The following is a 72,089-nucleotide window of genomic DNA, read 5'->3' on the forward strand; positions in this document are numbered from 1 at the left end:
TGCCTTGATTGACATGATTTCCTATTCCAGGAATACTTGAGATGCAGGTAGTCGTCCGATGATAAAACAGATCCAGACTGAGTGCTTAATAAAGAATGCCTCCGAAATCGTGCTGCTGTTATGTACGCTGTTGCTGGGAGGATAGGCAACACGGCCATTCAGATTCTTTAGCTAGTCTATCAGCAACCTCATTGGCTGTCACATTACTGTGGCCTGGTACCTACACTATATGTACGAGGCTAAAATGTGAGGGGAGCATTGAAAGAAAGGTGTTTAATATTGGCGAATCCATATTCGAAGAAAGCGACAAGCACAAGGAATAAGAGTCTGTAATTACAGCCACTGTTGAGTATGGTGGGTCTAGTTTGCGCAGAGGAAGCACCACCGCCAGCAACTCCGCCTGGAAAAGTGGGGTAAACTCCGAAGGACGGACTGAAAAAGTCCAGTCTAAAAGCGGACAGTATATTCCAACGCCGGCCTTTTCATGAAATTGAGAAGCATCAGTTGCTATCATTATGCTAACGGAACGACTTTGTAATTGATCTTCTAATAATCCATTTAAAATGTGAGGTAATAAGTGTTTTGCATTATTTGGGAAAATGTCATCATAGACAATTTGAAACGAAGATGCACTTACTTTTGTTGGAAGGATGTTAGAAAGGGCTGCGTGCAAAGGTTGTAAAAGATTTTGCACTATATTACCTGCGGGGTATGAAACCGAGGCCATCTGACTCCAAAAAAAGGGTCTGGCTCGCAACAAAAAATGGATAGGGAGCGGTGGAATTGTTATTCATATATTTTTAGATACGTCTGGACAGTCAAGAATTTTAATCTAGCTAACAACGGTGGTATTCTGGCTTCAAGGTGTAATACATTGTTAGCCACAAATTTGGAGAGCCCAAGGCATAATCTAAGCGCTTCCAGCTCTAAAAGAACAAGCGGACGAATTTTGTAAGCAGGTGAACCAGAAAACAACACAGATCCAAATTCTATAATTGGGCGGGCATACATAACATAAATAATTAAAAGAGCATCTCGCCGCATCCCAGACCTTGGATTGCTTAACCTGCGCAACATACCCACAGCACGAGCCCCTTTCACTGCAACATGTTCAATGTGATCCCTCCATGCCAGGTGGTCATCGTAAAGCACCCCTAGATATTACAGACTTAAACTTGAGGAATCATTTCCTGCTTAAATGTTAGGGAAAGATTTACCGGATCCTGAATTTGGAAAACAAGGAAAGCGCACTTTTTAACGTTTAATGCAAATCTTAAGTCACATAACCAATTCTGAAGGGAGCTTAGGTACGATTGCAGGCGCCTGTTGAGGGATTGAATGTCTGGTGCAGCCGTAAAGAACGCGATGTCATTCGCATAGACATACTTGCGAACGTCTTGATGAGTGGGAATTGAACTCATTAAAATGTTAAAGAGCACGGGCGAGAGAACTGCCCCTTGAGGAACACCTCTGGTTTGTTGATATCTGCCAGAATGCACACCATTGAATGAACAGTAGAATTGTCTGTTTTGTAGGAATGTAGATATACACTTAATTAAATATTGTGGAATACGTAGAGTTTCTAATTTGTGCAATAAAATTTGGGGCTCTACACTATCATAAGCCTTCTCTATATCGAGAGTCACCAATGCAGCATGCATTTTTTTGCGCCGCGCAAGAAGAATTTGACTATCAAGGTCGGTATGCGCATTCCATATTGAGCATTTTGCGCGAACTCCGATTTGACAGGGACTAAGAATATGTTTTTGTTCCACAAACTCGGTAACCCGTGGGAGTACGACCCTTTCAATTAATTTTACCAAGTTTGATGTTAAAGATATTGGTCTGATATTGTCCAAAGTATAGCCCCCACCATTATGTTTCAGTAAAGGAATCACTTTGGCTAGTGTCCATTCACCAGGTATCCAAGAATGAATAATTGAGTAGTTTACCAACTCTAATAAAGAATTTAATTGGAGACACCTCAAAGAGGATCTTTAACATTTTTGACGTTACTCCATCAGGGCCAGGCGCAACAGCTGGCAATGTCATTACAATCGAAGAAAGCTGAGAAAATGTAATTTTAGGGACATCCTTAACCGTATCTACTGGGCCTTCAAACATAGGGTATTTGGGAAGTGTCGACAAAAAACGCTTTTCTAAACCTTTAGAGATGTTTTCTACTGTTCTGAGAGCTTCTTTAGGAGTCGAAACACATGAGGGTAAATTTTCTGAGACAGGAATCTTTTTCCGTGATTTTAAAAACCTGAAAAGGGCACGTCGGTTATTAGATTGTGAATGGTAATTGAAATGCTCAGTATCATAAATACATTTCGCTTGTGCGACTGTGCGTTTAAATGTAGCTGCAAAAAATTTGTAATCATGCGAATTTTTAGGGCACTGGTTGTGAAGGAGCCTCTTCCATGCAGCCTTTCTTCTTCTACAACCACGCGAACAATCTGCATTCCACCTCATTCCTCCTCTTCCACCTGCACCTGGTTCACTTGATTGACGCAGGTCGTAGCAGCGATCTCTGCCCGTTTCACTCTGCTACTGCCACTGCTGTCAGTTTTCTGGTAACGCCGACTAGGCCAGTGACGACGACTCGAAAGCCAGGAGCGGGCACCTAAGAGCTCTTCGGCTAAATTTTACCTCTACAGGACTGTTCTTGCAACCTTTTCTTTGTGCCAATATTGTCCTAAGCCAGAAACAATTCAACATTTTTATTCTCTTTTGTCGCCGATACACATAGCTCAGGAGGCGGTTGTTCGAAATTCCATTTGCAGAAACAGCGGTTATTCTGTCCTGGGAGAGGTGTACCGATGGGAATATTTGCTCTGCCATACAAAATCTTTTTCTAGAATTTTCTAGCTATCATACCTGGTTGTTATAATTCTTCGTCCCTTATCTTTGATATTCCTTCTGTTATGATGATGCTGATGCTGGTGCTGATGCGGCCATTCCCCTTTGTATCGGGGGATCACAATTCCTAATTATCTTTTTCCTCTTTCTTTTAAAATCTCACATATTAAAGCCCAGTAAGCTCCATTACCACACTCAACCATCTCTATCAGTGAACCTGACTTGCTCAAATTTTTAATCTCAGTTATGCAGTATGGATTCTAAGAAACGCAATCACCGTCAGGTCATGGCCAATCCCCCTTGTCGGTATGCGCCATTTTCATGGGGGCAACAACAACAACAGCTGCGCTATAAAACACGCAGAGGCGAGATTCGCATCGAAAGTGCGACTTCAGCACGCTGAAAAGAGAGCAGAGGAAGAGGAAGATGCGGTCGAAGGCGCGCGTTCGCCGTGTATGGCGTTTCACCTCCGCTTCGAATTTATACATCGTGTACGCCGTGAGGCCCAGCGCAAGATCATGGTGGACGTTGGGAGAAGCTGAGAGCCACGTTCCGGCAAAGGCGGCGTGGAATTCTTGCAGGGGCCATGATTTTCCCACTTCAGTGAGTGCCCGGAGCGAGCGTCATGCTCCCGCGTAACATCCAGCACAGAGTTGCCTCCAAGATGTGTCTCCGGAGGTGCTGTGCCATGTCGTGCCTTGCGTCCGGCTAGCCTGACGGGGCGACGGCATGCAGGCGAGCAGCCCAGGGGCTGCCCGCCAAGAGCCACCGGGCAGCGTGGGCGTCTTGCCGGCGCCTGATGAACAATGCTGGGACCCGCGGCAGCGTAGGCAGCGATTGCGCCGAAATCTGCTCGTGGTGAGCGCCAGTTCTTTCCTAGTCAACTCGGCCTTCCTTTCGCTGAGCCACCTGCAGGCGAGCGTGCTCAACGTTGAGAGCGGTCTGGGGACCGTGTCGCTGAGCGCCATCTTTTCGTCGTTCGTGCTGTCGTGCCTTTTCCTGGCGCCCTTCTTCATCAGCGTGGCCGGCCTCAAGGTGACCATCGGAGCTTGCACGCTGCTATACACGCCGTACTTCATCGCCAACTTCTACCCGCACTGGGTGACCGTGTTGCCCACGTCTTTCGTGCTCGGCTTCGGAGCTGGGCCCCTGTGCACGGCCAACAGCGCTTACGTGGCCGAGCTGGCCACCCAGTACGCCGACCTGCACCGCCAAAGCGCCGACGTGGCCTTGGGCCGCTTTTTTGGCGTCTTCCTCATGTTTGGCCAGCTGTCCCAAGTGTTCGGCAACCTGCTTTCGTACGTGGTTCTCGGGGCCGATAGCACCACAGATGGCACCGTTGTCAGTCAAGAGGCCAGCAACGACAAGCGGGCCGCCTGTGGTGTTGACTTCTGCCCGCAGACAACTCTGCCTGCTAACATCACGGCCCCGTCTGTTACCAGCCGCTTTCAGCTTTGTGTGGTGTACACGGTGTTCGGGTGGATAGCCGCGCTGGTCGTCTTCCTGCTGCTCGACCCTATAGAGCGCAAGGTGCAGCGCCCAGACAGGGCGTCCTTACAACTGCTCATGCTTACTATGCGACACATGAAGAACCCCTACCAGATATTCATCATCCCATTGACTATCTTCAGTGGACTGGAGATCGCATTCATTGCCGACGACTTCACCAAGGTCGGTAGGTCATCGATGTGCCTTCTGCCCGGCAGGGCTGGGGTGGTTTCTGCAGTGCTTGGAATCTGCTCGCGCGTGTGACATCAATGTTGCACGAAGGACCGACTGCCTTCTGCAGGCTAACGATAATGTGGTTATTTTAAAAACGAGCCGCAGCATTTTAATTCATCTTAAATAACAAAAATCAGCGCACTTGGAGTAAATACACACTTCATAATGGGCTTCGCGTGATAAGTCGATCGCCCTCTGTCACTCAGCTACACAAGAAGTAGCTGCAGTACTTCACGCAACTTCGAGAAGTCAGATTGACTTGAGCACACACCGCATACAGGTGTTACTGAGCACTCGCCAAATAGCTGCATGTAAACTTCGCGCACACAGCGCGTTTTTGTTGTCGAGAGGTGAGACCAGGATAGAAGAGAAAATCAATGTTCGCAGCGTTATAGGGAGGCATCGTGCGAAATTACTGCTCCGTTAAGCATGCATTATATTTTCATTTTGGGATTAACCGGCATCAGATCTTACGTCGAGTATGAAAGATATCTAGCGTAATCGCAAGCTGCGTTACAACGCTGACCACGGCGTTCTTCCGCTCACAGGTTTCATACGTTAGTAGAAACTTTCGCGAATTGTATACATTTACATTTGGGGCACATGTTTACTTTCAAAAGAAATGTGGCTAAAATATATCAGAGCGTTTACGATTTTCTCGTGTTTGGAAGCCCGTCCTATTATGGTAGGCAGAAATCAAGTCTTAATGTTCAGCGCTTTGTGCGCGTGCTATAACCACATCAAAATGCGGCTCTGCAAATGATGGCTCCCATTGAGGTCGTCACTGCAAGTTAATTTCGAATTTTCGGGTATAGCATATTACTTAGACGGCTGACGTTGAGATTGGAAAATTCTCGAACCCTACTTACGTGAATTAGCGTGCTACACAGTACAGATGAGCTTCTGAATCACGCATTGGCATGTCGGTGAAGCTGAGCAAACATTGCAAAAGGAAGCAGCCACGCCTCTGCACGGTTTTGCGAGCTTTGTAAAATCGACCTGTGTAACATCTGAATTTTTTTCTCGATACACACCTACATAGCAACGTGGGGAAGAGTACGCCGTGCACGTATTACTATGGTTATTACTATTACTAAAAAAAAGGACAATGACCTACATCTAGGAGGCATAGCGATGACAAACATTTGTTTTGTGAACATGACTGCTTCGCCTGCCGATTATTTCACTGTCTTCTCAGGCTATCTGCAGTATTTCCACAGTGTAAAGCGGCAGGGTATATAATATCCGTAGCAACGCAGGGAAGCCATCTCGCTTCCTGGGCTAAGCATTTAAATAGGAATGACTACACAGCTGGGAATAGACGGTACTTTCACATTAGACTAGCGTGAAGCCCCGATGTAGCACACGGATTGCTCGACCCCACAGTGAAGACAGTGCAGTTTGATTATGTACTTTCCCGATTACCGGAATGATGAGACTCTAGACAATTCACTCTCTAGAAGTATACGTTTTTAAGCGCGATATGGTTACATGTGTATGGAACGTTAATGAAGCATTGTGCTTGCTAACGCGTTTACATTTTCATGACGATGAACTGCTCATGGTTACTCTTGGCTACTTGAGGCGTGTGAGCTGGCGATGCGTTGGTTTTCCGGCAATAATTATAGTGCTTGCGGCCGCAGGCTTACATCACGTGCACGTGGGGCGTCCATTACGTGGGGCTGTTCCTGGTGAGCCTGGGCGTCTCTGGAGCGCTGTTCTCGCTAAGCTTTGGCTGGCTGCTGAACTTGACAGGCCGGTCGCAGATGGTGCTTCTCGGCGCCGTGGTGAACGTGGCCATGATTATCCTCATGCTCAGCTACGACACCGGCTACTTCCTCCTCGTTCTGCTTGTCGCATCGGGTGTCTGGGGTATTGCTGACGCTGCCTGGACCACAAACGTCATCTGTAAGCTTTGACTGCGACTAAGCATTTTAGGTGCATTCCTTCTCACGAAGGCGACCCTAACTAAGTTAAGTACAGCTTCTGTTAGCTGCTTGCGAATGCTTCTGCTCGATGTACTACTCGAATCTCGGCATAGCCACGGGAAACCAGAGGCGCAGTTTTGTGACATGCTCGGCCAGTATTGCTGTCCTTTCGTTGCAGCCTTCTACGCAATGGCCTTCTGGCAGAACCCGGAGGCGGCTTTCGCGAGCTGTCACCTGTGGCGGTCCGTGGGTGCCATTGCTTCTCTGGGCTACAGCAACCTTGTGTGCACCGACATGAAGCTGTACATTCTCCTGTGCATGCTCACTGTGGGCGTGGCTGGCTACTTTGCGGTGGACGCCGAAGTGAAGCGCGCCGCGGCCGGCGGGACGCAGCCCAATGCCACTGTGGTCAATGCCACCGTGGCGCCCATCGTGAACACGGCTGGGCTGCAGCCACTGGCCGCGGCCACCAGCCTCGACGCTGGAATTCCCGTTGTTATACCCGCTCTGATCACCTCGAACCAGCTGGTGGCGCGCTCAGCTCAGTAAACTGGCCCCATGCCGGCCTCTCCATCGGGGCGCCCCGTGTTGCTCCTCTCTCTCCCGTTCGGGTGTGTGTGCGTGCGCTTTCTTGTTGTCGTTTGGAACTCGTGCCTGTGCAATGTTTCAAGTGTCATTATTAAATATGCCTCTTTCGTTGCCATTGTGGCCTCAAAACGTTTTACACTGACGGCCAAGAGGTTAAGAACATCGCCACTGTCTGCGCGGCCCATAGAAGCGTGGCTCTGGGCACGCGGCACGGTTCTCTGTTCTCATGACGGGATGACGCCACACGCGTCATCGAGTAGCACTTTAGCTCGTTCGTCACCTACGCACGTACTATTAGCTGCTGGAAGGCTCTGTGAGGACTGCTGATCAGTGGCAGCACTCAGCTGTCCCGTCACTACTATACAAAATTAAATGTTTGGTATCTCATATGCAGCACTTTCTTATCATATTGTCATTTGATCAATAAAGGCGCAAATCAGGAAAGGAACAGTGTTCTGAAGTCTACATTAAATTTGCATTGCCGCTGTTAAGAATGTCACTTTCATTGGGATCACTCAGCCTTCGCAGAAGCACACAGGGCTTCGACTCGGCGTTGTGTAGAGTATGTTAGATAAGCGTAAGATATTCCACGTTTGCGTTGCACCAAGATGTGATGAAGAAACATGAGTTGGCTGTAACGCCAATACCAAAGCGTATTCTTAGAGAGCGGCATGTTGCATTTATGCTGCATTAGTGCTGCTGCATGCATTACAGAGCTGCATTTATTTTCTTCTTATTTTGCTCGAACTAACTTGTATACGTTTTCTGTTTTTCCTCGCAACACCACTGAGTGGAACTGTTTGCCCAAGTCATCTCCATGAACTAGCTGCTCGCGTTCTTGAATTTGGTGGCGTGCCTTTTGGCTCTTTCTGAAAAACAAGATACTGACTTCAGGCTCCTCGCTTTTTGTATATATGTATGTATATATATGTGTGTATGTGTATATGTATATGCATATGTATATAATGTGTAGAATGTATATGTGTATGTATATGTATATATATAAATATTTTTTTCCTTTTTCTTTCCTTTTTTTTCCCTTAAACCTTAAAGTTCTTTGTAAGTGTCTTGGTTTTATTACACTGCGAACTCTATGTTGTAAGTGTGTTTATGCTGTATATTGGTACGTTTTGTATACTTTTATGTGCTTGTTTCTTTGCTATGTATAGTGCCCTACCTGCTTGGACCTAAACACGGTCCGCAGTATGTCTGTAAATAAATAAATAAAAATAACGATGCTGTAATTTAACAGTTCATGCCGTGATTTAAAAGTGTGGAGGATGCTGAATTTTAAGCGTCCAGCTTTTTTTGGCGCAACGAAAAGCCTACTATTTCATTTGGTCGATTTTATGCACTGTAGAAAAATTTTAACAAAATTGCCCGTTTTTATATAGGCCGAAGCTGGAAACCATCAGCAGTGACCGCGATGGCGACTAGACGCCGACAAAAGTGATGAATCAAAAAATGGTGTAAATGCCATCAAGGAGGTTTAAAAAAACTGCAGTTTTCATTAAATCTTCTTGAATGCCACTTACTCTAGTCAATACTTAGACGTCTTTAGTGCAGACTAGCCTCCATTTCAGCTTCCGCACTGAATGCTGTTAAGGGACAAGAACGTACATCTTGTCGACGAAAGTTTTACCTGGGGCCCTATTTTCGACAAACAAGGCCACCGTTCGGTGCAATGTTTTTCTGATTGGCTCTCAAAACAGTCACGTGTTTCAAATTTGTGGCGCGAAATTGCGGTCTGTCGAAATGACTTTTTGCGGTGATGTAAAAATGACGTGAGTGTGAAAACAGATTTTTAGTAGCGCTGTTCATGATGCTTGAACGGTATATATAATTAATTGGGGAGGAAAAACGGAGGTATAGATAATAGAGAGGAAATTACCTACGCTTGTATTACTACTGGGTGAAAATGAACTGCCCATCATCACGAGCCGCCTCCTGATATCTTATTGGCTGGCGTTGTGTGGCACAAAATACGTCTTGCACAAACATCATATGATGACGTCAAAATGGCGTTATGATTACGTAAAGGCATAGCCTCCTTGTAAAGGATGTGCTGCCATTGCTGCAAGTGACAAAAGTTGGGCGCCACATTTCGGACCACTTGCATTTGAGGCGGCCGCGTAAAAAAAAAAAAAATGATTTTGGCATGGAGTGTAGGCGATTGTTAGCTCACCGCAGTTTGGTAGATAGTTTGGTGGGTGGAAGAATATGCTGTGGAAGTAAGGAATCGATTTCAAGAATTAGATCTAGAAGACAGAGAGCCTGAAGAGATTTGGACTGACGTTCGTGATATAATACAAGAAGTTGCCACTAAGGTAGTTCCAAAGCAAAAGAAATGCAAGAAAGCAAACTGGTTATCTGAAGAGGCTTTGCAAATAGCTGAGGAAAGGAGGATGGCAAAAGTTATGGGGTAAAAGGAAAGGTACAAGGTTCTCAATGCGGATTTTCAGAAAATAGCAAGAAGAGATAAGAATGCCTTCCTGAACATAGAGTGCCAAGCAGTTGAGGACAACAGACAACTGAGGAACACAAAAGCTCTGTATAAGACAATCAAAGGTATCAAAGGAAGCTTCTGTGCAAAGCTGGGCGTGATAAAGGACAAACGAGGCAGGGACCTCACTGAAGCCTCAGAGATAAAGAAGAGGTGGCAGGAATACACAGAAGAACTGTACAAGAAGGACTCGGATGTGCAAACCCAACGTAAGACGGTTGTGATTACTGATCTCGAGCCGGGCATCCTGAAGAGTGAAGTTGAATGGGCCTAGGCCAGCCTTGCTAATAACAAAGCTAGCGGAATTGATGGCACTCTAGCTGAGTTGCTTCAAAACCTCAACCATGACGACGCTGTTAACGTTCTGTATATATTATATCAGCAAATTTGGACAACCCTGCAGTGGCCACAGGATTGGAGGAGGTCAGTTTACATCCCCATTCCAAAGAAAGGCAGTGCCAAAGATTGTTCCAACTACCGCACGATCGCGCTTATTTCGCATGCTAGCAAGGTGATGTTGAAAATCCTCCAAGGTAGGCTGCAGCAGTATGTGGATCGGGAGCTTCCGGACGTGCAAGCTGGGTTTCGCAAGGGCAGAGGAGCTAGAGAACAGATTGCCAACCTTCGCTGGATCATGGAAAAAGCAAGAGAGTTCCAGAAACCCATCTACTTCTGATTTTTTGATTATGCGAACGCATTTGACTGCGTAGATCACAGCAGATTGCGGCAAGCTCTCCAAGAGATGGGAGTTCCAAATCACCTCATCTGTCTCCTCAGGAACCTCTATGAAGGGCAAGAGGCCACAGTCAGAACTGGGCATGGTCTTACTGATTGGTTTCCGATTGAGAAAGGAGTGAGACAAGGCTGCATACTGTCGCCCTGCCTATTTAACCTATATACTGAGTGCATCATGAGGAAAGCCGGTCTGGACGAGTCTTCAGCTGAAGTTAAGATTGCTGAGAAATGTATCAACAACCTTAGATATGCGGATGATGCCACTTTAATAGTAGAAAGTGAAGTGGAACCCAAGAGACTTCTGATGTGCGTACAAGAAGAGAGTGAGAAGTTTGGGCTTAAACTGAACATTAAAAAGACAAAGATCATGGCGTCTTGCCCCATCAAGTCCTGGAGCATCAAGGGACAAGAAGTGGAAGCTGTGACAGATTTTCTCTTCTTGGGCTCCAAGATTACTCCGGAAGGAGACTGCAGCCATGAAATTAGGAGACGCCTGCTTCTGGGAAAGAGAGTCATGGCTAGCCTTGACCGCCTAGTAAAGAGCAGAGACATTACACTGCCAACCAAGATCCGTATAACTCGTGCTATGGTCTTTCCAGTTGGGATGTATGGATGCGAGAGTTGGACTGTGAAGAAGGCTGACCGCCGCAGAATTGACGCGTTTGAATTGTGGTGCTGGCGGAGAATCTTGAGAGTTCCATGGACGGCCAGAAGATCAAATCAGTCGATATTGTCGACCATAAACCCTGACTGCTCATTGGAGGGTCAAATCTAAAGTTAAAGCTCAGCTACTTTGGTCATCTGATGAGAAGAGAGGAGTCGCTGGAGAAAGATTTGATGTTGGGAAAGGTTGAGGGTCACTGGAGAAGGGGTAGGCAGCGAACGCGATGGTTAGATGGCATCCTCGAGGCGCTGCAGATGAAGTCATGTGATGTTAGGAAGATAGTGAGAGACCGGAAAGCGTGGCGTGATGGGGTCCATAGGGTCATGAAGAGTCGGACACGACTGAACGACCGAACTGAACTGAAGTAAGCTGAGAAATCTTGTTTTAATTTCAGAAAGCACTGAAACGACGACATAAGGGTACTTTTCAGCTCCACAACCTTTTAGAGGATTAATAATGAAGACGCAAATTTTCAGCCGCACGAGAGTCCTAGCTGCCCTCCCGTTGCAAATTCTTTGCCCTCATAGAAAAACCATCGACCCGCGCCGTTGTTGCCAAGCGCAGCAATGGCGGCCTATCAACTCAAGCAGTTGATCTGCGCGAGACGAGGCATTTCAGTGAACATCGTGATACTTCCGAATGATCTGCCTGGACGGTTTGTGAGTACAACCTGAGTGATCATATGGTGCAGTGGCTGTGCAGGAACTTCGCACGACAGGCAGCGAGGGATACGTCGGCACTAACACTGCCTTTTTTGTCTAGCGCTTCGGGCTCCACCATTTTTTAGATAAAAATAAAGTACTCCAGAGAACGTTATGACGGCACGCTCTAATCATATGATGTTGTTGAGTGACATTTTGTGTTGAATGCTTTTTTTAATACAGCCGGAAAATAATCTTTTAATGATTTGCATTTTTACCGTTTCGACAGTAAGGAATACGCGCGCAGTGCGGCCCTAGCTTTATACGACAATTTTCTCAGTCATCTCTCGCTTTCTTTCCTTATTCTCCGTTTATCCCCCTCTGCACGTGTACGTTAGCTTGGGCATCCTCTAATTAACCTTCCTGCTATTCCGTTCTTGTTTCTTTCGCTTTCTCAGACATCTTGCGCGTTACCCAAGAGTCTTTCGTACGCCAACGCTTGTCGGGGATGTGCGTGCGTGCGTGCGTTCGCGCGCGTTCGCGCGCGCGTGTGTGTGTGTGTGTGTGTGGAAGACACACACTTTCTCTCTCTCCCTCTCTCTCTGCACTGCTTTCTGCGCTCTATACAACTCAAGCCGACACAAGGTGTTATCAACTTAAAAGCAAACTTGCTAACCTGATGGTTGCTCGTCATAACGTGGCTGTTTGAAAAAGGTGGGCAGCACAGCCAGCACCTAACACTAATTATTACGTTGAGACTGCGAATGTTGTCAGCTCGGACATGGAGCATGCTGGCTGCGCGGGCGCCACTTCGTCAGTGCTGGAGCTTTTTCAGGAATCTGTCGATTACTTCTGTTTACGACCAAGTCCTTAAACGTTTTATTTCCTGCATTTAAAAGCCGCTGATAAGTGAACGTGAGATGTCATCGACGCTTACGAGGAGCAATGCTACTTTCCGCTCCCATTCTGAGCAACCCACGGCGAATATTCCGTTGTCGTTCTTGCTCTTCAGCTGCAACGCTCCTCGCGTTACAGTCTCGCCCAGCCTCTTCGTGCGTAGCTGCTGCCGAATGTCCGACCGCAATGTCATGACCAAGACCGACTGAAATACAGACCTGCACAGATAGCACTGCTCCAGCGCGCACCTTCTAGTTCATAGCCTTCGCCGCTAGGGAACGAACACTACGGGTAATCTGGCGCTACTGTAAACCTGTTAATAAGAAGGGTCTATTAGTTCTGTCATTTTTCTTCGTCGTTATAGTTTATTTATCTGTCCACGCTGTAATGCACAACCACCTGTTCTGCGCATGTGCAGCGAGTAACTGCAGTGCCGTCGCACAAAGCGGAATCGCGGTATGTCTTCTGGCGAGAGAAAAACATTATAAAAATAAACACTCTCCGCTAAACTACAAAAAGGCAAAATTTTAGAAGCATACTTTGGGCAAAGATCTTTTTTTTTTTTTAATTTGGGTACAGTTTGTTTATATTAATTTGTGATTTGATGATGATGAAATCGATAGACGAACAGGTCAACCGAGCGCCCTCAACGACGAGAAAGGTAACGAAAGTTGGCGCACGAGGTCCCATAGGACCCTGTTTTTTGTGCAGGTCTGTATTTCAGTCGGTCTTGGTCATGACGCACTGAGACCGTAACGCCGCAACATATTTTCTCCGCCCTCACTGCAACCCGTGGCTTCCAATTCTCGGAATGCACCGCAGCGGCTCGGTTCCTGGAGCATCTTCGTTTTCATACTTGGCGCCAATATATAGTGGCAGACGACAGGGCCTTTTTTTTTTTTTTGTTTTTTCGGTAACTTTTTTTTCTGTTTTTCGTCAGGATGCGTAACCCGATTGTGTGCTTACGTAACCTGGTCCCATCCTACTGACACGTCACGCGTACGTCACAATTTGAAAAAAAAAAATGACGAATTGTCGAAAACAGGGCCCCTGGTCGTTATCACCGCTTCATCCAAGAAATATAAAAGGAAACAGCTGTGACACTATCTAGCGAAAAACGTTAAAGACACATCATAGGCGATGCGTAAGGCGCATACACCGCGTAGTTTTTTCATTGAACGGTGCACTGAAGAGAGCGCAAAATATAACAAAATATGACGAGTACTTCACGAAGTGCGGGCACATGGATTACTACATTGATAATGACAGCATTTTGCCGCAAGACGAAATTTTGCAGTTTGCTTTATGCGATTTTCAATGCGGGATTAAAATTTTAAATTTTCGTTTCTTGAATAACGGAGTGCTCATACACTGATAGGCAAAACCTTTATCATTGCCCCCACGAATTCATAACACGGTTTTATTTTTTATGTGTTCTGTACCTCTAACACCGGCTAAAATTGGCAAGCTGTCTGGGGAAATTTTGTTGTCAGCGCAGTATGTCGTGGCTCAGAAATCACACCCATCTGGCCATTGAAAAATATTGCCCTCGAAAGGGACACTGGAGACAACACGTATTTGATAAGGCAGTCAGCGCAGCGTTTGATAAGGCGCTGGTACAGATGACGCATGAGCTTTACCAAATTCGCCTCAAATGTTAAAAAAAAAAACGGCCCTTTCAAATACTTATAACGAAAATGATATCTGAGGTCACTCAGTGTTGCCAGAACAAAAAAAGAAAAAGATGCTCGTCAAAACCGTGCGTAGAACCCATAGATGCCCCTTTGTGACTCGCTCTCATAAACCTTTGCATGTATTAAATGGGAGTTGGACTTGCGACTGGTGGCCGGCGCAAGATGTCACTGACATTTCTGTGCAGGAGGCTCTAATGGCGTAGTCTACCTGCAAATTTAATGGCGCTTTTTGATTCGTGTGTTGTAATGACTAAGCCTATACGGGAGTGATTTGTGTGATATGTCGTCAGGATATATTTTTTTCCAGCTTAAAAGGGGAGAAAAATGTCAGCGTTTTGAGTGATCTGAGCTTTTCCCATGGGGCGGTTCGGGTCATGCCGGCATGTTTATTGCCTTCACGGATGAACCTGGAAGATCGAAGCAGGTTTTGAGTCGAAAGCTTCACTACGCAATGTCAAGCCAAGGTCACCGCGCGTATAGTAGGAGCCACTACTGCGCATGCGCCGAGCAGCAGGTGCGCCGCGCGTGACGTCAGAGTTGCGCCGTTACCGCTGCCGACTCCGCATCCTCGCTTCACCATATTCTGCATACTGGAACGCTAACCACGAACGCTGACTTGCTTTCGCTCGTATAACTAGGCTCCAGGCACCTTCTGGACTTAATGGAGGCGAAACGCGAAGACATCCGTGTGCTGTGCGATGTCAGTGCACGTTAAAGATCCCCAAGTGGTCGAAACTACTCCATAGCCCTCCACTACAGCACATCTTTCCCTCTTCCTTCTTCCACTCCCCCCTCCCCTTCCCTCATCCTAACTTACGTAATATTTGCCTATAACACCGCAGTCCAGAGAGATGACCAGGTCTACCCGGCTCAAATTTGTAATAAATAAATAGCAGGAAACTCGGGACGATTCTTGATGCACTGCTGCTGCAAGTAACAGACGAGAACCAGGAAGTCGCCGCCTACCTTCAGTGCACAGAGGAGGCACGACGACTTTCCGGCTGCGCATTGAAGATCTCCCCACCGACTTCCGACGATAAAACTTGCCATGACGCGATACAGAGTACGAGCCAGAGGACCAAGTCTGGGTTTGGACGCTGATTTGCTGTCGCGGACTGAGTGAAAAGCTCCTGCCGCGGTACTGCTGCCCACACAAAGTATTTTGATACAACGGACAACTTGAATATGAGGTCATCTCCGACGGCGCGATCACATCCCTGCGGCATCGGATGCGCCCAGAAATCGTGCATGCTGTGTGCCTGATGACTTGTTACGCGCGTTAAAGGCCCACCGCGCAGATGTGTGACCGATACTGCGCCTTTAATTACCCGTAAACCAATCTACATTTACGTCGCGAATTACTTAGAAGGGCTTGGCAAGGTTGTAGTGGGACAAGCATTCGCGCGCGGAACAAGCATAGTCAGGCCTCCACCAAGTGAGAGATACTGAGCCTTGGCGTTGAGAAAATAACCTTGAAACGTGCTTGCCGCCTAGTCAGTCTGGTGTCTATCGAGAGTTGAGAAAGATACTGCGCCTTTCCATTCTTAAAAAAACCACAAATAAACACGCACAAATTTATGTTTCATGCTGGAAAGTTAACTGTGAACACACACGAACGGTGACTTGCTTTTGCTCATGTAACTAGGTTCAAGCCATGCTTAAACCTTCACCATTTTTTTTTTTTGTTGAGTGGAAGCTATCAAGGAGACCTTTGTTCGCGGGATGTTGTTTTGATAGTTTAGTCTAGCGTACGTGTTTACGTATTTCATGGTTACGCTGCTGAAATGGCGGGGTATCGGGTATCACGTCCTTCATATCTGCTATCGATTTTTTTTTCAGCTGATTTTCACTTCTCGCAATCAAAGTGTTCCTTGTGCAACGATGTGAGTGTGAGTACATTCCCAAACGTCAATAAATGCATCTGCATGGGGTGTTCTTAGCGGGCGGCAGTCGATAACGGGTTTATATTGAGAATGGCTTTCTTTTGGGACATCTTAAACACTACTGATATAAGCCGCGTCTTGGCGTAGCTGGCCTATTAAGACAAATGTCTTGCTTGCCTTATGAGTGCTGTGAACTGAAAGTGTGGACAGAAAGTGACAACAAAAATATAATGTTCAGTTTCAGTTTAGTCGTTCAGTCGTGTCCGACTCTTCGTGACTCTATGGAACATGTCACGCCACGCTTTCCGGTCTCTCACTATCTTCCTAACATCACATAACTTCATATTCCATGTTGCTATGTGATATATCTCCTTGCAACATCGAACTTTCCGGTAGCTTCCCGACGCATCCACAACTGAGCGTCCTTTTGGCTTTAGCCCAGCCGCTTCATTCGTCCTGGAGCTACTAGGAATCGCCCTTTGTTCATCCCCAGTAACATGTGGGACGCCTTCCAACCTGGGGGGCTCATCTTCCGGCGCCATATCATTAATGGTATTGTGACTGGCCATAGGGTTTTCTTGGCAGGAAATACTGGAGTGGGTTGCCATTACCTTCTCCAGTGAATCACATTTTGTCAGAACTCTCTGCCGTGATCTGTCTATCTTGGGTGGGCCTACACAGCAGAGCTCACGACTTCATCGAGTTTCGAGTATTTAGCATCATAACTGTCTCAACCATTCTTTGTTCAGCGTTCAGTTTGACGTCATACCATTTCACTTCCCATCGAGCAACCATCTGCAAATCACACTGAAGGCTAGTTTGCGATAGTCCTTCGAACCTACGACATATGTGCCTCCAATTGTATGCTGTTCATTGTCAGTGTATTTCGACAAATACTGCGCCTTCAGCCATGGTTGAGTATTTCTGGCCTTGATTATGCAAATAAAACTATAAAAAAAAATATCGACAACGATTGCGCATACATTGCTACTCCCGAAGCAGATGAAGTTAAAAAAAAAAAAAAAAAAAAACGCTCAGGGAAGAACGATTAAAGTTGCGTACTGCGAAAGTTCTAACTTTAGTTGTGGTGTGAGAGCAATGGATTAGAGGTAGAGCACCCGCCTCGCCTCTATTCTCCTCGCTATTCTCACATTCCTGGTTTATCGCGTCTTTTAGCCCCTTTTATTTGATGTAGTGCATATTACGAGGCATTCTGTTTATATCTTGTCCATGCGCGGAGTCGCGCTTAGTTCGAGTTCACAAGTGCAGTGCCTCTCAGAAAGAAAGCATCCCAATCCCTTAACATACTTAAAAAACTGCCACACAAAACACTGTGGGTCTGACAGGACATGCCTTTTGCACATCTGTCGCCCTGTAGCGCGCTGTGCCTTTGATCATGGAAGTATATGGGTCATCGAGACCATCCTACCTGAAACACCTGGATCTAGTACAAAACCTGGGTTTGCGTCTGTCAACGGTCCACATCGAAACAAATGAACTACGCCTCTCAGACAGGACAACGATGCTGACAATTGCATATGTTCTGAAATTAAAGTATCTGCCAAAACATATCGTTCACCCCATAGGCAAAAAGTGTCAATTTAGAACACTCTTTAACAACAAACCCTTAGCAGTCAGAGCACTCACCCTTGTCTCAATCTGAACTGCCAGAAATTAAACATACTGGATTCACAATTGCGCCGAGACCCTACCCATTGCCACCTTGATAACATCTCCCCATGTATATGAATTCCTATTGACACACTTTCGTAAGAAGAAAACTCCAAACGCACGCATAATACAAGAGTTCTTCTTGTTAAGCGAAAAATACAGAGATTACACAGCATTTTGTACACATGATTCTAAAAAAAAATCACTTAACGTTGCAAGTGCTGTAATACAAGAGAAAGGGGACAAAATGGCAAGGTTGCCTGAATGTGCATCAGTTTTCACTGATGAATGTTATGCGACTTCTGTGCCAGTGGAAATAATATTGCAGAAGAATATTAAAAGCATCATCGTCTATACCAATTTCCTCACCTTAATCTCAGCACTACATCACAGGAATACAATACAGGATTTGCTTGTAGACATCGTACATAATGTAATAGCAGCCGAAACGCAGGATCATGCCATTAGGCTCTGCTGGGCACAAAGTCGCTTTGGAATCAGAGGTATCGAGAGCTGATGCACGCTCTTTTAGCCCGTAATGCTAAGATACAGCAAGTATATGTACCACGTGAAGACTGTATGGAAATTGTTAACAAAAACCTGAGAGATTAACTGGCAAGCTTCACGGAACAGTCAAATGAGCCACAACCTAAACATTGTAAAGCCAATCATTAATCATCATCATCATCATCATCAGCCTGACTGTACCCACTGCACGGCGAAGGCCTCTACCATATTTCTCCAATTAACCCGATTCTGTGCTAGCTGCATCCACGTGACCCCTGCGAACTTCTTAACCTCATCCGCCCACCTAACTTTCTGTCGTCCCCTGCTACGCTTTCCTTCCCTTGGAATCCAGTTTGTTACCCTAAGCGACCATCGGTTATCCTCTCTTCGCACTACATGTCCTGCCCATGCCCATTTCTTCTTAATTTCCACTAGAATGTCGGTAACTTGAGTTATTTCTCTGACCCACTCAGCTCGCTTCCTATCTCTTAATGTTACCCCTACCACTTTTGGTTCCATAGCCCTCTGGATTGTGCTCAACTTAAGTAGAACCCTCTTGGTTAGCACATTACGACTACAATATCAACTCGCAATATAAAAATAATGCAGTAATCAAAAATGCTTCATCGAAGTAATTTCTATGTCGCTTTCCCACACGGCTTCATCTTATGAAATAAGACAAACTGATATTTGATATGTGAAGGGTGTGGGGAAAAAACTAAACATAAACCACTTCTTACTTTTTGCGCTAAACTCGACAAACTAAAAAAAAAAAAATGTACATTTTAGATGGTTTTACAACGAACCCTTTCCATGCTCATGGGAGAAAAACCGCAAGTATAAATTGCCTATACTTTTTGGTTTCCTAAAGGAAGCAATGCTCTTGAGAGCTGTAATATCTCTAAAACTTGCCGGTTCTTATCCGCAATGTAAACTCATCAAACCTTGTTCTTGGTGCATAATACCCTTCGTCGCTTATGCGCTATAGAACATAACACACAAATGCTATGTGCAACTCTAACAGGCTGAAAGGCGAGTTGATTTTGTAATCGTCATGTGCAAAAGAGCGCTGGTTTGTGCCGCGGCGAGTCCTGCAGTCGGCTGGTGGGTAGAATGTGCTTGAGATTACACCGCCACGTTCAGTCAGGTGGATGGGTGGGTTTGCACTGCCCCAACCTTGTGCGAGTATCTCTCACGCGGTATCCGGCTGGTCCTTGACGTGCACAGATTAGCTCTTAGAGCTGACAGGGCTGTTTGAATAGCCTTAGTTTTCTTGCGTGGGCAAACGATTTCAGGTTTTGAAGGCGCTATTGGGAGTTTGACACGAGCAGTTCTTAGAAGGAAAATGGAAGTTTCGAGTGACGTCCGACAACTCTTCCCCGCTTGCGCTAAAAATAGTGCAGAGTTTAGATTGCACCGTCGCGCTCGCAATCAGCCGCCGCACTGTGCTTTAGCAACCGCAAGACAATAATCACTGCCATGGAACAGGCAATGTAAAACGAATTTCGCATATGCGGCGGTCGCGCGACCCCGGAAACTCCGCTCGACTGGCACGACGCCACGAAATGACTCCGCGCTGTTCGCGCTGCACATTGTTAGAGGTGGGACTCGGGTGCCGCTGGACGGATCCTCGGCCGCATCGACGTCCGCTCCACCCAGGAAGAAGGGCCTGAAGGACGAATACTTTGTTTATTTATATTTTTAAGAGGAGTAGAGAACTGACGATGCCCGCACACACACACAGTTTTAAAGGGTTCCTGTTCCCCAGGTTCCCTAGGTGAAAGGCGGGCTTATAACTTCAATGTCAGTCATACTGACACACTTTCACTCTCGCAGACACGCCCCCTCGAAAGTTTAAACTAGGTGGTGAAGAGGAAGCCGTTGTGGCGGTGTTGATGGCAACACACAAGGAGCTCGCTGCCTGCCGGCGTCTCATGGTCTGGGACACACCAGGTCGTCTGCCGGCGTGTCATGGTCGGGGGCACCCCGGCGTCGAATGAGCCACCGCGCGCCGTCGGCAAGGCGAATTGGAGAAGTGTAGTGTAGATGGCACGAGAGGAGCTCGGTATCTGCCGGCGCCTCATGGGCTGGGCACACACCTGCGTCGCAAGGGCCGCCGCTCGCCGTCGGCCGGATGAAATTGGAGAAGCGTAGCCAGAGTCGACCCCGACTCCGTTCGACTTCTCAGGAGATGTCCGCGTGGCCTGGCCGCCTTGAGGGTACTGACTCATGCGGGAGACACCTGAATCCACTTAACCTTTTGTTCCCGATGACCCGACTGACTGCTGTAGCTGACTAGCCGAACTACTCCGCATTCCTTTCCGTATTTCTTATGTGATGGCCATTCATAGTCGAGTCTCGCTGTCGCTGTTCTTGACTCCTTCACCTCTTTCGATCGGGAATTCTTGTCTTGATGATTGAAAGCGGCAGCTCTCGCGCCCGACTCGTCGCCGTCCTTAACAACATACACGTGTGTTTGCTTCTTCCAGGGGTCGCGGTAGGGTTTGAAGGAAAATATTTGTGCTAAAATTGCCAGCGTCCGTGCAATCGAGAAGGAGTGGAAAGGGGGAGTGCAGGAGGAGACCGAAAACGAGGCGGCAATCCAGGGAGAGGGCGCGCATCGAAGGTCAAGCAATCAGCGCGCTATGCCCAACACGTGCTTGACGTTGGAGAGCTGCTGCTATATATATATATATATTTTTTAATATGGAGGCAAGCAAGAGGAGGGAGGCGCGGCAGCAGCAGAGAAAGGGTCGGTGCCCACCTATTCGATGGCGGCAGGCCGCAAAAGTAAAAACAGCCTGCTGCTTACTTGGCTATCCGACATATCAGCCAGATAACAGCTTAGGAAACCTGCAGCACATACAGCGCAGGAAGTTTCACCGGAGTGACGTATTCTTATTCTCATTCGGCTACTGGGCTTTGTTTCGTGTAAAGTACACTCACGTCGGTAGGCACTTCGCGTACTACGCCTATCGCCACGCACAGGTTCCGGCAGCAACGTACACCCACAGGTAAGGTCTTGAAACCCCTCGCTTACAGCTGTATGTACAATTATTGCGACCTTCGATGACAGCTCGTTCCACCCACCCGCTTGTCGAAGCGAGCTTTTGCTATTGTAGGACATACGCCTTTCACTTACGTTTTTCGCGTCCATAACTGTCAACAATGCGACAATTTACACGCTTTTTTATACTGCTTTTGTGTGTCCCGATCCGCGCTGTGATGGTTATGCTCCGTTCTCGGAGCATAATTTCGGTAACTTTCGGTGACTTGATTACAAGTTGGTTACGAATGTTACGGTTTTCATGTCAATTTCCTGTTAAAGATCGCAGTGCTTAGTTTGAATATATTCCTTTTTCATAGCATGCAGACACTTTCTTGCAATGCCTTGTTATTGAGAGTGAGCAAGAAGTAAGATTTTGCTTTGAGTTTTCAGCGCGTAAGGCACTTTTGTTTTTATTTTCCAAACGGCCGTTTGAATGTGCTACTGTCAGTTGCTCCCTTGGGTAGTGGATTTCTCGCAGTGCTTGAACCCACTGAATGCACCAGATATAAGGTAAATATATGGAAAAAAAATATTATTCAGGCTCCAGGGAACGCTGAGAGCAAAAATAAAAATAAAATTACGTGCTTCCTAGAGCAAACCCCTTTTCGAAAGGATCGCTGTTCGCCTCTGATAATTTAGTATCACATGACACAGCGTATTGCCTTTAGTTTTTGTGTGTGCAACCGTTCTGTGTATTCTAAATATTGCACTTAAACTGTTATTGATGCAGTGCGAAATGCTTAGACCTGTTTCATGGATAAACAGCTACCGTCAGGCGACAGTACTGTGATGTCGACGGCGCTTATTTAAAATAGATAAAAAAAGAAAATGTAATAGAAACTGGCCGCACGTGTGCAGTTACAACGTTCATACCAGTACTGGCTGATACATCCCACTTTATGGTGCGAGAAAAATGCATTTACAATTTGTAGTCTGCAAAAAGAAAAGAGCAGTCAGGAATCTTGACACGATCTTGGAAAACTGTTTTATTATGTTTTTTTTTTTCGTGTGGTTGGGGAGGGGCACGGATGAGACGTTTGACACGTCTTGCTAGAGTGAAAAGTAAACGGAACTAGAGGTTGGATGACAAATACATACGGTTATCTGGGGCTCGCAAACAGTCTGACAAGTTTTTTTCATTGTTCGGAGGTATCTGTAGTATTTATCTTGAAAGCCGGGACAGTTGACAGCATTCACAAAATGCGAAATATTGTAAATGAGGCACATGCTTCCATATACTAAGCGTGGTAACACTTATAAGTCCCACAGCGCGAAATGGTGTTCGTAATGCTTGTTATTCGGTAGTATGGACACCGCAGTTAAGACATGCACCATTTTTCGTGTTCACAATAAAGTAGCAGGTGTTACCCTGCTACTTTTTCCTGGGTACATGATAATAGATGTCATTGTTTTTCAGATTGTTCACAATAAAACCTAAATATTTAAAATGCTGTCGCAGAAATAATTAGACATATAAGATGGCAGTAGTGGTTTGTATTTCATACCCACCAATGGACACGCTTTTTTTTTGTTTTTTTGTAGCATATTGGTAAGCTTGCATCATAAAAATCAAAAGTAGTGGTCCCGGGGTCGATTTCTCGGCCAGGACGAATTTTTCTTTAACTACGAAGTTTCTGAAAAAGCTGTATAGCTATCTTTTGTAGCCACATGGCTGCGCTTGCCCAGGCAGCACAAGAGCCCGGGCCAATATTGTCAGTGAGTTGGCAGAGATCAGCCCTATGTAGGCCTAGCGCTGCCATCTTATGGCTGGTATTGGTTGTGCCATTCTATAACACGTCCAACACTGGCCCTGAGGATTCCATTGGTAACCAATATTGTTCGTACCTATTTATATTGATAACAACATTGGCCCGTCATATCCGATGCCCTGAAAATATCGGTGGTATCATTATACGAGGATGGCAATGATGGGCCTGGATATCCGGCGTATCACCGGTGTTGGCGCTGCCATGAGATAAGGATGGCTATAACGGACAGCATTAGCCGTCAGTCCACTGATGTTGGCCAATATTCGACATATGCTGGACAATAATGTGAGCTCTGTTACAATGGCCCGCCAATGTCAGATATACACTGGCATACCTTACATATCAACAGTATTGGCATTGCCCTTTCATAAGGATGGCTATATCGAACAGAGTTAGCCATTACTCCACTGACGTTGGCTAATATATGGCATATGCTGGACAATACTGTCAGTTCTGTTACCATGTCCCGCCAAATGCATTAGCATACACTTCAGTCAACATTTTCTTGTCTATTTCACCTACTGGTCAATATAATGTGCAAATTAGTACGTGGTGGAAATATCCGTGGGAAACCGCATTAGCGTGCTTTTGCGGTTGGAAGGCTCGTTTAATACTTGGAGTCGCTAACTGTGCTGTTATAATCGATGTTTTCAAGTTACCTTTGCAATTTTAAATACTTCGGAAATCTTGTGTCTAAATAGTAATAGTTCCGCGGTGCTGGTTTCAGTCGCGTTTGCTTTAATCCCACCTAGCTGTTGTTGATGTTGCTTGGGATTACACCGTGTTCTTTTACACTAGATCTTCATTGACCTAAGCTGGCACTGTAATCAATCCAGATGTATACTGCGACGAATTTGGATGAGACCGACAATCGGTCATACAATCGCCGTTGACCGATTGACGGTCAACGGCGTTAAATATCAATAAGTTCACCACCGTTTGCTGGTCCGCCAGGGCGGCGGCGGCGGCGATAAATAGCTCCACGCCGACCGGTAGATTAGAAAGAATCAAAACGACATGTCATATATCGTGCGTAGGCAATGGTTGCTTTTTTGTATTCTCTTCGGCAATGGTCTAGGTTCTTTCATAGCTGCTCCCGTGGCGATTCCTGCTGCTCTGGGTGAAGAGAATTCCAAAAGTTGTAGCAAATTTCTTTGCCCCCGAGTGTATTAGGTTTAACAACAGCGGCTTCAAACAGACGATTACCGCAGGACACGCATGCAGTGCGATGCAAAAAATGAGCGTAAGCATCGGCATATTAAGGCTCGTACGTGACTCAGATCGACTATGGCGAGCGCGCTTCCATCGAAATAAACTTTAAAAATACACTAGGCCGTTTAAGCTATACGAATACGAAGCATCGCAGCACATACTTTCTCTTAAACGATTTAACAATGGTGATATAAATTAAAGCTGGGTTATTGAGCGGTAAATTAAACGTCGGTCCGCACATGCATGGACGTTCCCACATTTGGCAAATCGTATCGACGCTTCCTGCTTCGTTGTCGCTCTAAGAAGGGAAGTATTAGAAAAAAAAATGGAGAGAAAACACTGCACGTACAATCTCAGTATGAATAATATTAAGGTTATGCTGAAACAAATAATTGGGTTACAGTTTCACTTTTCTTCATCGCACTCGTTCGCACATTTTTTTCTCAAGCGTCCGCCCTTGTTGACGACACACCGCGCACTTCTGTTCCAGTCCACTGATGGCACTCACTCGCGCCGAAATATGAACGCTCTGTTCGCTGCTTGCTAGGTGCATTGAAAACGTCACAAACAAAGGAAGAAAAACACAGAGGCACGGCGCCAGCAACAGCGGCGCCGACTTAACCGAGTGGATGCGCTCTGCAGGTCGGGTTGTCGGGTTACACGCTGCGCGATGCAATCCAAGACGCAGGCCCTGACGCTCCACGTGTGGTTCAAGGTGCACACGGCCGCCGCCCGGGCGGGAATTTACGACGCAATGCGTCAGCTGCTATACTTTAAGGCTCTATTTCTTTCATATACCTATTTTACATACGTAGAGCTAGCGTAACTTACGTCTTAGGCTTTGCGAGAGTAGACCATTCCATGCGTGTATAATCAAAAATACGACTGCAATGACCATGGCGCATTAATTACTGATGGAATATCGCACACATACGGTACTGGTAAATGATCTATGATTATCTTGAAACACTCATTCGGCAAACGAGAACGCCAGTTATTTGCTAAACAAGCCGCGAATATTCAAATCACTGCAGTGGCAAAAATGATCGCAGAGCCAGCTAGAGTCGCCCGCGGCACGGCGACGGACCGGCTTCCACATTTCACAAGAACTTGAAACGCGAAATATATCCGCGTGGGTCCTTGTCACCCTGAATTTTATAGGAAATCAAAATAGCTTCGTGTAGCAGCCAGTATACAAGAACGGCAGCTCAGCAGAACAACATTTGATTGGACGCCATGCAAGTGCATTGATAGCATAATTTTTAATTTCTGGGTTATTTTTTTTTTCACAAGTGCGAAAAAAAAAGTCTGTAACGTTTCTCCGCTTTTATTCACACCCCCAATTTCGCGAATCCGTCGTCGTTCACTGCATGACAATGCTTGCGCTACAAATGGCAAGGAGGAATAACTGTAGAGTTCAAAAAGTAAATAAAGCAGTCGTTGTCTTACAATTAAGCTTAATTCGGTATCAAAGCTTATTATTCTCTAACTACCTTCATGGTGGAACAGTTACAGGCGTGCGCGGGGAAGGGAGTATTTTTTTTAACCAATATTGTGTATGGAGAGATTACCCACATGTAAACTGACTTGTTCGCATTAGAACAAAAACAAAATGTGAAAGAAAAGACTGGAAACACAAATAAAATACGAAAAAGGTACAATGGGTCTATTAACAACTGGATTACAATGACACATCTTTGTTTCGCACACGCTCGTTCGCATAGTTTTCCAGCGCCTGCTCTCCGTGCTGACGCACCGCTCAATCCCGTCCTCGCACACTTCGGTGACTTCGCACTCCTGTCGTTCCCCGGATCGCACTCTCTCACCGCATGCGATGCGAGCAATGTCCGAGGTTGCATGCGCGCGTTGAAATCCACGCAGGTGCGCCAAAGCGGTGGACGGGTCGACGCACCACTCAGGGTCCAAGGGGCGGACGGCCGCCGCCCAGGGGAAGGAATTGCGCAGTAATAAAAACACGAACGCTAACAGACTGGAGACTTCTTTCAAACATTTCCGGGCTCTCATAACAGGTTGCATAGAGAAATGTGCTTTTACCGCATTTTCTCGGCCAATACAATATACGCAAGAAACTAAACTGCGAGAAAGAAACAAGCCCCTAATGAATCGGGCCAACAAACGACTAATCTACGAGATAGAATGATGCTGATGGTGCGGATATATGAGAAAAAATGTAAGCATCGTATGCAACTAGCTTATAAAGAGGTGGCAAGTCGTGGTACTGAGATGCTTAGCTGAATAATTTTCAACAAACTTGCTTCAAATCCTCATTTCAGGATGATTGAAATATTCCACTCGATTGAGGACTATTGTATGAAAGAATTTTCGTTGGTATGCTAAAAGTGAGCAAACTATTCGTAGTAGAACACAGCATTCACGAAATACAATTTGAACAGGTTTGGGTGTTAGAAACAAAACAGCTAGGCGTCTCTCCAGGGTGACGACGCGCTTCGCTGCTGGCACAGAGCCCTACATAGATGAGCAGCCGCAGAGCGCATCTATGCTGCTGCTGCTGAAAAGGCGATTACTAAAGAGTTCGAAGGATGACGCGACAATCGCTTAGCCGGCATGACGGCGACAGTTGTATTTTGTTTCAAAGAGGGCGCTCCGTTCTTTACGGCCACTTGTTCGCTCGGCTCGACGTTCGGTGGCACCGCGCACGGAAAATGCTTCTTTCTTCAAGAAATATTCCATGTAAGTTTTCAAATTTTTTCATTCAGATTTCATAGAGCGTTTGTGTATATTGGAGCAAAATATTAGCCTCTTAGATTGAGCATTTTTTAAATTACAAGCGTTGTCTTACATTTTATTGTTGCTGCAGGCTGCGTAAGCCATGTGCTAGGGAGATTTTTCTTCTTTTAGCATATTTCTTACGTTGTTAACTTTTCAAAAGTGGTTCTCAAGTGTGCGCGACTTGATGCCGATCATTTTGCAGCTTATTTCAAGTTAAACCGTTACTGTTTTGCAGAGTACTGATTTTCTAAAGTAAACAACTGCGTGGCATCGTAGCCCTAAAAGCCAACTACTGATATTCACGGCGTTACAGTGGCTGGAACGGCGTATAGCCATTGCGTGGCTCGGCCGCTCGGGTTCCCTCGGGTGACTTCGGGCGGAGTCGGCGAAGTCCGGGCAAAAACATATTTTCTCGTGTCTGGTGCAATGAAACGCTAACCGCATGAGTCGCGCGGCAGCACGATGCGCAGTGCGCTGAGGACCGCTAAAGCATTGCCGCTCGGCGCTGTCGCCCAGGTTCTAGGTTTTTAGAAAATCGCTCATGATGCTGGAACCAGCTCTGAGGCAGTCAATCGCAAAAGGCTTCGGAGTACTCACCTTAGTTGTTTCTTTTTTTGTTTAGTTTTTTTGCATGCAAGTTTGTTTCCCTAGTCCGGTATGAGTGAAAATCCTGCAGACGCTCATTTCGTCTGATCCGTGCATATATGAGCGCATCGAGATCGAGACGGTTTAGTAAAAGCTTGGTAGGGTAGTATTGCAAAACAAAAAATGCTAGTGTGGCTAGATATTGCTAATTTTCTAAAGTTGCAGAAAAACGCCACTGCTTTAAATCATGTCTGCATCGAAGTTAGTAGCACGCCGCTGCGCTGGGACCATTTTTTTTTTGGGGGGGGGGGGGGGGGGGGCTCGACGCTTTTCAAGAAATTTCATCAGTGTTGCTGTTTAGTGCAAGAAACTGGATATAGCGTAACTGTACTCATTTACCAAACGAGGAGGCGGCGCTAACAAAGCAAGGCTGAAAACGCGTCTCTATCGCTGAGGTCCTTCGCTCTGTGCGATGTGCACCAGCGGCAGCGACAGGCGTTGGTGTCGTCGTCGCGCGATGCATCGCCAGGAATTGTCGCCTATTTTTTTCTTTCTGTATCGTTGCTTCAGTTGCAATAGATCAGTTGCAAAACCTACACATCAGCTTCCCGGTGCGGCAGACATTCCTGCACAATGGCGGCATAGACTTTGGGGTAATAGTTGGGTACAGTGCTAGTACATCGCCTGACGGGTAGGGTAATTCTCGCACCTCTTGCCCATTCGTCACAGTATTATTCGCGTGCGCATTGTCGCCCCACTATTACCCTCTCCGGTTAGTGTCCCTTTTCTAAATTTTCTTTCTTCACCCCTAGGGTGACAGCGCGGCCCCCTTTATTCCAGGGTTAAGAATGCCCAAAAACCTTTCTCTGATGGGATGCAGTTCCCAACGCCTGTGCGTTGGGAACTGTATCCCAAACAGCGTGGACTGTGGTAGATGCATGTACTGCACCTATTATCCTTGAATCAGGTTCTGTCGCCAGTGTGCACGAATTCCTGCCTCACAGGGAAGCCGACTTGTAGGTTTTGCAACTGTTCTGTTATAGCATCTCCAGCAGGGCCGGAGCCTTAAGTGTGAGCGCTAGGTGGGCTCAGGCAATTTCAGTTCCAGGCCGGGTTCGGGTTTGTAGCATGAGGCCCGGGTCGGGCTCAAAATTTATGCCCGTGCACACCTCTAGTCGCGTCGGTTGTGTAGCACACGTTTGGCGCCCGTGCCTGCTTTGAATTTTGTTCTTCGTACCATGACACTTTGCAGCAGCATCAAGACTGCATGAAACATCAGTATGCATTTTCCGGTCGTTATGCTAACTGATGGCCCCACCGCCCTGGCACAGCTATGTTATACCATGTGTAACATAGAGTTGCAATTAGTCCATTTTTGAGACCGCTTTCAATTGAAATTATAGATTAACTAAACTGAGAAGAGCCGTGGTATGCTGTTATCATGATTTAGAGGCATCGATTTAATGGAGACTTTCTTTCCTTGCATTTAGGGCTCTTTGCTCTATAACGCCCGCAGTCCAGCTGCTCCACTTGTATCATCGCACTGCTTTTGCACAAGCAATCATCTGCCATCAAAGGGGTGCTGCCTGAATGTCAGGCAGACAACATCGTCAACATTTTGGTGCTGCAAACCTGTCAACAACTGTGGGAGCCTTGCCATGAAACATGCTGTGTGTACGGAAACATTGCCTCGGTAGGTATGACACATTGCCTTTGTTTTGAATTATATAGTGGCTTTAAATGCTCTGCTGGCGTTTTGCTATATGATTGCATGCTATATGACTTTTTCTGGCTTTTTAGCTCAAGACATACTTGTTCAGAAGTCTTGCCCACCAGTATGCAGAAAATATTATCCTTCATGTCCCTGGCAGTGCTTTAATAGCTGGTGCTATATTTCATTGCTTTATTTCAACAGTATGTCACTATTTCAATTTGAGGCATGATTGAGTGAACCTGTGGTGTAATAGCACAATAACAGACATAGCTTGTGAGCTTACGAAGTAGTTGTCATTTGCGTAACACGGGAGTGCAGGTGCTTTAAGTGATGTAATATTTAGCATACTTGATTATGCTTGCATTACAAGAATTCGCAGGAAGCCTGTATTGAGGTTGCAGAGAAGAAAGCCATTCAGTATTGCTCAGGTTATTTGCCTTCCACTGCTGCCTGCACTGTATGTATTTGTTCATACAGACATGCAGTTACTGACTGCTTGTACATTTCTGGTTGCCTGCACTGGCTTCAGCCATGTAGATGTAATATTTCTTGGATCTAAACCAGGCTATTTACTTTGCTCAAAGTGACAATTTTAAATAATTTTCTCCCCAAGCCATTGAGATTCGCCATTAGCTCCCAACTCGATTTATTCGCAGCTGCAATGAATTTATTCTGTAACCCTAGAGCAAGACATTTGCAGAAAGATCATCATGCAATACTTGTTCAAATTTTGTAAATTTTAGAGAGCATTCTGTTTGCTTTTGCATATGCTTCTGTGTTCGGAAAACAGAGCAGACTTGCTTACAGTGCAGGAGGGGTGGGCTGAAAGACAAAAGGAAATTATTAGTGCAGCTGCTCATTCAGGCGTGCATTCCTTGTGCATTTATTGCTCATATATGTGCATCTTTGCCTGCATGCTTGCCAGGGCTTTCCCCATAATGGGTGACAGTGATCTTGCCGCCTACCTCTCAGGGGGACTGCCCTTTTCTAACTACCTGCTCACAACCAACTCACCTCCTGGGCTTCAAATTTGTCATACTCAAGGACGATTTTCTGTGTTTGATGTTACCAGTGACGCCATTTAAGATACGCAGTGTGCATCATTGGTCCATTAGTTTCATTTCGGGATGTTGTCACCCCTTATATTCCTTACTCATATTTCTTTTTCTACATCCCCTTGCAACTTCCAAACGAAATAAGACGTATAAGACTGCCAAACTCCCGCAGTCTCTGAATGCTATGTCAACAACAAAAAAGCTTTTGCATGTCTTAATAAAAGTAGAAATAATCCCCTGATATTTTTTTTTGATTGTCATATCTAGTCAGACGGTTTAGTGAACTGCCACATGACCAAGCAAATTGCAACTGTAAGTGCACTGAGGAGTCATGCGTTAGAGCAAGCATATAGATCTTGTGTTGCTTAGCTGCTTAACTGCAAATATCCTCCTTTGTCAGACAAGATATTTTTTTTAGAAAACTGGATCTGGATGAGCCAGAAGAATGCAGATTGGATTCTTAGCAACATTGTTACTTGTTACACGTGCGTTCCACCCCTGTATACATGAACTCGGCAGAATTGCGTCGAGTACGTCTGTCGACTGAAAAATCTGTTGTGGGGTTCATGTATACACAGTCGGGTCGAGTAAAATAGGCGGCGGAGCGGGTCGCGTTAACTCGATTTCAGGGGGTAGGTTAATTCGCTTGACCCGCTTATCTAAAGGCATGTAGACGCTGTCCAGTCAGGGAGTCTAGTTATGCATGTAGACGTTGTCCAGTCAGGGAGTATAGTTATGGGGTACTCTGGGATATGAAAAAGCCTCTGGAGCGGCGACGCGCGTCACTCGAAATGAATGCTTTTTAGCGCTCATAAGCAATAAAAAATAATCGAAGCTCTCGATAGTAAAAGTCAATGGGATCAAATACGAGTAAGAACTTGCACAATAACTTCGAATCTCGATGCTACGCTCTGCTACGATACTTACTCACTAGAAAGCGAGTTCATGTAGACATCAGCCGTGTCGAGAATGATGACCTTGCTTACTCAACGCTGATTCAACCCGGTGCTGTGGAGTCCATGTACACAAGGCTATTGTACTTGTAATTTTAGGTGAACTCTTAGTTCGTGTATTGCACATTAAATTTGAGCGATATTGGTGCTTTATGGGTATGTGCTGTTTTGTTCTGCAAACAATACTATTTCTCCAGACACAATCTTATTTTTAATTTGAGTACAAAATATTGTCCATTTTTGAAAAAAAAAATAATAATTTGTGAGGCTGTTCAGAAATTTTGATTTTGAAATATATTCGCAAAATATCAACATTTTATAGATACTGAAATATAAAATGTGTGCGAAACAACTTTTCAGCTCAGGAATAAACTGGTTTTTCAAGGAACTTGTGATAGGGTGAAAGTGAGAAATCACTGTCATGCTAGATGTATCGTTTTTTTATGATCCCATAGTCACATCATGCATTGTATTTTAAGGTGTGCCTAAGCAATGAAATAATATTTGGCCTCCGATATTCAGGCAGATTACTATTCTCTATACCAACAACTACTATGAATTGGTTTGAAGAAATCAGATGCCCGAGCACCACACCTGGTACCTGGACATAAAATCGCCCATGTATGCCTAACTGAATATAATCTTGCACGTGGAAGGTTGCCGATGGTATGGCCATATGATTAGCTGTGATGAGGAAAAATGCATACCTGGTAGGCTGCTAGCTGATAAGGAAGTACGATATCATTGTACTCAGATCTAGCATAACATTTTCCTGCCTATGCAAAGTAAATTTCTAGTACTTGCTCAATTGCTCATTGCAGGCTGACTGTAATAATTTTAGCTGAACAAGCATGCACTGTATGATTACTAGAACTTCTTGTTGGGCTTGTTCGTGGTTATTATAAACTGAAGGCGCCAAAACAATGCACGTACACAAGAAAAGAACGGGACAGAGTTCCACTCACAACTGATTTATTGTGCAGAACAAAGTACATATATATCTCACTGCCGGCACATGCGCAATGAACACATTCAGCTACATCACAATCAGCATCTTGTAGTTTAGGATAAGCTATGTTCAAGAAATGATTTCTCAGAGAAAGAGGCTATGGTATGAGTCATGGGCTTCTTGAACATATCTTATCTTAAACTACATGACGCTGAATGGGTTCCTTGCGCATATGCCGGCAGTGAGATATATATGTACTTTATTCTGCCCAATAAATCAGTTGTGAATGGCGCTCTGTCCCGTTCTTCTTTTCTTGTTTGTGTACATGTTGTTCTGGTGTCTTTAATTTATAATGAGCACTGTATGAAAACTATTCCTTGGTACATTACAAGTAAGGCAATTGTTTATAGTAGAATGCAGCAAGCAATAAAGCTGTGAAAACTAAAAAGCTGGAACTTGAAATGGTACAGTTATCTTGAGAATATTATATGCGTGCGCAGCCTAGAGAATATCTGCGATGTACACATCTCTCTCAGTTAGCTGACTGAAGATAGCTGGATTGATTCTGTCAGGGCAAATATTTCTTCATTCTGGCCGCAGTAATGTATTCGTGCCTGTAACTGGTGTACTCCAGAAAAATATTCTTCACTGTGTTCTTTAATATCCAGTTTTGCATGCTTAGTAATCCATATTGTCTATTGCAGGAATGTTTAAGAAGGTTTTAAAAATTGAAAGTTCTGGAGCCTGAACCGTCATATTTTCAGGAACTGTAATTCTATGTGAACACTAAGCATCCACCTGAAGTTATCGGTTTGCCGGAAGCAGGTTTTTCCTTCCAAATATCTCTCTTTTGTATCTGGAATGGATCTTATTTTGCATATATGTTTATTATCCCTACATCATAAGATGCTGCCTGCCCTAGCTTGCAGGCCCAGAAACCTGTCGCAAAGTGCTAATTAAGAATGTGTGGCAATAGGCCTTCAATATATACAGTAGAACCCCTTTATAGTAAAGCCACTGAGGCCAGCGAAAATATTTACTATATTATGGTCTTTACTGTATCAGTGGTCTGTGGTGACATGGTCCTGAAAGTGCTGTCTAGCAGGTAAATAAGCACTTACTGAACACGTCTTGTTGCTTAATGAAAAAAAAAAACCTAAATACCTTCCATCTCGCTTTTATCATCTGTTTGTGTGATTTTTTTCATTATAAAATTTCTCTACATCTTGTGGAAGTACCTCCTAAGCATGAGGACAACATGATTACGAATGCAACCAAGTTCGATTTCATGTGAAAACTAAAGCCTTGCATGAACATGGGGTCTCTTTTTGCTCTTTCTGTCTTTTAAAAGGCAATAAATGATAAATTCGCATGGCACTCAAGTGCTGTAAGACCTTACTCGCTGCACCTCCACTTCTGCCACCACTGCCTCATGATTTGTACTGCAGATTGCAGTGAATGTTGACCCATTTCTTTCCCTTCCCTATTTCTTGCTGCACTTTTGCTCCTTTACTTTCTGAATGGAACACGCCGCCTCCTTGCTATGTTTGTAGACAGCTTTACTTTTTTTCTTCGCGCTGCGCGCTTTCCCTCACAGCTCCAAGGCTTCTGTAATGTAGGCTTCTTCTGACTGCTGCTACGGCTAGTAGTAATTAAGCCGCCTAAACGAACTCTCGGGGTTATTGTTCTGTTTTCAAATACAAAAAGTCTTGGCCTCGCGACTCTAGGTAGTGCGCGGGAGTCGTCACCATGGCCTGAAGCACTTTAACCGTTTTTTACCAAAAACATCTTCACTATAAAGGGGGAAAATGTACAGTTGCCTATGGAAGATGAACTGGGACTTCAGTTTCACTTTACTATATCAGGTTTTACTATAGCGGGGTTCTGTATTTTGTGCTCAATGGTATAGAGCACCCAGACTTCAAAATATGTGTTTGAATAAGTGTTGAGAAGGTGAGTTTAGATATTATGGTGATATATGCTTGTCTTCTGTGCAGATGTCATTTGTAACACCCACGGGCCAATCTCCTCAACAAACTGTTCCTGAATGGTTGTTTCCAGCGGGGTGCCCAGCTTACTGCCTGGGCCATGCGCTTCCCCCGCCCCCTCAACCTCATCACTTGATCAATTGACCCTTCACTGCCAACTATCATGCTCAATACAGTCCACTGCCATTTTCCATCCATGGTGGACACTGCCCTGGAATGCACCCATGCTCAGCCTCCTATTCCTGCAACACCTCTTGCACTGCGAAGGCTATAGTGCATCAACCCTGCTCAGCATGTCCAGCCCCTTCCATCATGAGCAATGCACACTGCACCCCATCACCTCTACCTGCACTACCTGGTCATGTGCTGTTTAGTGCCCTGTTTCCAATTACACCTACTAGCCTCTCCCATATTAGCCCTGTACCGGATGCCTCCCGCACTGCATTTGGCCCTCTGATGTCCTTGTGGCATGTACATGTATATGAGCTCTCAATAAAATGTTTTCGGAAAATATTTTGCTTGCCTCATTTAATTGCATGGTTTTTATGGCTCCTTAGGGAGATGGCATGCAAGGTGGTATTGGGAAATGACTGCTTAAGAAAGCCACAATTGTCAGAGTGAGAGTTAAGCAAATGGCAGCAAGCAAATGGCAGCAGTAAGGACAAGGGTGAAATAACTGCATGGCTAAAGGTGGCTTAACAGTGGCAGGGCCAGTGCCACGTGTGCGGAGGAATACTTGTTGCATGCCAATAAATACCAATATGTGATACTAGCGGCAAGGCCGGTTTATTGCCGATGCAAAATGTGCCAATGGATACTAGTGGCATGCCAATACGTGACACTAGGAGCACGGCCAACTGATAGCCTATGTTGGCAGTGCCAAGACAGGTCCAATGTTGGCATATAAGCCGGACCAATATATAAAAATGTAATTTCTCAAAAAGCCAGTGTTACGCCAATGTTGGTACCAATTTTTGTCGACGTTGGGCCGGGGTTGGTGCGATGTTGGTGTGCTGCCTGGGTGGGTGGTTGTTAATGAGTAATCACTCTCTTATTACAAATCAATATAGCCTCTGATCCCCTCTCTTCGGGCCCGTGTAGTTTTCTGACGTTTATTGTCAAAACGTACCCCATTGACTTTCTAAAGCACACTTACCTACTTCCCGACCTCGGCGGTCGCTTTTCGGTGGAGGCGAAAAGCAAGGCGCCCGTGTGCTGTGCGGTGCCAGTGCACTTTAAAGAACCCCAGGTGGACGAAATTTCTGGAGTCCTCCACTACGACGTCTCTCATAGCCCGAGTCGCTATGGGACGTTAAACCCCACAAAACCAAAACTTAACTACTCTTTGTGAGCTTAGGATAAACTTTCAGCAGCAAGATTTTTGTAGGCATTGGAAAATCACTCCATTTTCATCAATATTTTTACAATAGTGTTTACAGCATTCCACCTTTGCCTGACATTTAAAAGTTATATCGAAGAAAGCAGAACGACTAACAAATAACACAAACAAAGTTCGGTTATGTGGGCAAATATTTCTGCCTTGTAGATATTACGCTACAAACATTGGCAAATCGTTGAATGTAGGACCAAGGGTTCAGCAAAAGTGCAATGCTTACGATATGCACAATAAGCTTGCTGTTCTGAAGTCTGCCGAAGTTTACTTCTCATTTAAGTATCCAGTGTGCTGAGCTACGTTTACCGCATCCCGCTAAGCAATTAAGATCACATCTTGACGAATAAGGGAAACCAAGCGAAGGCCAGCATAACTTATATCAAGTATTACTGCCACAAACTTTGCTGCCAGTATCTCCCGTCATTTCGGTCCGTAGACTGCATGTTAGAAAAAAAAAGCAAAAAACAAACGAGTAACTCTTGCGTGTCTATTAAGAAGAGAAAGGCATGTGACACCGCACACAGTGATGATATATCGTGCCTTTTTGCCAATGACAGACTTGCGAGAACATTTTTCGTAGTCACGGCGCAACAACTTCGTATCCTAGCTGCAGCATCAGATCATCATAGGCAACGGCTCCAGAAGTTGTAGCGTCTATGAGATATGTATTTTCTCAGGCCGAGAGTTCTAAAACCGCTGCTGGCCAGCGCAGACCAGTCAGTCTTGATGGCTGGGAAGTTTGTGAAAGAGCGCGCAGTGTCCGGCTTGAAAAGGGCCCCTTTCTCAGCATCTGAAAGATTGATGGCGTGCTCGCCCCTGAGCCACGGGAAACCGGGTCTGCGTTGATTGATGCTGTTTGCAGGGAAATGAAAAATGGAGCACATGAAGTGGTGAGAGTGCGTCCACGGATTCATTGTGAATGCGTCACACATGTATCGGCTGTCGTCTTCAATCGAAGTGCTCAATATCAGCGTAAAGTAAAACTGAAGATTATGAGCAACAATTTTTGACCACCGTGCATCCGAAAGGCTCACAGTCTTCGATGCGGCAGTCTCTCGTAGTAAAACTGTACTTACCTAAGGTCGGAAATGTCAACAAGCTTGTTAAACGAGTCAGAATTATGTACACCCGCAACATTATGAACTGCGTTTTAAACCGAGGCTTGTGGCCTTGTATATAGAGCATCCGCTTCCCATTCGGGAAGGGGAGGGGGGTTGTGCTGGGTTCGGTCACGGCTGCAGTTGGGTACCCACGTGTTTTCTAATGGGCACTGGACTTCCCCGAACTTGTGCTCGGCATTTTTTGAGTGAAATGCTTCGAAAAAGGGCCTTCGATCAAGTCCAATTGATAGGGGTGGCCTATATATAGCTTGAGCATTCGCTTTACGTGCAAAATTTACCTTTTACCCGCTCTAGTGCTTGTTTTCGCCAGGGTGGAGTAATCGGGAAAAGGGTCTTGATTGAACCACGTATCGCTAGGCTCGTCGTAATAACTAAGCAGAAGTGAAACAAAGGGAACTGGTATCCTGTATGCAAGCAGTCTCTCACTTGATTGGGACTTGAAATTATTGGTGTTGAGACTCAGTGTTAAAACTGTGACTGGCTTTTAACATTTAGTGGCCTTTTTGATTAATAATAGCCTCGCTGCAGTGGCTGAGTGGTTAAGGCGCTCGGCTAATGAGTTCGAGGACACGGGTTCGATCCCGGGCACGTTTTGATGGAGGCGAAACGTTGAACTTTCGTGGACTGTGTGACATCATGAGGCTTTAAAGAACTTCACGTAGCCGAAATTAATCTGTAGTCTTCTACTATGGCATTCATGATAGCAAATTCTGCATTGGGACATCAAACCACTAATGGAAACATTCAATGAACAGGAAAAACTTTTGAAGCGCTGAAGTATAAAAATTAGAGGTTCAACTACCCTTGAATCAAGTCAAGAGCGTAAGTCATATCGGCCATACTCGCTGTTGCCGCTTCGATCTTGGCTCGTTTGCGTGCTCCGTAAGCTTCTCGGCAACGGTAGTCACCGTCAAAGCGGTGGAAAAGTCGTCGTCGACGCAGCAGCTTCAGCCAATGCTCTCCAGTGGCGCCGTTCCTGATCTTGCAGCCTTCATTTAGCTACCCGTTCCTCACGTTGGTCGTCTGTCCCTGCTGCTATCCTAGTGCGCTTAGCCTTGCGAATCTTTTCTATAGCGAATTAGCTCTGCGAGTCACATCTGCCGGGTGATCTGAAACAGCATGTTGCCTACACGCAACAGTAACCGCTGCCGGGGGCGCCGAAGACCGCCCTGCAAGGCTCTCCAAGCTTGCACATAACTGTGCAAGCATAACGGTGCCATATATAGAACGCTCTTCGCATCTTTATAATAATTACACCCATGATGTAATCACATGAATTCTGCTAGATGCGGTGTAAACCACCACGGAATAGAGTGCACACAGATCAATACAAATATTCCGGCCTCGAGCTCCCACACTACATGGTGTGAGAATAAGAATAATATCCAGAGCTGCTTTAACTATAGCCAGGCTGGCCTTCCGTGCGCGCAGGCAGCCGTTTATTTCCAATTGTGCTATTTTTTAACGTTACTCATTTCTTCTGTCACTGGTCATTTTAAAGAGCCCAGGTTGTCGAACTTGACATGGATCCTTTTCTTTCATAACTCGTGAGAAGCTTCGGGACGCTAATTACCACATACACACATGAAGGATTTCGTGTGTTCGGGCTTTGCGTCTACGGGTGTCCATGTCAAAGAGAAAGACGCTCAGGAAATTTAGAGGTCCCTTGCTCGCTCGCAGGCCGTGATGGCTGACAAAAATGCGCGAAATCTATACACCAAGGAATGTGAAATGAGTGGTTGTCCTTTTATACGACCAATCAAAAACGCGTATTAAGAGTTTCTCTTTTTGTCTCGAGTCTGCTCGGAAGAAACTTTGCCACCACAACTTGCACAGGGCTTTGAGCATCAGGTGGTGCGGCTGCATACTGCCTACGCTTCTCCCGCGGTGATCGCCTGGGTTGCAAAACTCTTCTTCGGAAGATAAAATATCGTGCCGCAAAGACCAAGACCCACACAACGAGTGTTTGCTGTAAGTGGTGGCTTATCGGCACACTATCGCACAGCCCAAGGAGGAGGCCAGAAATTGGCACTCTTTGCTACGAATGAGCTCGCCAATCTTTGCCCTTCAAGATGCATCCGCCGAAGGCCAGTGGTGGAAGACTACAGTGCAAGAAGAAACACGCTTACCATTATGTTAGATGCATCGTTAGGGTGACATACGAATCTGAACCAATCAGCACAAACAATGAGCTCAATATTGGTGCTGCCTTACCATTGCCAACTCACTCCATTATTTGAATTTTGTCGCCTGGGTATCCAGTGGCAAATGTCGCATACATTTGACCGGCAGGTGTGTCAAAGGCCGCTTCATCTGTGAAACACGTATTGAGCATCGAAAAGAGAAAGTTCAGGCGTACAATTATGCGTGTATACTTCCGCTGTTGTTTACTAAGGTTGCTAATAGAAATGGATGCTTGGGAAAAAGCGTTTTACACAATAAATGAGAAGGACGGTATACGTATAAGTGAAGCCTTTGTTTGCTTGTTTGCAAAAAAAGACGCGTTACCTTGAAGTATGTAAAGCCTGGGCACAGTTCAGTCATAACTACCTTTAGTATTACTTTTTGAGTTTTTAGTAGCTGAGGCACGCACACACGCGCGCGCGCATGGTCACACGCAACCCTAGTCGGCAAAGCAATCAAGCCCCAGTTTGGTGTGGAGCGCATTTGTTTTCTCATCCCCCATTTTGTGGGAAAAATAAAAGAAAATAGACTTGAAAAAATAAACACGGCCTCAAGTGTGCAGCTGCGCGCTGTAGCGTTCAGCCTTTGCAGGAAATATTTGGCGCGGCTATTATCTGATAAGAAATCAGTTATGTGTTTTCTTTTCGTTGTGACAGCCTGCTTTTTTATTAAAATTACTTTCGTAGTTTAGTTGAAGATAAGCTGAAAATTTTTATTTCAGAATGCGGTATAAAATATGAAAACTATTTTTCTCTAGCATTGAAAATGCTGAAGTAACTGCCAGTTAAAACCGTAGAAATCGTCACGCATCTCCTCACTGCGTTGTAGAAGTGCCAAGTGACGACGCCATTTTTGCTGAAACTTCAGATTACCGTTGTTTTTGCCCGCATCCTGCCGTGCTTTTCTCGATGCGTGAAATAATGCTTCGTTGGCTTCGTTTCAAGTGACGTCATTATTTTTTTCCTTCCTTCAAGCAAACATACATTCCTCCTTTGAAAATATAGGCCCTAGATGACGTCGTCTTTATGCGCCCGGCACTGTTTTCTGCTGAGAAGCCTGAACGCCATTGCAGCTTTATTCGGCGACTCTGTCAGAATTTCATAGGATAACATAGCAAGACTTCGCATGCTTTATCTAAAATTTTCACATATTCGATCCCCATTAAGCTCGACGAGCACTGAAATGTCTTCAGGTTTTCTTTAAAATAGAGATGGTAAAATAAAATGGGGATTAATGAAGCAAGCGCAGTTGTAAGAAAACCTAATCACTGGTTTACGCATCCCCAGATAATAATCACTTGGTTTCATTTCCTAATGATTAGAGGTCTTTTGAATATTGCTGCATTTTAGTTTGACCGCAAAGTATTGCTAGTGTCGCAGCCAAATATCACGTAGATTTAAAAAAGAAAAAGGGACGCAGTGTCCTAGCGCATGGTGAAACCGGCTGTGGGCTGTTGAAATAGCGTGGCCGAGTCTGCAGTATGTTTTTTTGCTCTCCACAGTTAACTCATTGGTGCACAGTAACTAGCCAGCTTTTTAAGTATTGTCTTGAAGAACAAAGTGCAAATTTAAATCAGATCGAATCAAATCAAGTCACATTTTTATTCCTTACACGGATAATTTTCCTCGCATATTCCACATGACGACATGCCGCCCATAGCCCATCAGGTACTATCAAGCACTGCAATACAACATGCCATTTCCACTTAGATATGGCTGTGAGAGTGGCCTGCTTCGAATAGTGTAAGAGAGGTCGACTTACAACGCGCAGATCGGTACCATGGCAAGCAACAAGAAACAGCTTGAAGAACCGTGAAGAAGCCAGAACCTACACTACCATCCCTTCTAATTCCCTAATTACCGAAACAAGCGGCCGAGAGCCATCGCGTTATTCAAATAAAGGATTCATTCATTCATTCATTCATTCATTCATTCATTCATTCATTCATTCATTCATTCATTCATTCATTCATTCATTCATTCATTCATTCATTCATTCATTATATGGGCATATATACACAGAACATGCCCATGGGGCGAAGCAAAAAGAAAGCAGAAGGTACTTCCTGACGAGGCTTCACCCCGAGTTACATGTCGCTGACACCAAAGGACAAGTACGCGGTAGAAAAAAATATGCACCTGGATAACGTGGCAGTTTGCGGCTGTATACTGATCAGAATGTATGAGGTATTAGAGGCACAAGTTAAGAGATTCGTAACTGAGCGAGCAAAAACCACATGTATGCGAACAAGAAACCGCATGGGGAGCAGCAGACGTTAGCCATTAACGATAACTCGTCGTCATACCTTTAAAGACGGAGCTTAAGCATCCATCATGATGTTTTTCTGGACGACGCCGGGTTTCGTTAGCAAAAACTACAAGCCTAAGGAGGAGGGATCTACGGATCTATATATTGCTGTGGTGCAGTTTTAAAATACGCGTGCTTTATTAAATTACGTTCAAAAACTCATTCGCTCTCTTGCTGTATTTATCCAAAATTGCTAGGTATATGCTCCTTAGAAGGCCGAAGTGAAGCTTTAACGACGTTTGCATAGGGAGGTGTAAAGGCTTGCTTGAGTGTGCCGAGTGGGTCCTGAACTTGACGCGAGATATTACCATTTATCAGGGTGACATTTCGGATTACATTTGCTATGTGGCGGCATCTTGCATGTCCGATAAGAGTTATCTGGCAAGGCTGGTGTAAGCCGTATGAAAGAAGAATGCATCAAATGCACTCCGCTTCGCACAAGTACCGCCACGAGGAGGCTCAATAGATTGGGCTCAATTCCTTCCCTGTAAAACTCGAGCCTGAGGTTGCGGTTGGAGGCGGACTATGCGACAAGGAACCAGGTGTAAAGTTTTCTGCTATGTAGCTGCCGTCAGCGGCGTCTTTCAATTAATGTATTTTTATGACCGGCCCAAAAACAAACCATTCGCCTGCGAGGGAAGAAACCATGCATGCGCCATAGTTGAAATTGCGTCAACAATAGCCTTCGCTAAAATTATAACTATAATGATGTATTCCTATGCAATGATATCAGCCATTCTGCCGCGTTTTCACATATCTTTCCATCATGCTGATGACCCCGTGCTGAGCGGAAGGAGACAGCTGCGAGACTAAGTACCACCGTGCTAGTGACTGGGTAAAAGAAACAAGTGCGTGTAAGAGACCGATTCAGCCATTCGACTATCTAGAGGCGGGCGAACTCGTTATGAACCCTACGAGGGAACCTTACATAAGTGTAAGAGAACAAGGCGCTGGCGTAACTCCTTTGCTAGATATAAGAGTAAAGCGTAATCATTTGCAGACGTCTTAGGCCGCAAAGTCATAATATATAAAACAGGTCCTGAATCCCGTGACTTTGAATTATTTTTACGGTGTAGAAATTTCTGTTGAAGCCTCTAAATTGTTCTTGCCCATATTTCCGATCGAGCCTCGCTTTTTAACTGTCATGGCGTTGCTAGCGAAGACACAACTGAGTATGACATCGATAATGAAGTTTGTGCTCGGACGGAAATTAACCTTCGGTCAACGCACTCCCCGTTGACATAATCTGTAATATTCCGTCTGGTCTCGATTAGGTTTGTCCAAGCGTTCCATTGAATCGAAACTCCCTATTCTAAATATAGCGCCTGTTCGGGCTGCGGACATCCAGCAACTAACGAAATGATACCTCGAAGCTTTTCCATACTGCAGTGGCGTAGCCAGAAAGATTTTTCCGGGGTTGTTATACGTAACCGGTCGAAAAGAAAAGGCGAAGATGTTCTGATACCCCCCTCCCCCTCCCATCCTGACTACTCTCCTGCCATGCTGTTCGTGTGGAAATATATCCAGGAGGAGCGCTTCTAAAACTTACCACGAAAACACAGTGTGTTCATGAAGCGCTCATCGTGTGTCGCTAACGACGCGATTCTTCTCGTGCCCTTCCAGCGGTTGCTGCTGCGGCATGGAGATACAAGAAATTCGTGAAAATCGCGAGTTTCCGAGCGCCCTGTATTACGGTTCCAGTATACCGCACTTTCTGAGGAAACTTATCATGGATTCGGAAGCGAACAAGAATTGCGGCTCGCAGATGAAAACTTTTCAAAGGCAACTTCTGCGGTTTCACAGTTATATCCGTCCTTTGGCGGTGGCCGAGCGAGTCCTGGAGGCACTGTTCGCCTTTTCCACGGAATCAGGCATGCTCTACATGCTTTGAAAATGCGGGGTCGCTGCCTCATGGCTAGCCCCACTGATATCCTTATGAACCCATAATCTGCTACACCGTGGTCTTCACCTTAATAACTGGCACCAAATAATGCGCCGTTTTTGCTCATATAGAAGCATGCTTTTACTGCGATAAAACTGTACCATTCGCGTGTGCAGTCTTACGTATTCGCCAGTGAATCGGCTCCAATCGCGAAAAGTGTCTGACTGAAACCTTGTTGCAGGGTAGCTGAAAAGCGGAAGAATGCCCATTAAAAAAAAAAAAAAAAAACTTTTATCACTTCTCCTGCGGACGATAAGAGGGCTTTTACGATCTGCAGACTGATATAGTTCAAGCGGGGCATACTGCCCAGCGTAACTGCCTTCTAATCTCGTCAGGGAATTCTTTCTCCTCGCTTGTGAGACAGCACCCGGCTATCAGTTCTCAGCTCAGGCCGGCATTTACCCATGCTACGTGAGATGTTGAGCAGCTTTTTTTCCCAGAAGCTCCCGCGTTGTCATCTGAAGTCAACAAAAGGACTATATATATAGTTGAAGGGATTCAAACCTGGCGACAGTAGTGTAGTGGATAGTACGTGCGCGCGTTTCCGTCACCTCTTGGGCTCTTCTACACTGCTACTTTTAGGCATTTGAGTAACCGTTCTGGAGCATTGTTTCTCTGAACTTGATGTGAACTTTAATGATAGAAGTCCTTTCGCTGAAGATATTAGAGCCATTATTTAAGCTGAGGGCATACTTGTGCGGTATATACACCCTAACTAACGTCTGTCCTAAAATTTCATGTGAATTGACGCACTTTGTCCGCTGATTGCCTCATCAGTCGAGCTCAAGGCTTACCATGTTAGTATCATCTATAATGTAGTGAGTTGTTCGACGTGTTAATACTTTTACTTGTTACCTTATCTTCGTGTACTCACACTGTACACCATTACGTTCCGCCTAACGCTCAAGAGTTGCGCAGTAGGGGAAGTAATGGCACGCGTACCCCTATTAGGGGAAAGGGCTTGACCAGTTACCCGAAAAAAAAAAGAAACGAAAAAAAAGTAAAAACAAAAAAGGCTCCGGGGTGGGGAGAACACTTTCACAAATACGAATATTGCTTGTTTTAGATAAAAACAATGGCCTTTACGAAAATTTGCTCCGCTCCGCTCTACGCACTGACTGCAGTGCCATTGAAGAGCGGTCACTCCCTTTTTCGATGGGCAAGATATGCGCATTTGTGGTTTTAATTAATGCTCATAAAATAAAAAAAGGACAACACACGACACAAGCGCCAACTTACAACTATTTATTATTATCGACAAAACACGTACATATGTACATATACCATTCTTGTCAAATCGCAAATGCAGCATCATTCATGCGCGTGATCACGCACGTTATGACTCCTACTACAAATCCGCATCTGCGCAGCTATCATGTCTAGCTCCTCCTTTGTGAGAGCCACAGATGATGTATACTAACACATGTATCTTTTTCTGCCGACTCAAAAAGGCTTCTACGATTTCTCTTTCAATTCTTTCTTTTTATTTGCCTCCAATTTCAGTCTTATGAAATAATGGTTTTCAGCTTGCTTTGCACCGCCAACAATGTTGCGCAAGATGGTGGTGGTAGTGGCTTATTACTAATCAAAAAGAAGGAAAAGAGTGTTGCCGGCCGCGGCAACTGCTCGGGTGGCTGATTTTTCCACAGTTATTATGAGGCTCTAAAAGCCTCTTGTTAACGCATCCCCCCGTTTATCCTATAAATTGTTTTTTGTACGAAAGCGGGATCTTATAAATGACTTTTTTTTTTTTTATGACAAGGTATGAACCTTTCCTGATGAGCAATTTCACACTACTTCCTCTTGCCGCACTTGTCGTACTCGTTTACTGTGTTACAGAGGATTATCAACTTTTTTGGTGCCCTAAATAATACCTTCACATTATGTTTGTTTGCCACCTTCTTTATTCCATGTGTCACTTTATGAATATACGAAATTACAACACAGCGTCCTCTGCTGCCCACTTCCCTCTGCTCCGGCGTTTTCCTCGTCATGGTTTTTACAGCTTTTCTGCCAGAGAAGCAATTACACTATCGGGAAACCCACTGGATTTCAGACGGGTTACTTGCATGCCGATGTTCTCTGTCATTTTATGATCGAAGGACTTCTTATTGCTCTGCAACATGCACGAGTGGGCGACGCTCCTTTTAACAAGCTTGGACTGGCTGGAATCGAATCTGATGAGGCTTTTTTCGCCTTTGGTGTGATACCACCAGCATGTGTGCATGGGGTCTCCTGTATTTGTAGGTCAAGGAACATTATCATACCTTTATCAGGTACTTCGTAGGTGAAATCAAGGCCATTTAACATGCACTTGAAAGGCGCGACCATCGTATCAGCGTCGACCGCACCAGCTATTTTCTTACTAAAGCATAGCAAAAATCGTCTACGTATCGAAAGCATGCTAAAACATCCCTGATTTTGAGCTCAGGTTTAAGGATGCGGTGTCCCTTTGCCATGTACAAGTTCTAAAGGACAGGAGCTAGACACGACCCGATACAAATGCCTCCTCACTGGGCGTATATTTTCTCTTCGTACTGCACATACAGGGATCTTAGGTACACCCACAGTAGTTCTAGGAAGCCGCTGACGCTCGTCCCGCACTCATTCTGCAACTTCGTATCCGTAGCTGCCAATACATTCTTCAACTGCTGATATCACGCCGTCTTGAGGAATTGAATAGAACATGTATTTCACGTCCACTGACATACACATCACAGGTTGGCTATTCCCCAGGAAGCTGATGACTTCTTCGGAGCCTTGCACCATGTATGGGTCATCACAGCTCAGATTAGATAGTTGCACCTGCAAGTATCTAGCCACATGACTTTTGCAAAGTATTCTTGTCTTCCACAATCATCCTGAAAGGGTTTCCTTCTTTGTGTGTCTTAACTGAAAAAAAAAAAAAATGGCCGCAGTGTGAGATCCTTACTTCCTTTGACGTTTCCCGAAAGCTTTTCTAACCCTATCCGGGTACAGGATTTTGCTGCTTGCAGTCTCATTTTCTAAGCCCTGAAATCGTTACCGTTCTGAATTTGGTGGCCTTTAATGCTAGTAGCGGAAGCTACCAGCTCGAGCCGTCAGATTCCAGACCAGCGTTGTTGGCTCGTGCTGGCGCGGGAACAGCCTGCTTGCGTAAATTGCGGGTAGCGCTCACGTACATATTTTCTTTTGAGTAGCCCACTTCATCACATTTCACCAGCGTGGATGTCTCGGGAAATACAGCGCCCTCAGACGGCTAGAGCATTTGGAAAGGGGAAGGCCGGCTTTGTGAGCTAGATTCGACATGCAGGCATCCTATACTCCGTTTCGCATGTTGTTTGCTGCACTGCGAAAGGTAAGGGCAATCAGAGCCGCTCAGGATCGATGGCACTCACTACATGACTGTACTCTCAGGTTCCGGTCTCCGGCGGCGGCACAGTAGGGTAAGATCGCAATCGCGTTGTGCGCGTCATACACTGATTGGCTAAGATCACACTTAGCCCTCGAAGTGCTACGAACAACTTGTTAAATGAAGTTTGGTTTATGGAGTTCAAAGTCCCAAAGCGACTCAGGCTATGAGAGACGCCGTATAGTGGAGGGCTCCGGAAGTTTAGATCGCTTGGAATTCTTTGACGTGCACTGACATCGCACAGGACACCGGTGCCTTCTTTTCGCCTTAATCAAAAAACCACCGCCGCGGCCAGGATTTGATTCCGCGTCCATGTGATCAGCAGTCGAGCGCCTTAACCACTGAGTGAACATGGTGGGGCCATTTATGAAACGAAGTATAGGAGTTGTACAAAAAAAGCTCTGAAACAAGCAGGTGGTGAGGTGAAATCTCAGGTATGCCAAGGAGGTTTTCCTTTGCACCAAATTTCCGGAGTCCTCCACTACGGCGTCTCTCATAGCCTGAGTTGCTTTGGGACGTTAAACCCCACAAACCAACCAACCATCATTTACGACAGGTTCAGACAGGTGATTTCAGGATCTCTTTGGTTGCATTTGAATGAACGATATGCACTAAAATGATACGTTGCCAGTTGCGCTACCAAGTGGGTAAAGTGGGACAACAAGCCCACAGTTTAGCGATGCCAAGCGTCGTATTGGGGCCTCTCAGGCAGCGGCGTCATTATAGGGTCAGCGGGACCCGATCTAGAGGAAAGGCGCCCCCCCCCCCCCCCCCCCCCTATTCCCCCCGCTCTATCCCCGCGCGCTCTTGGCGTACCAGTAATTGCCTTTTCACGTAATGAAGCATAGTTCCAGCCTGATTTTCGATTGTCCTTCCATTTTGTCTCGTGATTTTCGCTGCAGAGCCCCACTTGGCCTCTGTAGTTTATGCATTGATCCCCTCTGCAGCATAAGTTGAATACACGCGTTGAACACACACTCCCCTACACACTCAATGACTTTGCGAAGCAGGACATATACATTACGACACTTGACAAAGGGGACGTAGAGCAGGTATTTATAAACTAGCATTAGTGTAACTAGATATTTCTTTTTACTTTCGTTTTGTGCAGTTCCTAGCACACTGAACAAAAATCTGAAATGTTACAGGGCTGTCATTGTTGTCAGGGTGGTTGGAGCTTTGTCAAGCTGCTATTGTGCAGCTTTTTCTTCCACCCCCCCTTTTTTCGCCATGTATATTTTATTTCGTTGAAAATAAAAAAATGATTGATTGATTGATTGAAAGTGGTGCACGCCTACACGATGATAAATTCAAAATGCTTACTTTACAGGGCTGTAGAACGGAATAATTCTGCGTTAATTAATAACGCATGGAAAGACACAACACGCTCACGTTCCCTGTTTAAGCATTGCAAGCTACGGACATTTGCACTTTTGACTCAGTTTTTCTGTTGACGTTGACATTCGTTTCCACCCGGTCTATTAGATATAATTCACGCTCTACAAACCAGGTCCCACTGTCTGCCTTGCCTCATCAATTTGGGGAGATGGCGCTTGATGCTGAGGAGTCATACGCAAAGGTCTTGTGTTGCCTTATGAGCAGCAAGCGCTGAGTGCGCTCTTCTACAATGCAACCACTGCTCCATGTCTTGCACGGAATGCTCGCGGCGATGATGACGAGTCCAACTGTGACGTGTGTTGTACGTGGCTTTGCGTGAGCAATTCATCTCGAATATCTTCTCAGGCTGCCGAACCAGAACCATCCGATAGACCGGTCCCTGAGCGCCGAATACCGACATCCGATCGAGCGAACGCCGCATATGCTATAATGAAGCCTTTGGATGCCTATGCAAGAGGCATTCAATTTCCGAGCGTGAAATGGTTCAGCCAAGCAGAGCCAGGCTCTTGCATATGGCAGTGAGCGCACTAAGTTTTGTGCTTGTGTTTTTTAGTGCCGAATTGCGGTCTTGTGCTTGCCGTGGCTTACATGGATAAAAATAACCCCTACTTGAATATAAATAAGGAGCAAATTTTTAGGCACGCATTATATTTCGTGGGTAATGGCCATGTATGTAGCAGGATTGGTTGGTTATCCGCACTGCAGAAGTGACTTCAGGGGGAGGAGATTGGATGCAGAGAATTTTAGAAGGAGAGTAAATTAAAAAAATGAGTCAGAAATGGTATACCCAGGAATTCTGGCCCTGGATTACGCGACAGTATTTGTTACAGAATATCTTGGCATTAGATCTACCCAGGAGAGCAGTTGTACTCGAGATAAATCATTTCTACTGTTGTGGCATCGAGCGCTACGCCGCTGCGTTTGCAGTTTTTATATTCCTCCTCGCCTTCACAAAGGTGGCATCTCTAATTATGTCTGCAACACACCCCCGTACCTGCGCTCAGTCGTACGTTGGAAAAGAACCCAACGGCCCCGTTCTCGGCATATTTCGAGGCCCATAAGTATACTTCGATGTGCAATCCATAGACAACTACGCGTGGCGGTGGAAAACGTTTATTCATGGCTATTTACAGGAGAGAGTGGGGATTTATCATAAGCGTGGCACCTGAGTGAGATGGGGCCAGGCATACCATACCCAGCGCGCACCGCAGGTTTCCCGCCGTTGCGTAGCGCCTTGCACTTGTGCTAAGAGTGCGCTTTTCGCGGCCCTTACGCGGAAGTAAACCGCTTCTGTTAAGGATTTCGCGTCGGTTGGTCATCATACCTCATGGTCAGCGCGAGACAATAAGCGCGCGTCAAGATCCGAGTCCTGGCAACAGTTGTCCCACTGTCACGCCATCAGTTCCTTGTTGAACGCTGATGGCTGTTTCTAGGGCATGTTCAAAAATGAAAGCGCCTCTGACATGTCGCAGCTAGAAGTCTGCGTAATGCTGCAGCTGCGTGAGCTGCTATCGGGAGGGCGGGCGGAGCGGCTCGGTCTCATAATGAAAGTTCTCAGAGAAATGCCCCTTCAGCTGACTCAGTCCTCCAGCCCGTTAAGTGATTTCAGACAGTCAGTTAGTACCAAGCAGAGCCTTTTACTGGCCACAAACGTTAACAGGCATACGCAGGGGAAGTACTTTTACTTTGCCATTTAGATTCTCTACATTTCACTTCTGACATCACCATTCCGCCAACATGGTGCAAGTATCCTGCATCGGCACCTAAACGCTGCCATCGCGTACTGACGTCATACCAACAGAATATATTTAAATCACCACTTGGAGCTGGGGGACGGCAGGCGTTCTCGAGCTCAATTTTATGTCGAACTGATTTGTATTTCTCATTTTAGCTATAACCTTGTCTCGTTTAGGAAGAAAAAGTCGAGGCCAGCATAATGCATCACCTGAATCGTCTTGCATATTTTTTCTCTTCATACTCGTAAAACACCTCGCCTTTGGTAAAAGTCCCCACCTACTCATTTCTCTTTATAGCCAGTCCTTACAGAAATCAAAGACCTCCTAAACCCCAACCCTCCCTGCGCTACACTCGATGCGTTCCGTACTCCTTTATCGCGCCACCACTTCTATCAAGGGTGATATTCTCCTGAGGACCGATTGAATTCAATGATACCTTTCAATTGCATCAGAAGCCGGCCTGATTAGAAGGCTTAATCTGTTCTTTGTCATGCCCCACTGCATACCTATCTATTAGCGTTATTAATACTACGCTGTAAGTTAAGCATAGTGTGTACGCGTTTTATGTGCACCCTTGCCTTGTCTGTAAAATGTAAATAATGCAGTATAGATGAAAGCACAATTTATACCGTTCGCGCCCATGACTACAGCACTCTCCTTTGTTTTCAGTGCGAGGAAAGTCTACGACACTCGAGGGGTTTTCGCCAATTATGCGAAGCCACTATACGAGGTTCAATATACAACTGGAAAAGGCGACCCAGTCCAAGAATTGTGCTCAATAAACAACTTTTCTTAATTAGTAGGCTCGGTAACTAAAACATGTGTGCAAGAAATGTAACGTACTATCGCGATCACAATACTGCCACCTAAATTTTTTTCGTTTGTGGTTAGGTTTACAGGACTTAACGTCCCAAAGCGACTCAGGCTATGGGGGAGGCCATATCGGAGGGCTCCGGAAATTGTGATACATGTGGTTCTTTAACGTGCACTGACATCGCAAAGCACACGGGGGCGTTGCTTTTCTCCTCCATCAAAAAGCGGCCACGACTTGAACCCGTGTCTTTGGGTTCAGGAGTCTTGCGCGCCGTAACAACTGAGTAACCGCGGAGGGGCCCTAAATTTTTTTCTGTAGATATATGGTCAATGTAATGAAACATGTATATGAGTGTAATGTTTTCTTTAGCAGCTTTGTTAACACGTTTGAGTCATATAAATTTTGTTTTGTGCATATTCAGCTGCAAACTATTGGCCTGGAGCCTAATAGGCAGCTAAGATATGTAAATATTTGTTTCCTTTTGAGTGTCCGTTACATATTTGCCCGTAAAAAAGTAACTAGTGTCATCAGCAAAGGCTGTTATATCAAGTGTGTGGTTAATATCGTTTATAGCTTGAATGTTCAAATGAATTCCATCTTCACATTTGTGTTTATGCCTTGCACCCCGTACCGGAATACTTCGCCAGTGTAGTGGGGTTATCTTGTAATATTTTAATGCTTCAGCCACAGTTATCAGTCACAAAATGACAGTTTTGCCGAAAAGAACCGGTATTCACCGACTGTATGCGGCCCGCTGACCGATCACTTCGCCATCTGGTTTAGCCCGTGAGTGCACAGGTCGCTGCTATTGGCGACGAAATGCGTGCAAGTCAGAGGATGGGTGCTGGTATTTGTAAGAAGGAGTTTGCAAAAATCGGAGCTCATTTAAAGTGCGAATTCAATATAATGGCAGCCGATTCAACTTGCTTAAGCAAAATGTGAATTAGGTGCGCCAGAACTTCGGTTTTCACTCTGGTTTCGAGTCGCACATACCTGTACTCGTTAGCATAAAGTCATAATCTAGAACATTATGTGAAGACCATCCGACATTGATATGGCACGCTCGAGCGACCTGGTTAAAGCGGGGCTCTATCAACACGGGCGGGTTGAGACGTTAATCGAAGCGACAGAGTCCATTCGGGTGGCGGTGTTCCTAATGCTCATACATAGCCTCTAAAACCGTATGACGTTGAAGGCCTCAAAGCCAGTTAAGAAAACCCTGGCGAGAGGATTCCATCTCGGAGGTCATGGCTCATAAGTAGCTGTCACCCTTTGCATGCCCTGATAAGTGGCTTCCCTTTCGTAACCAATAATGACAGAACTAACATACTGACTTCGTGTTGCGACCACTTGGTGCAGGGAAGTGTTGAGTCTTTTAACATTTTTTAAGCTACAACATTCGTAATTAATTCACTAGCGAAGCTTCGTTAATTGTATTCGATTTGGTTTAGAAAAAGTACCAGATATTCGAACAGCTCTAGTTACTTAGCCTGATTTTGTTTGTTATCGGGATAGGGGCCCACGTGAAACACGAACTTAATAGGCTTCAAACCTTTATGAATTATTCACAACAAATGACTTTAATAATCACTAGTCATAATTAGATATTTTTGTGTTTGTTTTTTCTTCAGGGCAAAGAGGGGTGGCGGTTCATTCCTCAACAAGAATTGAGCGGTCCAGAAAGTCGTCACAATGGAGAAGAATCCCGAAAAAGGCTTGGTTGCGGGTCCCGAACTTTTGTGCCGCGACGAAGTGGATGGTGTGGAACAAACTCCGAGGAAAATACTTAAAAATGTTCTAATAATAAGCTTCGGCTTTTTGCTATTATTCACGGCCTTCCAGTCACTGACCAACCTGCAAAGCAGCATCAACTCTGCACAGGGCTTGGGAACCTTCACGATGGCGACCATCTACGTTGCGCTCGTGCTGTCGTGTATGTTTGTGCCCACGTACCTGATCCGCAAGCTGAGCCTCAAGAACACGCTGGTGGTGTCCATGGCCATGTACACATTCTATTTCGCAGCTAATTTCTACCCGACCTGGGGCACCCTGATTCCGGCTTCCATCCTAATGGGCTTGGGCGGCGCACCACTTTGGACAGCGAAATGCGCCTACTTGACCGCCGTGGCAAATGAATACGCGGCGCAGACCCGTCAAAAGGCGGCGGACGTTGTTACCCGCTTCTTCGGACTCTTCTTCATGATCTTCCAGACAGCCCAGATTTGGGGGAACCTCATCTCGTACTACGTGCTCAAGCAGGCCAGCCGACCATCCAACGGCAGTGTAAACATCAACAGCTGCGGCATCAACTTCGTTACCGCCGAGGACAATGCAGACAACGAGAATCTGCAGCGGCCGGACGACACCAAATTGTACACACTCATGAGCATCCTCACTGCGTGCGCGGTACTCGCGGTGTTCACCATGCTGATACTGCTGGACCCATTGGCTGCGCCGCCTAGGCTTGTCTCGAAGAAGCCTGTCTCTCTGCTCGTGGAGACGCTGAGGCATCTGCGCAAGCCGTACCAGTGGGCCATCCTGCCTCTCACAATCTACAGCGGCGTCCAGCAGGCCTTCCTAATTGCCGACTTCAATCAGGTGACTTCGTGAGGGGTGGGCAGTACGTAAATTAGATTGGTTTGCGTTTTCAGTCGAAGAAACCTCCTCCATGCCACAATTGTTCGAATGGTTTGGTAGGTGCTTAAATATTGCTTACGGACGGTTGCTCAACAAAGCGAAGCCTTAGTTGAGTCTTTGCATCTGCAAAAAAAAAAAAAAAAAAAAAAAACCAAATACTGGAGAAGCCTTTCTCACTGATGCCATATATTTATACACATTTCATGACAGAACAAAACTAGTGCGATTCGTTGAGAACAGAGTGGCAAGTTTTCCGTCTTGTGGGAAAGCAGCTGGCAGAAAGAAACTAATAGTCTTCCTTAAATTATATGCGCGGCATGCGGACATGTCCTCTAACGGTTTTGTTGCCTTGCATTTCAGGCTTACGTGAGCTGCGCGCTTGGTATTCACTACGTTGGCTTCATCATGATCACCTATGGCGTGGCTGACGCCATCTTCTCAATGGGATTCGGCCTGATCACAAAAGTGATCGGCAGGGTGCCCATATTTATTTTTGGATGTGCTGTGAACGGCGCTATGATCATTGTGATGTGCACGTGGAAACCTTCACCTGATGACTTCTACGTCTTCTTCGTCATTTCTGGCTGCTGGGGCCTCGGAGACGCTGTATGGCAGACACAAGTAAACGGTGAGTGCTCGCAAGAAGTTTCTCGAGAGTTTGCAGAAGTGATCGCATATCAATTTAAGCACTTGTTTTTATTTAGTTGCTTAATGGCGTTTTATTTTATTTTGCGTGAAAATATGGAGACCGTTTTTAGTTCGTGAAGGCATTTGCCCAATAATTACTGAAATAGCGCATTAGGTTCGTTCAGGCGAAGGCAGATGGTCCAGAGGGCTTAGATGGCGAATATCTAGTCTAAATGTTAAGGCAAGAGTACCTTCTAAAATAACGTTAAGATTATCGTCGACACGTCGTGTTTTGATATTTCCTGAATTGTGAAGTATTTTGCAAATGAGTGCTATTGCGTGTTTTTACGGTATTTTAACCGTAATTCTACTTGACAGCCCTAGCTCACTGAATTTTCTCGCAGCCTTCTATGGGACAGTGTTCACCGATGACGAGGAAGCTGCCTTCGCCAACTACCGCCTTTGGGAATCTTTGGGCTTCATCATCGGGTTCGCCATCCAGAAGGTGCTTGCAATCCATCACAAGATTGTGGTCGTGGTGGTTTTCTTAGTCGTCGGAATGCTGGGCTATCTGTCCATCGAGATCCACCTCAAGTCCAAGAAGCAGAGACAGTTGACTGTCACGAGTTCCAGCTGACGGTCGTGAAGGACTATTGAAGGACTATACGCAATGACCAAAGCCGACCGCTGGCGGGCGGAGTGCATGTTCACAGACGAGGATGTATAGCTGGTGTTTAAGCTTGAAACAGTAAATGATGATTTTAGATGCGCTTCATTTGGTTAAGGAGGTGCTGCAGCTACGAGGGTGTTATGCACTATATGCTTGCGTGAACTAAGCCAAATTTTAAGCCGAGCTCACGCAAAGCGTCGTTTGAAAATGTTACATCACCAGTCATCACGTAATAAGAAAAGGTCATACCGTTGGTAGAGCTGGTAACGGAGCCGTCTCTTCGCCCTTCTTAGTCCTGCTTGTTGCTGATCGAGCCAGAGACCTTTTTGAATTTTATGATATTTACTAGGTGGAATCCCCGCAGGGGGCACCTGTTAAAGCAGGTGTTTGTGTGTACTGTGCAACACCACGCACCCCGAGCACCCCCGTTTAGCTGTACGTGGCATTGCCGTGTCCGGGGAAAAGGGGCTCCTGGTGGTTGAGCCGATCCCAAGGTTTTGGACCTTTACGGCCTCTCGGCGGAGGCAACACACCACTTTGGCCCCAGCTTCACGTAGACGGCACTTCCGGGCTTACCCAACCGGGGGAAATCGGCAGTCGCCTTTTCCTGTCATCCCCTCCATCTTTCACTTTCCTATCTCCTTTCTTACAACTGTCCTGTCCTCTCCTCTCTTCTTGGTTTTTCTTTTTCCAGGCGGCTAGGGTTAACCTTGTGTGGCGAACCACCCTGTGTTCCGTCATATTTGGTTATAGCTGGGGTGTACAGCTGGCATGGACTGGACTTGGTTGCAAGTTCCTGTCCTGCCCCCTTGTTGGGCTCCATAGTGGGTGGCTGGCATCATGGCCGAACAAGACACACATTACATGGCTTCCTCTGCTGCAAAACCTGATCGCCTAAACAAAAAAAGGCGCACCGAAGACATAGCAGAATTCCTGCTAAAACCTAAGAAAAGCTTCCCCAAATACCCAAATACCACGTCGTGCACTCAGAAGTTGAAGGAAAGCCGGCCCGAATGTTGTCCCCATTCCTAGAGTCAAAATGTTTCTCAGATGCCCTTGGTCGAAAATACAAAGTCACAAAAATAGCAAATGGAGACCTACTGCTTGAACCAAACGACGAAACACAGTACGCAAAGCTTTCAAACCTCCACAGCATTGGGAACGTCGCTGTGACCATCACCGCCCATAGATCTCTGAACACCGTGCGTGGTGTAATCTCCGACAATGACTTCCTTCACATAAGCGAGCAAGAAATGCTAGAAGGCCTTGCAGAACAGAACGTTATAATGTCCCCAGAATAACGATCCGAAGAGACGACAAAGAGATACCAACTAAACATCTCATTCTCACATCCAGCTCAAGCATCAGAAAAGATCGAAGTAGGAGACATTAAAGTTGAAGTCCGACATTATATACCGAACTCCCGAAGATGTTTGAACTGCCAGCGATTTGGCCACGGATCACAAAGTTGCCGTAGTCGCAAACTTGTGTGCAAAATGTGCTTCCAAAGACGAACAGTCTGAAAACTGTGATGCCCCAACGCCATACTGCGTGAACTGTGAGGGGGATCATCCTGCCTATTCTCGATCATGCCCAAGTTGGAAGAAAGAAAAAAAGATAATCACTATCAAAACAAAAGAGAACAGTTCATTTACAGAGGCCAGAAAACGACTAGCAGAAACAAATCTTTTTGTACTCACTGTAAAACCAGACTACGCGGTTGTAGCGTCCAAGGGCGAGGCACTACACCGCAATCAGGCGTCTGCCAAGGTGTCTAAGGAACCTGTGGCAGGGCCATTATTCTGCTCGCCTCAGAAAGCAGCAAAGGCTGCCCGACCACTTTCAAAAGAGGGCTTGGCGACCACGGAGTCGGTAGCCCGCAAGGTTTCTCCTCCCAGGGGGAGACCTAAGAGTTGCTCGTCAGTGCCTTCACCACGGACCTCCAGCGCCTCAGGTGAGGCGATGGACTTCTCCCCCAGCACTGCTGGGCTGCAGGGGAGGAGGTACTCAATCAAAAAAAAAAAAGGGAAACCATGTATAACCCTTCCTGAAATAAGGTAACTTTTCTTAATCCCCAACATATCATAATGGCTTACATAGTACAGTGGAACGGTAGAGGTTTACTGAGAAATTACACAGACATTACAGATATACTCACAACCATGACACCCATAGCTATGTGCCTTCAAGAAAATAACTTTGGGCCTCAGCACACAAATATCATGAAAAAGTTCAAAACTTTCCGAAAAGATCGAGCTCATACCGGTAGACCGTCAGGAGGTGCAGCCATAATAGTACAATCTGATGTCTCTGCCAGAGAATTACCACTCAAAACAAACCTCGAAGCAGTTGCTGTAACCATGATAAACCACAAAACGATAACAATATGTTCTCTGTACATACCACCACAACTCTCAATTACACTACATAAATTAGAAGACTTGACTGAGCAGTTGTCAGAACCATTTGTTATTGTTGGGGATCTAAATGGGGGCACTCCCTCTTCTGGGGGAGTGAACATACTGATACTAGAGGACAGATCATAGGTTTTATACTTTCAAATAACATATGTCTTTTAAATATTGCTGCCCCAGCTCTGGAGAAATGAGCTGCATTGATTTAGCCTTCGCATCTCCATCGGTTTTTATAGATTTTAATTGGGATGTTTTAAATGACCCCTGGGGAAGCGACCACTTACCGACTGTTTTAAAATTAACGTCATCTACATCCGTCATCCCCACGAGGCCGCAGCGCTGGAAAACTAACCTTGCCGACTGGTCACTTTTTCGAACAAAGGCTGCACTGGAAAAAGAATATTCAGAAGATCTAACAATAGATGAAATCAACGAAAAGTTTGTCACATGCATAATATCAGCAGCAATACTATCCATCCCACAAACGTCCACAATTGCAAGAAAAAAAACATAAGGTTTGGTCGTCCAATGAGTGCAAATTGGCTAAAAAAACAGCAAAACAAAGCTTGGGGCATCCTTCGTAGGTACCCCACTGCAGAAAACCTGCTCACCTTTAAAAAGGCTGGAGCCAGAGCACGATATATATGACGCAATGCTGAGATAACGTCATAGCAGAAGTACATACGTGTGTTCAATAAACAGTTCGATAACATCCAAGAAAATGTGGGAAAAGTTGCGCAAATTCACGGGGGATTACACGGCTTTCACACTTCCAAGGCTAACGACACCCGGTATTCAAACAACATTAGAAGATCAAGCCAACATATTGGGTGAGCATTTTCCCACAGTTTCAAGCTCATCCAACTACACACACACATTCCAAAAACACAAATCAATAGTAGAGAAACAAAAACTCCCCTTCGGAACACGCATACATGAAGACTACAATCAGCTTACTACACTACACGAATTACAGTACTAACATCCGACAAAAAGACAGCACCGGGCCCAGACAATGTACATTATACCATGCTTGCCCATCTCTCTTTGACTGCCATAGACGCCCTGCTGAAATTCTTCAATAAAATATGGATCACTGGAAAGATGCCTGAGGCATGGAAAGAAGCTAGTACCCTTTCTTAAACCGGGTAAACCACTAACGAATCCCGTTAGTTATAGGCCAATAGCACTTACCAGCTGTACAGCAAAATCCTTCGAAAGCATCGTAAACAACAGACTTACCTTCATACTTCAGTCTCGGCGACGTTTAGAGATACATCAATGTGGGTTCAAAAAGAAATATTCCACGACTGATCACCTTGTCCGCCTTAAGAACACAGTCCGGGAAGCGTTCATCCACAAACAGTACTGTATCAGGGTCTTCTTTGACCTGGAGAAAGGCCTACGATAGCACGTGGAGGTTCGGTATCCTCCGTGATCTAGCAGAACTAGGTATCTGCGGTAGGATGCTGAGCTGCTTGAACGACTTCCTGGCCAAACGCACATTCAGAATCCTCCTAGGTGTAACTTTCTCTGACACTTTTATCCAGGAGAACAGTGTGCCCGAGGGATGCACCCTTAGCACGACCCTATTCATAGTTCAAATGAATTCCATAGCAAAAGTAATTCCAAAATCTATAATGTATTCGGTTTATGTGGACGACCTCCAAATAACATGCACTTCTTCCAGCATATCTGCCTGTGAGAGGCAGATACAAATTACATTTAATAAACTTGCTGCCTGGGCAGATAAATATAGATTTAGGTTTTCTCTCCCCCCCCCCCCCCAAAAAAAAAAAAAAAAAAAAAAAAAAAAACTGTAGCAGTTCCTTTCTCTTTAAAACGAAGCTTGCACACCAATCCCACTCTACATCTTAACCAAACCCCACTACCAGTTAAACAGGAGCATAAGTTTTTAGGCGTCACCTTCGATAAAAAACTCACTTTCTTATCGCATATAAACAACTTAAAGAAAAAAGCTTCCCAGGCCCTCAATGTGCTGAAAATACTGTCAAGAAAACGCTGGGGGTCTGGCAGGGGATGCTTGTTACACATATGTCGGTCGCTGATTCGCTCCAAGTTAGACTATCAGTCCATAGTATATGGCTCAGCAAGACAATCCTACTTAAAATGGTTGGATGCGATTCACAACCTTGGATTACGGTTATCATCCGGTGCCTATAGAACATCCCCAATAGCAAGCCTTTATGTAGAGACGAATGAACCTTCATTAGAAGACCGAAGAACGGCAACAACTTGTACTTACGTCCTTAAAATCCGCTCTCAGCCTAAACACCTTTGTCACTCTATAATCACGAAATGCCCATCACGAACAATATTAAACAACAAGCCTCAGGCGATAAAGCCGTTGCTCTTGCGTTTTGAACAAAAATGCCAAGATCTGGACATTCACAATGAAATAAAAAATATAGCCCCAAGACACGAACCACTACCACCGGGGTGCTATCTCCCTACAGTGTGTGACCTCACAATAACACGCTTTCAAAACACCTGTACACCACATGAGCATATAATACAAGAATATCTCACATTACAAGAAAAATACAGAAATTGTACTGCGTTTTACACTGATGGGTCAAAAACTGATGCTCATGTTGGAAGTGCCATGATACAAAAAAAAAAAAATGAAAATGCAATACGGCTGCCTTCATTTTTACCGCTAAGTCTTATGCTATTTGTGTTGCTGTACAGAAAATATTAAATGAAAACATCAAAAACATCATAATTTATAGATTCACTGAGTGTCCTTACTGCATTAAACTCCAAACATGCCTTTGAGCCACTGATAGGAAGCATCATACACAACATAGTGAAGGTCACGACACAAAAACATACTATAAAATTCTGCTTGGTTCCTAGTCACGTGGGCATTAGGGACAATGAGAGAGCAGATGTGTGTGCTGCGCAAGCCAGAACCATGGAAATAAAACAAGTGAGCATGCCGCATAGAGATTACATGAAATTAGTGCACAGCAAACTAAGAGCCAAGTGGCAGGCTGCTTGGAGAAATGAAACGAACGAGAAATGAAACTAACTAACTAACTAACTAACTAACTAACTAACTAACTAACTAACTAACTAACTAACTAACTAACTAACTAACTAACTAACTAACTAACTAACTAACTAACTAACTAACTGACTAACTGACTAACTAACTAACTAACTAACTAACTAACTAACTAACTAACTAACTAACTAACTAACTAACTAACTAACTAACTAACTGACTAACTGACTAACTGACTAACTGACCGACCGACCGACTAACTAACTAACTGACTAACTGACCACGGCCGCTCAATGGAGGCGCACTTGGGTGCGGCCCGTCGCGTCGCCCAGAAGAGCCGTATTGCGCCTAGTCCTCATCGCCACCGCTGCGGCGCCACCGCTCCGGGACGAGTCCGGGCGGAGAGCTGCGCGCAGCGGCTGTGGCTGTGCTTTCGTTTCGGCGTCCGCGTGGCCGGTGATTGCTCAATTTAGGATTATGAGCGGCGTTTCACACAGTATGTGATGCTATGTGCAAATTTGCTATTGATAAGGTGATAGCGGCAAGTCATCATCACTAGGCTTTTCCAAGTCATTCGTGGTCTTTCGTTTACAACGAGAACGAGGCAGTCGTGTGCTTCGCTGAGTGCGCACCCATTTAGTTGCGTTTCAGCCACTGTAATAACGTATTAGATATTGCAATCTTGAAATCGGGACATGGGTTGGAGCCATTATTCTGCGTGCACTTTTCTGGAAACTTACAATTCAGGACGTAGCGTTCAACATTATTGTTCAGCCTGTTCCTCCATTTTCACTGGAAATAATATTCAAGTGGGTACCACCACCAAAACATACTAGCTAACACAAACTGTTGCGAAAGAAACAACACAAGACAGCCAGTTCAACGACACGCCCGCAGGCTCAGGTAATTTTTTTCTCGTTTGATTATGAAGCCGCGTGATGCACAAAAGACACGCAAGCTTATTTTACATGCGAAGAACTTTTCTTGAAAAAGGCTTATGTGCAAGCGGGATTTTTTCCACTGTCTGATTGATGTTGCCTGTCCAGTTGGTCAGCAGTGGTCGCATTAGTTTGGTTAGGTCCTTAGTGTGACTGCGGTCTTCTCTCTCGCAAATCAACTGCGGAAATTGCACAAAATAGGGAAGACGGGATGAAATTAACATGTTGCATAGCTTGCTGCTTCTTATGACCTGCGGGTACTTCATCACCTTGCTAACAAATGTGCATGGTGATTTTCAGATACCTTAGGCGTCCATCATCAAGAATTTTGATAAGTCCAGGGTTTTGCAGGAATCACAAGGCACAAAGTTAATAAATGGATGGGGACTAATAAAATAAAATTATTGACACTCTAAAGTAAGCACTAGAAGTTATTTAAACTTTGGTAATATATAAATAATGAAAACACGGGCAGGCACTGAAAACAGAATAAATAAAAATGTTGCATGAGATTCTGTTAAAATATTCATACTTTCTCTTCATATGGACGTGCAAGGTAACCAGCCAAGAATGCAATCGGTGCTAACTCTATGTCAGCTGCTGGTTCACACCAAACATGAATGAATCCAAGCTGACTCGAAAACTCTCTCGCAGCAGACGTGATATGGCAGTTGGAGGTACGACTTTCATAATTACAAATTCCAAGTTTTATAGCTGCCTATTGTTGATAGGTGCATTTGCAGACTGATGCTTGCAAGTTGCTAACCTGCACAAAGCATGGCAAAATGTGTATAATCTCAGTCGATATATATATATATATATATTTTTTTTTTTTCGCTAGTGGTACCTTCAGTATTTTCTCCGAGGTGAAAACGGCAACCCTTGCGTCAACTTTGTCGTTCCCGCCTTTGAATTGCTTTAGGCTGCTAAAAAGCGATACTATAGACCCGCTTTCAGAGCCTGCTTTAGGACGTATCGGAAGCTGAAAATAAGATTCGGTTAAATGCAATGCACTAGTAAGGCACACAGAAGACATTGTTGTAAGATACTTGATGTGATCAAGAAGGTACTTAATTTGCGCCACTGTGGATCTGATTGTCAGGATTGTTGCTTCGTACGTTTGTTTGGTTAGCCTTTGCTTCGACGTGCCTCCTTGGACCTGAATGTCTTCGATATGGCAAAGTCCAACTCTAACCAAGAGAGTTGCTCATCATCTGACAAATAGAGCGGCTCCTCTTGGTGTCTCCATGGCTTCACTTATGCGATGTTGGGCAAGGCATATCATTTTGATATCATCGTCATAAAAGTGATCGTGGCGCAGCTATCTTGAAACACACATGCTTTCGGATGACACGGGGGGTTGTCCAGGAGGAAATGAAGTGTAGCTATAACAAGTGGGGAAAATAAAGCTATTGACCTGCGCACATTAATTTTTTCAAGGTTGTTTGGCTCAACATGAGCCCGCGTGAGTAACTTAACTTGTAATGTGGGCAGTTCGGGAACACGGAGGGGACAGCTGAAGGAAGCAGGATCTTCACTTTTATGTTCTTTCTGTAATCGTCATCTGTGAAGTGCAGTGAGTATACCAGTGACTTGTCACTCGGCTCCCACCGGCTTCCTTTTCCGTCCTAGCCCTCCCGAGATATGTTTTTCAGCCATGCTGCTCGACGTTGTGAATCGCACGGGAACTCATGGTAACCGATCTTTTCTTGCTTTCGTGGTGCACAGCGGCACATAGCAGTTGCCTGGCATGGTGCTGCATACGCTTAGAACGCTGTTGACACAGGCACCGATGACACGCATGCAGAACTATCAGAACCACGCGGTTATGCTGAGTAGTCAAAACGATAACACACGGCAACCCAGCCAGCGCGCTCCTTCCGCTTCGTCTGCTCGTCCGTGCCGGCGGCGCCTTGTCCTGGAGTGGTGGCTCCCCCGCGGAGAATGACGGCGGAAACTGTAACTTCTTCCAATACGCGCTTCCCCAGCCATTGAGGCGCGACGCGACGGGCCGCACCAAGTGCGCCTCCATTGAGCGGCCGTGAACTGACTAACTGACTAACTGACCGACCGACCGACTAACTAACTAACTAACTAACTAACTAACTAACTAACTAACTAACTAACTAACTAACTAACTAACTAACTAACTAACTAACTAACTAACTAACTAACTAACTAACTAACTAACTAACTAACTAACTAACTAACTAACTAACTAACTAACTAACTAACTAACTAACTACTATAGGTGGAATCTCATGTAGAGAAAGCTTTTCTACAATGGTGCGAGCTGGGGATCGTGAAAAATGTCGAGATTTATGCTTATAGAAGCACGCGACACTGACCACGTGAATTATCCAGAGCTGACGTTGCTGGTTCAGTCACGTCGAATGATTAAGAGGGTTCTCGGATATTTGCAGCTAGGTGAGTACGGTGTCAGCGAATACGGCATGGAACGAACTAATATTCGTAAGCCATAGTTCCAGCACTTTTGAAAACTGCGAGCTGAATACTATTCCTCCGACTACGAAATAGGTCGTATTTTCTCTGCTTAGTGCAGAAGTAGCTCACCTGCGTTGGTCTTGCTTTCACCTAGTGGAACCTACCATAGCAACAAAACAAACAAACAAAGAAAAATGCCGTCAGAGCGGAGCATGATTCAAACCTAAGTTATTTCTCGCGCGAAGTGAGTACAGTAAAACGGGTGGTGGAAACTATGATGAGGGGGATGGGGTACTGGACACGACGTATGCCAGCCTGAGCGAGCGGCGCACTCTTGGTATCCAGGGGAATGGGTAGGGGACGGTTGGGAGGGGGGGGGGGGAGTAAAAGGCCTCGGTGGACTAAATGTAGCGCCATCGCCTCTCTCCTCCTCGTGAGCAACCGCTCAACCTCTTGCTTTTCGACCGTGGCTCCCTCTACGCGTAGCAGGGCTAACAGACACTCTCCGGAGTAAACGCTGGCCGCCGCTACCACCGCTCGAGTCTGGCCATCGTTTCGTCGAGCAAGCGCGCATTTTCTTAGCAATCTGTTGACGTTAGACCGTGTGCCGACACATCAAGAGAAAATGTCGATAAGGCGTTACGCTTGGATGCTTGCGTTGCTAGCTGCCAGACACTGCCATGCCGCGCGCGACTACGGCATTAGTTCATATACAACCTCCGCCTTCGTGCGTCAGCCGCTCATCGGCCACGGGCCAAAGTGCGCGAACGCCTGCCAACCCTTTAAATAGGCTATGCAAGCGAATCACCCACCGCCAGTTTGTATATAGGTGTCGCTGAGATGTGAGCTACCGTCTTTAAGTTACCGGTAAAGCTGGTGAAGCGCAATCTATTCGGCCACAGTGACGTGTTCTTATATCCAGGCTTCATTCCATCGCCTGCCGCATATCAGAACACTGTACGCGATGCTAAACTTTTTTTTTTTTTGTGAGGTTTGAAAATGCAGCAACACTAGTCTGACAGACGTGTGTGCAAGACGTCTGCTGCAGGTCAGATCAGCACTTGCGTGTGTGGCCCGCGGAAGCCAAGTTCAGTAATTTTTACCTTGCCGAAACGATAGCAGAGCAGAAATGATCAGTAACTTTCGGCTTTATTTCGGCAATTGACAAAGTCAAGCATTATTCAGCCGATAATCAAGGTCTTTGCAATGCAGATAGCGTAGCGTTAATGTAGCGGTTTGACCTGAGAATTCTTTATTTTGGGATGCTGGATAACTGAAGGTATTCACTAACAACCCGTGATCTCGCCTGTGCCTTCTGACAGTTATGTATTGTTGAGGGGTAAGCCGTCAGTTTAAAGATCCGCCTCGCCAGCTGTGGCACAGTAGTTAAGGCATTCGGGTACAAAGCCGAGTGATCCGGATTTTACCACAGCCGCGGCGGCTGAGTTTCAATGGAGACTAAATGGAGCCGTGTAAGCTTCCGCAACGTTCAAAAAATGCAGTGAGCCTAAATCAAAACTAAAGACAAGCATTGGTAAAGCATGGCCGAGTCGATAAAAAGCGCGGCTTTTGAGGTTGTAAATGATTGAAGGGCCCACATGGGTTATTTAACACATTATCAGTGTAAAAACTAACGAATCATCTCCAAACAGTATGTGGCGCGGCATACAAGATTTATGACGAGAGAAGATTTTTTTTCCAGCCTCATAGAGATGCGATCAGGGTGCCACGTTGAAGTAAGCCCGGCAGATATTGTATGCAGCCAAACGCTTCTCCGCCCCGCATCTCGATTCGCGAACTGTATCTTGAATAGCCGCTTGCCGTCATTTTCACGTGTGCTGCAATAGAAAGCTCAGCAACACGGCATTGCGAATGAGGGGCTATGCTAGAAACAAGCAGCCCTAGAGAGGGGCGGATTGCAGCGAGACCTGTGACCTATCTTGTGCGCTCTCGTTGTTTGGTGACCCCAGAAGAGGAGGTATAAAGCCAACAAGCAAGAAAAAGAGCGCTCGAAAACACGAGACGGCGTTCGGCCAATGGGACGGTCGTACACCGCGGGAAGGGCGCAGGGAGGGAGGCAGGTGACAATCTTACAAGCTGGAATTTTTCTTAGTTTATTTAGGGATTTTAGAGTGCGCAAACTCGTACTGTCGCCGCAGCCGATAACGTGTAGAGGGTCCTTTTTGCGTCTGCATACTCTCATTTTCTAATTAAATGTTTTTTTTCACCACCATGGTGGTGAAAAAAATTGTATGAGGCAATAACCTCACATTTTCTCGCACAGTCTCACTCAATTCATGTAAGAAATCACATCCAAGTCGCATATAATTGCGTAAGATCCCATAGTTTCTTGTACATTAACATAAATTATGGAAGATGTTTTATGATAATGACGTGCACCGTTTGAGAGTCTACGTGATAAGATGAGATTGTGTGAGGTTATTGCCCCGTAGAACCTTTCGTTTTTCAGTAGTGATATATACGTACCACCCGCGTGTTTGCTCTCTTCCTCTCTCGCGCTTTGCATTGTATGTTGTATTCATCAACTTCTAAATGCAAAACGAAACCACGAGCCCAGAAGGCTGAATTCATACTTTGGCACGCCTACTCTGTTTAACCACGTGGAAACATTATTCCTCTTCTTGAAACCCCGCCCTTACAAAAATAGATATTGAATTTCTGTTACGCATGTAATGTGTTTTTGATGAGTCATCAACCACTCAAAGGAGATTCAAGATTAGATGTGTTTTAATATCAGATCCGCAACAGACTTTCCTTTGAGATCACACAAGAAGTTTTGTGCTTGGAAAACGCAACAACATTTTCGGGTAGGAGCTAATGTGGAAATACATTGACTTTCTGAAATGAGGAAAAGTATACATCACTAAGTGAATAAATATTCTTTCCTTATTAACTGCACACTTTCAGAGCCCTATGTTTGCATTTCTGTTTAGCATATATAGGATGTTGCCTAAAAAACAACTTTTATGTGTTTTAACATGAGATCCGCAACAGACTTTCATTTGAGATTACGCAAGAAGTTTTGTGCTTGGAAAACACAGTATTTTTGTATAGGAGCTAATGTGGAAATACATTGACTTTCTCAAATGAGAGAAAGTATACATCACTAAGCGAATGTATATACTTTACTATGTTTTCATTTGTGTTTAGCATGCACTGTAAAAACAAAAACAACTTTTTGGACACTTGTTTCATTCAAAACACGCTTACACCCTGAGCCTTGGGTGTTTGTGCCATTGCAAATCACTTCTTGCGAAGCGAAGAGGTGCTATGTTTGGACAATATGCTTTAGGGTGTTACGGGTAAGGATATTGTTGTGTACGCGAACCGACGCACTGCCACACCGCCTCCAAGCAAACGGACGCACGGCCGCTCCATTTCCAGTGCCTCCTTGCACCTGCGAGCAGGCCGCTACGGAAAGACCAGCAGGGGTACTCTGCCTGCGCCGACGACGACGCGCGGACGTAACTCGAGCCGTGAGTTGCCTCGGAACTGGACCGTCCTGGGAGCACGTGCGCGACCAGGGCACGAGAAGCAATGCCTTCTTTATAATGCATGATATTTTGCGTGTTTCTTAAGCTTTCGAGCTCCTTCTTGCTCTGCGTATAGATTAGCCGAGCCCTCAGTCATCGCATCGCTTGGCGAAATGTTTAGATACAAATAAGATTTAGTTACCAGTAAAATAGTGTTGGCGCTGCTGCCCTTGCCGGTATTGAAGCTTGGTCGCACTTTTTTTCCTGAAAGGTTCGTGCTGCAGCTCCGTGTTCAGCGAAAATTACGCCCAAGGTAGCAACCACCGAAGAGCCAGCGCTGATAAATTTGCCAGCGATGCCAAATTCGGCATGTTAAAATGACTCCAGTGGACAAAATAGTGCGCATAGGTATCCAGAACATTAGATGCAAGTTTTAATGGTCAAGAAGTATTAATTGTTAGAGCAGCCGCAATGGCCTGTACACTTCGAAACATGCTTCGAAACATAAGTCCCAATCTTATGAATGTAGTCCAGACATAAGAAGCAAATACGTTACCAATGTTACCAGTTCCCCGAGTAGCCGAGTTTAAGCCGAGGTGGAAGAAGAAGAAGGGCTTTCTGGGCGGCTGAGCCTGAAAATGTTGCTTGCTGGAAACAGCGCATCGGCCGTCGGCCGAGGTCTTTCGACTCCTCAGGACACTGCCGAAACGTACAAAGTTGTCCTTCCACGCCTGCCCACCGGTAATGTTGTCCTTAATACCGTTTTCCTGCATGCCGACCTTAAGGGTCGCCCGTAGCGAGCACCTGACTTTCGAGACGCACTTGCACAGATTTTGGACCTCCGGGAAATTTTGTGCATTGGTCAGTACCAAATGAGCCACGTGTGGATGGTTACCTGCGAGAGTAATTCTTCAAAGCAGAAGCTAATTAACAAAGCAGAGTTCCCTGTGAAAGGACTTCGGTGCATGGTGTTCGACCCGGATACAAAGAATGTCAAGGTTAAGCTCCTTTGGCTTCCCCGCTATATGGAGCACCGGAGGATTGTGGAAGCTTTCGAGCCTTATGGAACGATTCAATCTGTGGAGCGTGAAAAGTGGCGGTGCCCAGGGATGGAGCACATGGAAACGGCGAACCGTGAAAGCTCCCTCACGCTCAAGGACGGAGCGTCAGCAAGTACAATTCCTCACACTCTTAATGTTTATGGGGTGCAGGCATTAGTGCTTATCTCAGGGAGACCTCCACTGTGTCTTCGATGCAGCCGGGTAGATCATGTACGGCGTCAGTGCCGAACGCCTCGATGCACCCAGTGCCGGCGCTTTGGCCATACTGTGGAGAACTGTGTATTAAGTTATGCCGATAGACTGCGTCAAGGCCAGTGGTCACGAGAAGATGACGTGGCGTCCGAACATATCATGGATGTGTCAGAGGTTGTTGATGTAACTGGTGAGTTAGGTCGTGAACCTCAAATTGATGGGGACCAGAAACCTGCTGCACTTCACACCAACTCAGAAGAATCTGCAGTGACTGGCCATCAAGAACCAGCGTCTCCAGAGCCAAAACCGCCGGACCCGGGACCGCCTGTGAGTGCCACTCAGAGTGCTGCGCTTGCTGCCCAAGAACCACCTGTCATTGAAGGACGTCTGGATATGCCTCCTGTGGAATCAATGGGGAAGATACTGCCAGTGGATGCTCGCCTCTCCTCCTTCGTCATTGATTCTCCTTCGTCGTTGGAGGGTAACAGTGAGCCTTCTGTGGCGCCGATCTCTGGTGCGTCCGGTTCTCTGTCGGCTGTCGGTGTTGCAGCGAGCGATGTGCTCCAATCAGGTCTCAGAGGAGGACATGGACAACACAGAGCCTTTGAAGCGTCCCGCAGATGATGAGGTGTGTATCGATGGTGCTGGCCAGAAGGCACACTGTGTAGAGGCCACAGGAAGGGTGACTTTAAAGAGGAGGGCGATGTCTGCCCGAAAGGCCGCCAATTTGCAGGCGGGCCATCCCATTCCAGGGGATGATGTTTAAAAGGACTAGTACCAAAGATGGCTAGAGTCGCAGCATATCAAGTCGCTACCCTTAACGTCAGGGGTATGCGTAATCATCGGAGACAGCAGCAGTTAAGACATCTGTTAAAGAAATGGAGTGTGTCTGTAGCAGCAATTCAGGAAACAAAGTTGTCCTCCGATGAAGAGACGGAAGCTGCTCTTGAGCCGTTTTTGCAGGAATATAACATTATTGTTAGCCACGCTAGAGGCTTGTCCGGAGGGTGTATGCTATTCCTGGCCAAAACACTAGAGATGACAGCCATGTCTTATTGCATAGATGGCGAGGGACGACTTATATGCTGTGACCTCACAATCTCAGGTGTGCAGTGGCGAATTATTTGTGTTTACGCCCCTGTAAAGCAGCGAGACAGAAGGCATTTTTTTCTTTCATTAGTTAATCATTTGTGCACAGACCGCAAAATTATGTTGTTGGGAGATTTTAATTGTGTTTGTAGGGATGAGGATCGATCAGCATTATGTAAGAGATATGACCCTAGTGCTGCATTACTTAACGATTTGGCTTGTGAATATAACCTTGTGGATGTGGGGCAGGAAAAAGGCGACAGTATTCATTTCACTCATTTTAAGTTCTCCTCTAATGCCCGCCTTGACAGAATTTATGTTTCTGCAGACATGTTAGCAAATTTGTTTGGTTTCCGGGTGCGGCCCATCTTCTTCAGTGACCATTGTATGGTGTCTCTTCAGGTAGGGAGGTACAGTACTTCACCCTCGGTGGGAACTGTGGAAAATAACTGTCTGCTCTCAGATGAAATCTTTAAGCGTGCTGTACCTACTTGTTTGAAAGACATATGGTCACGCCATGATCTGTCAGTTTTTCAAAAATGGGACTTGTTCAAACAGGAAACCAAAAACTTAGCAATTGAAGCCTCTGCAAGAATCGCGTTCCTAAAGAGACACCACCTTCGTGAGCTTGGGCGCACTCTAACTGAGCTACATGAGCTAGAGAGGGTTAGCCCGGGTGCCTATGTTGAAGAAATTAATAACGTAAAGGCAGAGCTTCAACAAATTGCGACGGAAAGATACAAGGGGGCCCTAATAAGATCTAGGACTCGAAGGTTTCTTGGCGAGCAACCTTCACGTCGGGCCCTCAGTGATGAAAGAGAGAATGCTCTTACGAAGGAAATATTGGAAATTCAGTATGGTGGTTGCACATATAGTGATGCTCCTAGTATTCTTGCTGCTTTCTATGATTATTATCGAAAGCTGTTCGGCGGTTGTAAAGATCCAAATCAGGGTTTCGATTATAATTCCTTACTTGAGAACTTTCCTCGACTAGACGATGAGAAATGTGCTGTAGTAGAGGGACCCACCACTTTGGAAGAAATTAAATCAGCCATTTCAGACCTTCAGAACCAGAAATCTCCTGGCCCAGATGGTATTACTAGCGAATTTTATAAAACATTTTCGCCTTGCCTAACGCCTGTTTTGATGGAAGTATTCCAAGCATCTTATGATGTGGGTTTCCTGCCTCCCACTTTCTATTCAGGCTACACAATATTAATACCCAAAAGCAAAGATACTAATCGGTTGAAAACTGTTGAAGGATATCGTCCAATTTCCCTCTGTAATGTTGATTACAAAATTTTTGCCAAGGTCCTTTGTTCTCGTTTGCAGCTGGTTATCATGGACTTGATAGGTTCGCATCAGGTATGTGGTATCAGAGGGCGCAGTATTCAAACACACATCCATATTGCACGTTCAGTAATCGAGACAGTATCAGATGAGACAGGCCAAGTAGCTCTGATTCAAATTGACCTGGCGAAGGCGTTTGATAAAGTTAGGCACAATTTCTTGTTCGCGGTCTTGGAGAATGCAAACATTGGTGACGTTTTGCTCAAAGGCATAAGGCTGTGCTATATGAACTCGTATACAAGACTAATTGTTAATCAGGAGCTAACGAAACCAATACCACTGGAATCATCTGTTCGTCAAGGATGTCCACTGTCTCCACTGTTGTTTGGCTTATATCTGGAACCCCTCTGTCTCAGTATAATTAACAGTGCAGCCATCCGTGGTTTCTCTCTGGCTCAATGTGAAGTTAAGATTTTAGCTTACGCGGACGATATCGCCCTCTCTTGTTCTGACAAAAAGAGTGTACTTGAGGCTTTACACTTGACTGAACAGTTCTGCGATGTATCAGGCGCGGCCCTTAATTTAGATAAATCCAAAGGTTTTTGGTTGGGACACTGGGGCACTAGACCAAGCCAGTTTGGAGGCATATGCTGGGACTGTAGTCCTCTTCAGTACCTAGGGGTTCCGCTGCACCAAGTTCGTAACAGCGCAGCCTACTGGGATTCACAAATTGTACCTATGCGGCGACAAACGCAGGCTTGGATGGGTAGGGAACTCTCAGTGTTTGCTAGGGCACAGGTCTGTAACATATTTTTGTTTGCAAAGCTTGCGTATGTCCTTCAAGTCCTGCATTGTGCGAGGAGCAAAGTACAAGTTATACACAGAATATTTGCAACATTTGCGTGGCGCTCTCAATGGGAGCCCATGCGGCGTGACAACTTGTTTCTTCCCTTAGAGTCTGGTGGAGTGGGCCTTGTTCACTTGTTTGTGCATCAACTTGTCTCCCGTTTTTTCTTTTTCAAATCGGCAAACCATCCGTTTCTTGTAACTGTGCTCATTAGGCGCCTTAGTCCACATTTGCCTTACTTATTCGCACCAACTGGGCAGGCTCGTGAGGGGCGTTTATGGGGATTCCTTAAGGAGGTTGCTGACACATTCAATTTTCTCACTGTGCGTTTCTCTGTAGATTACCTGTATAGCCTCTCGAGAAAGCAGATGACCCAGGCTCTCACTGAGTCTTTGTTCCCTACACCGTTGTATCGGCAGCCTTATCTGGGGTTTTTGGACACCACTGTTCTAAAGCGTGTTAGGAAAATGTGCATTCAGGCAGCTGCAAAAACGTTCTTTTTCAAATTACATACAGCGACGTTGACTGTCAAGACATTTCTTCACAATAAGGAGATGTTTGTGCCCTGGTCGGTAAATTGTCGTCTCTGTAACGTGCCTGAGACAATTGATCATTGCTTTATTCTGTGCCGTGATGCTATGTTCTTTTGGGACATACTACAAAGAACTCTTAAAAAGGACATTGAAATTACGCCTTATACAATTAGATTTTTGCCTCCTGACAAAAACTCTGTCGTGCCTTACGATCT

At 45.5% G+C, this 72,089-nt stretch overlaps 2 protein-coding genes across 2 annotated transcripts; both read left to right on the plus strand.

Annotated features, from left to right (window-relative positions):
* Window positions 1-3,579: 3,579 nt before the first annotated feature.
* Window positions 3,580-7,061, plus strand: LOC146205867 (protein unc-93 homolog A-like; the record flags this gene model as incomplete). The annotated part of the gene is made up of 3 exons (XM_084607912.1): window positions 3,580-4,533; window positions 6,228-6,492; window positions 6,691-7,061. Coding segments are annotated over 3 exons (1,590 nt in total), but the record flags the coding sequence as incomplete, so codon positions are not given.
* A 14,079-nt stretch (window positions 7,062-21,140) lies between these two features.
* On the plus strand, window positions 21,141-54,659 carry LOC146205868 (UNC93-like protein). Its single transcript, XM_084586964.1, has 4 exons — window positions 21,141-21,309; window positions 52,238-53,204; window positions 53,604-53,871; window positions 54,275-54,659. Exons 2-4 carry the CDS (start codon window positions 52,299-52,301, stop codon window positions 54,505-54,507), a joined length of 1,407 nt encoding a protein of 468 aa, XP_084443090.1. The 5' UTR covers window positions 21,141-21,309; window positions 52,238-52,298; the 3' UTR covers window positions 54,508-54,659.
* Window positions 54,660-72,089: the final 17,430 nt, after the last annotated feature.

The sequence above is a fragment of the Amblyomma maculatum genome, chromosome 1, assembly GCF_055883805.1.
Source record: "Amblyomma maculatum isolate TAMU_Amacu chromosome 1, ASM5588380v1, whole genome shotgun sequence".
Lineage (NCBI taxonomy): Eukaryota > Metazoa > Arthropoda > Arachnida > Ixodida > Ixodidae > Amblyomma > Amblyomma maculatum.

Bases quoted from the DNA above. Each gene is read 5' to 3' on its own strand.
- LOC146205868 (XM_084586964.1), top strand. From the start codon at position 52,299: ATGGAGAAGAATCCCGAAAAAGGCTTGGTTGCGGGTCCCGAACTTTTG. The intron at 53,205-53,603 runs GTGACTTCGTGA...CTTGCATTTCAG, and splicing joins TAATTGCCGACTTCAATCAG to GCTTACGTGAGCTGCGCGCT. The intron at 53,872-54,274 runs GTGAGTGCTCGC...ATTTTCTCGCAG, and splicing joins ATGGCAGACACAAGTAAACG to CCTTCTATGGGACAGTGTTC.